This window comes from Mya arenaria, chromosome 12 (genome assembly GCF_026914265.1).
Source record: "Mya arenaria isolate MELC-2E11 chromosome 12, ASM2691426v1".
Classification (NCBI taxonomy): Eukaryota; Metazoa; Mollusca; class Bivalvia; order Myida; family Myidae; genus Mya; species Mya arenaria.
The window spans coordinates 39,166,058-39,238,146 of record NC_069133.1 but is presented as its reverse complement, the minus strand read 5'-3'; the positions used below and the strand labels follow the sequence as shown (position 1 = coordinate 39,238,146).

At 37.2% G+C, this 72,089-nt stretch overlaps 4 protein-coding genes across 6 annotated transcripts in view; 3 read left to right on the top strand and 1 right to left on the bottom strand.

Annotated features, from left to right (window-relative positions):
* The first annotated feature begins 24,175 nt into the window (after positions 1 to 24,175).
* Positions 24,176 to 31,840, top strand: LOC128212416 (neuronal acetylcholine receptor subunit beta-3-like). 2 transcript variants are annotated; one of them, XM_052917874.1, is made up of 7 exons: positions 24,176 to 24,481; positions 25,415 to 25,597; positions 26,933 to 27,057; positions 28,027 to 28,155; positions 29,165 to 29,332; positions 30,548 to 31,121; positions 31,703 to 31,840. In XM_052917874.1, the coding sequence occupies exons 2-7, from the start codon at positions 25,429 to 25,431 to the stop codon at positions 31,819 to 31,821; spliced, it is 1,284 nt and encodes a 427-aa protein (XP_052773834.1). In that variant the 5' UTR covers positions 24,176 to 24,481; positions 25,415 to 25,428; the 3' UTR covers positions 31,822 to 31,840. The 2 variants fall into 2 exon arrangements, with proteins under 2 accessions (XP_052773834.1, XP_052773833.1); XM_052917873.1 differs by lacking the exon at positions 24,176 to 24,481 and having other exon boundaries at positions 25,285 to 25,597.
* Positions 31,841 to 33,010: 1,170 nt separating this feature from the next.
* LOC128212188 (uncharacterized) lies at positions 33,011 to 48,560 on the top strand. Of its 2 annotated transcripts, none has more exons than XM_052917510.1 (2): positions 33,011 to 33,117; positions 45,157 to 48,560. In XM_052917510.1, the coding sequence occupies exon 2, from the start codon at positions 45,159 to 45,161 to the stop codon at positions 46,905 to 46,907; it is 1,749 nt and encodes a 582-aa protein (XP_052773470.1). In that variant the 5' UTR covers positions 33,011 to 33,117; positions 45,157 to 45,158; the 3' UTR covers positions 46,908 to 48,560. The 2 variants fall into 2 exon arrangements, with proteins under 2 accessions (XP_052773470.1, XP_052773469.1); XM_052917509.1 differs by lacking the exon at positions 33,011 to 33,117 and adding an exon at positions 39,925 to 40,044.
* Positions 48,561 to 51,762: 3,202 nt separating this feature from the next.
* LOC128211883 (ras-related protein Rab-24-like) lies at positions 51,763 to 65,633 on the top strand. Its single transcript, XM_052916993.1, has 7 exons — positions 51,763 to 52,324; positions 55,556 to 55,624; positions 57,062 to 57,208; positions 58,741 to 58,846; positions 60,220 to 60,270; positions 62,055 to 62,126; positions 63,727 to 65,633. The coding sequence occupies exons 1-7, from the start codon at positions 51,956 to 51,958 to the stop codon at positions 63,810 to 63,812; spliced, it is 900 nt and encodes a 299-aa protein (XP_052772953.1). The 5' UTR covers positions 51,763 to 51,955; the 3' UTR covers positions 63,813 to 65,633.
* Positions 65,634 to 72,023: 6,390 nt separating this feature from the next.
* The window catches only part of LOC128210667 (uncharacterized), a 1,239-nt gene continuing 1,173 nt past the window's right edge, over positions 72,024 to 72,089 (bottom strand). The window contains exon 1 of the mRNA XM_052915016.1: positions 72,024 to 72,089. This exon is cut by the window's right edge and continues 1,173 nt beyond it. Coding sequence (XP_052770976.1) covers positions 72,024 to 72,089 — 66 coding nt within the window.

Genomic DNA, 72,089 nt, shown 5'->3' with positions numbered 1-72,089 from the left:
CTTTTGATTCTTGCTCAGATGTAGCTTCAAGTGTGTGTTCAAGAGCACTTGAGGTCACTGTCACTAATCTAAACCCTTTTCTGGTTCTTTTTGGAGCTGGTTCATGCTCAGACATAGTAGTAGTTTCTCTTGAATTCATTACAACAGACTCTGGGAAAAAAAACTTCCTTATAAAATGAGAACAATGCATCAGTGGAAGAGTTTTATTTCTCACAGAGGTTGGAAGACAAGTTTTTTTTTACAAATTGAATCAAACCTACATTTAACTGTAAAATACTTTAAATCATTTAGTGCCCTTATGTCACCTGCCATGCAATTAAGAAATACTGATTGCTTTTCAAGAGTACTCAACACCTGTGTTGGCAGTTGCATCATGCATCGTGGATCTGGAACAGAAACTGGAAGAGACCTATTGAGACGTAAGTCTACTATTATTTTTTCTATATTTCTTACAGAAAGAGAATTGCTAAGAAATGTCTTGTCTTCATTTACTAATGAAACATTATTTTTGAATGGAATAAGACGAACAGTATGTCCAATAAGACACATTTCTTCGGAAGACGGTAATTTTGATAAGTTTGCAATACAAGGTAATATACTTTTGACAGTCCTTTGAAATAGTGTCCAGGGCGGTCTCTGATGTTATCACATTTATTATTGATCAAATGCCTTTTCTTAATATCCTCAGATGGCAATACACTATGAAGGAATGTTGACTAAGTTTATGATTATAATGATAATTGTAACTGTTGTCCTTTAATAAGTATAATGAAAGTGAATACTATTTACCGGTCCAGGGTTCTGCTCAACATCATTAGCCAGCAATAACCTCCTTCTTGTAGTATCCACGTTCTGTTGAAAGTCTGTAAAGTTTGTTATGCTTTTTACATTAACAGTTTAAACATTTTAAAAATAAGCTTGTAATACCATAAATCTAAAACGAATACATTGCCGTCAAATGCTTAATATTGTAAACTAAAAAATAATAAAATAAAGAGTTATCTTCTGAATACTTTCAATGTCATACAAGGCAACAATCATGTCGAACAATTTAATGCACTGATTTTTTTGTGAATACCCCTCTGTTATTTTTTTTCTTACCTTTCTTGGTGGATTGAGATTTACTTGACGGTCTTCCTTATCCTCAAAGCTTGCCTCTGGTGCCTGTTTCCTTGGAGAATCCTGAGTCAACAAAGATTATAATTTAAACAAGTAATGAATAATATTCATGTCTCTACAAAACTATTCCAAACAATTATAAAAGTTGAAACAACTATGCATTACTATGATTACCCTATTGTGTAGTTACACACCTTATATGAGTATATTAACAATCACATGTAAGCAATTTCACGTTGAAATTATTTATGACGAATAATAAAAGTTAAATTTATTTTTTAATACAGTTAAATAATGGAATTAAATAATGCATTTTAATACCTTTTTCGCCTTAGGCAATGGTGGGTTTTTATTCTAATGGTTTTCTATCCTACTGTCACAGCTTACAGTTTCTGAAAAATGTAAAATTAATTGAAATACTACAATCTTTAAATATACATGTGAAAATAACTCTATAGACATTTCCTTCGTTCATGCATGACCATGACCTTCAATTAAAGTATTGTAATATCTTAACTAACAAAATGTGAATGATACAATGAAGTGATTATAACATATACAGTGTAGTCCTTTCATCATACATAACAAATGTCTTGAATTAAACAACACTCATGCATTTTTGTTAATGTACCAAGGTCGTCTTATTATATACTATGGGTAAGCTATGTATGTTCTGAGCTGGAAGGCAAACTGCAACATCCCACAGAAGCAGCTGAACTTGGGTCACTGGTGTCAATAATACTGCGATATAAAAATGCATAATAATATAATCTGTTATTTACTGTTGTTGTTTTTTTAATTTTATGAATGAAAATAAATTTTAACCCAGAATTAACAACAGACAAGACAATCTTCTATTTGTAGCATAGGTTATCTTTTTCTAATTTAATCCAAAGAAGAAATTATAATATGAACAACATTACACATTTTTTGTACATACCTTTCAGAAATAAGCAAACGAAAGCAGTGGTTTAGTATGTATTATATGTCGGTGTGTACGAGTGTTACAATATCATGTAGCCATGAAATAAAGAATAAAAATAATGACAACTTTGTCTTCCCACGCTTCCTTTGCTGCACCTTCATCTTCTTTCGGCCTTTTCCCTTTGGGGTTTCCCTTCTGTTTTGCACCTGAAAAAGAATTAAAAATACCATATAATATTGAAATTACTATTACACTTGTTCATACAGTACACATTTCTTACTCAGTTTTTTTTTTAAAAGCTATTAACTGTGGCATATACCAATTCGTGGTTCTGCAACACTGAAAACAAAAACTGCCTAGCTTCAAAGAGATGGAAGTCAATGATTGTACTAATAAGATTCTTATTAACAATAATTTTGTATAGTTTCAACTAACCCTGAGTATATTCAATCATCTGATCAGAGATGAATGTTTTTCTTTTTTAAAAAGCTGCTTATGCATTTACATGTGTCTGATCGTCAATCGAAGGATAATGTATTAAATACCAATACATTGTGAAAATCATAGCGCATAAAACTGAACCTTTTCCCTCTTTTCTGGAAGTTTAATGCGAATAGGCACGTTCTTCAGATCTTCTTCATGTATTTGTGCCATCATCTGATTCATAATCATATTGTATTGTACTTTTAACCTGCTGCACTACAGTGGCATACGACCGCTGTTCCATAGTGTTTACTGGTGGTAAGGTTGCATCATCTTTCTCGATTGCAGACGGCTCTATCTCTTGTAGTTCTGGCCTCTCTACCTCATCTCTCCTCTCAATATCTACTTCACCATACAACCAATCGGAATCAGCATGCTCCATATCTGTTTAGATGCAGTCCATCCTTGGCAAGAACCTAGCTTATTAACAATGTAAAAACATGTAAAAAAAAAAGGAGATGCACCAGCAGAAAATGAAAATGACTGCTTTTATCCCAGTCATAAATATTTACTCAACGAACATGAAGCTAACACTTACATGTGGCACAAGTTCCATGTTTATTGACAGTTTTCAGCACCTTGTCCTCTTAACTTGGCCGAAGGTCTGACCAAGAATATTATTCTTTACACAAGAAATTGGTTACTTATTGCAAATCAGATTGATCATAAATTATGCAATCGTGAAAATGCCAAAAAACGGTTTTAGTTGCAATATTTGTTCAATTGTTAAAATCTAACAATATATGTAATTCTTTCTTCTTTCTTATTTTATATGAACAAGAGCACGACTCTTTTATACTTCTCGTGAACAATGGACATGATTCGTCAATTATAAAAGTCAAGAGTATTTTATATTGCTTTACATGCGAGTTCTGTCTCTGGCAAAATGTATACCGAGTTTGATCTGCAGATCTTGAATGACTTTCGAGTTGCTGCCGAAGACACATAGGCTTGTTGGTTACATCATGTTTATACTTACCAAGGAGTGACTGAGGGTTGTTGGTTACATCATGTATATACTTACCATGGAGAGACTGAGGGTTGTTGGTTACATCATGTATATATACTTACCAAGGAGTGACCGAGTGTCGTTGGTTACATCTGGTTACATAATATATATACTTACCATGGAGAGACTGAGGGTTGTTGGTTACATCATGTATATACTTACCATGGAGAGACTGAGAGTTGTTGGTTACATCATGTATATACTTACCAAGGAGAGACTGAGGGTTGTTGGTTACATCATGTATATACTTACCATGGAGAGACTGAGGGTTGTTGGTTACATCATGTATATACTTACCATGGAGAGACTGAGGGTTGTTGGTTACATCATGTATATATACTTACCAAGTAGAGACTGAGAGTTGTTGGTTACATCATGTATATACTTACCATGGAGAGACTGAGGTTTGTTGGTCACATCATGTATATATTTACCATGGAGAGACTGAGGTTTGTTGGTCACATCATGTGTATACTTACCAAGGAGAGACTGAGAGTTGTTGGTTACATCATGTATATACTTACCATGGAGAGACTGAGGGTTGTTGGTTACATCATGTATATACTTACCAAGGAGTGACTGAGGGTTGTTGGTTACATCATGTATATACTTACCAAGGAGTGACTGAGGGTTGTTGGTTACATTATGTATATACTTACCAAGGCGAGACTGAGAGTTGTTGGTTACATCATGTATATATACTTACCAAGGAGTGACTGAGGGTTGTTGGTTACATCATGTATATACTTACCAAGGAGTGACCGAGGGTTGTTGGTTACATCATGTATATACTTACCATGGAGAGACTGAGGGTTGTTGGTTACATCATGTATATACTTACCATGGAGAGACTGAGGGTTGTTGGTTACATCATGTATATATACTTACCAAGGAGAGACTGAGGGTTGTTGGTTACATCATGTATATACCTACCAAGGAGTGACCGAGGGTCGTTGGTTACATCTGGTTACATCATATATATACTTACCAAGGAGTGACCGAGGGTCGTCAGTTACGTCTGGTTACATCATATATATACTTACCAAGGAGTGACCGAGGGTCGTCAGTTACGTCTGGTTACATCATATATATACTATCCAAGAAGTGACCGAGGGTCGTCAGTTACGTCTGGTTACATCATTTACAAAGGAGAGACTGAGGGTCGTTAGTTACGTCTGGTTACATCATGTATATACTTACCAAGGTGTGACCGATGGTTGTTCGTTACGTCTGGTTATATCATTAATACACTTACCAAGGAGAGACTGAGGGTTGTTGGTTACATCATGTATGTACTTTCCATGGAAAGACTGAGTGTCGTTGGTTACATCATGTATATTTTTACCATGGAGAGACTGAGTGTCGTTGGTTACATCATGTATATACTTACCACGGAGAGACTGAGTGTCGTTGGTTACATCATGTATTTACTAAACAAGAAGAGACTGAGAGTCGTTGGTTACGCCTGGTTACATCATATATATACTTACCAAGGAGAGACTGAGAGTCGTTGGTTACATCATATATATACTTACCAAGGAGTGACCGACGGTCGTTGGTTACATCTGGTTACATCATATATATACTTACCATGGAGAGACTAAGGGTCGTTAGTTACATCATGTATATAGTTAACAAGGAGAGACTGAGGGTTGTTGGCTACGTCTAGTTATATCATGTGTATACTTTCCAAGGAGTGACTGAGAGTCGTTGGTTACATCTGGTTGTCTGCTATAGAGACCGCTGTTATCTCAATGTGTGTCACTAAAATATATATAATTCTTATAGTTTCTACATGTTAACATACAGGCTGAAGCTGGGCATCGCTTTCCATATCATCGGTAGACACTATTCACAGTCATCGAGTTTTTCAAAGTAGTCCCCAGTCGTGTAACTGTGTTCTTTCTTTAACGGTTCGGTCACCAATTGCACCTAATGAAAACAAGCAGACAGGTTAATAAATACTCACATAAATCAAGTGAAAACAAGTAAAGAGGTAAATCAAAACAAGTCAAGTGGTAAAAGAAAACAAGTCAAAGGGTAAAAGAAAACTCATCTGTACCAAGTGAAAACAAGTAAAAGGTAAATAAAAACACACCTGTACCTAGTAAAAACAAGTTAAAAGGTAAAATAAAACTGACCTGTACCTAAAAAAACAAGTTAAGAGGTAAACTAAAACTGACCTGTACCTAATGAAAACAAGTAAAGAGGTAAAATAAAAATGACCTGTACCTAATGAAAACAAGTAAAGAGGTAAAAGAAAACTCACCTGTACCTAATGAAAACAAGTAAAGAGGTAAAAGAAAACTCACCTGTACCTAATGAAAATAAGTAAAGCGGTAAAAGAAAACTCACCTGTACCTAATGAAAATAAGTAAAGCGGTAAAAGAAAACTCACCTGTACCTAATGAAAATAAGTAAAGCGGTAAAAGAAAACTCACCTGTACCTAATGAAAATAAGTAAAGCGGTAAAAGAAAACTCACCTGTACCTAATGAAAATAAGTAAAGCGGTAAAAGAAAACTCACCTGTACCTAATGAAAACAAGAAAAGAGGTAAAAGAAAACTCACCTGTACCTAATGAAAATAAGTAAAGCGGTAAAAGAAAACTCACCTGTACCTAATGAAAACAAGTAGGGAAAAAAATCACCTGTACCAAGTGAAAACCAGTAAAAAGGTAAATTAAAACAAGTTAAGAGGTAAATTAAAACTCACCTGTACCTAATGAAAACAAGTAAAGAGGTAAAAGAAAACTCACCTGTACCTAATGAAAACAAGTAGAGGAAAAAGAAAACTCACCTATACCAAGTGAGAACAAGTAAAAAGGTATATTAAAACTCACCTGTACCTAGTAAAAACAAGTTAAAAGGTAAAAACTCACCTGTACCTAATGAAAAAAGTAAAAAGGTAAAAGAAAACTCACCTGCACTTAATGAAAACAAGTAAAGAGGTAAAAGGAAACTCACCTGTACCTAATGAAAACAAGTAAAAAGGTAAAAAATCCTCACCTGTCTTAATGATTAAAAGCATACAGGAAAAAGAAAACTTACATACACATAACAGATACACTTAGTAAACAAAATATATGAAAACTCACCTGAATCTAATAAAAAGTGAACTGATACATGAATACTTACCTGCACCTAAAGAATCCAGAAGACAATTACTCAAACAGACGTTTGCATCTTAAGCAACCAGACCATGGGTAAAGGAATACTCACCTGCACCTAATAAAACCAATATAATAGGTAAAAGTGTACTCACAGGCACCTTATGAAAACAAGCAAGGACGTAAATTAAAACTCACCTGCATTTAATGAAATCATAATGATAATCAAATAGGTAAATGGTAACTCAGCTGCGCCTTATAAAAACAAGTACGGAGATAAAACTTATCTTCACCTAAAGAAATTATAATAATCAAATTACCTGGTATCAAGGTAAAGTTATACACATCTACACCAAATAGAAATGATAATATCGGTAAAGTGATACAAACATGCACTTACTAGAAATACAAACATGCACCTAATAGAAATAACAAAATAGGTTAAGTGAAACAAACCTGTACCTTATAGAAATAATGATATCGGTAAAGCGATACAAACATGCACCTCATGGAAATAATAATATCCGTTAAGTGATACAAACATGCACCTAATAGAAATAATAATATCGGTAAAGTGATACAAACATGCACCTTATAGAAATAATAATATCTGTAAAGTGATACAAACATGCACCTAATAGAAATAATAATATCGGTAAAATGATACAAACATGCACCTAAAAGAAATAATTCTATCGGTGAAGTGATACAAACATGCACCTAATAGAAATAATGATATCGGTACAGTGATACAAACGTGCACCTAATAGAAATAACAAAATAGGCTAAGTGAAACAAACCTGTACCTAATAGAAATAATGATACCGGTAAAGCGATACAAACATGCACCTAATGGAAATAATAATATCGGTTAAGTGATACAAACATGCACATAATAGAAATAATAATATCGGTAAAGTGATACGAACATGCACCTAATAGAAATAATAATATCTGTAAAGTGATACAAACATGCACCTAATAGAAATAATAATATCAGTAAAATAATACAAACATGCACCTAAAAGAAATAATGATATCAGTAAAATAATACAAACATGCACCTAAAAGAAATAATGATATCGGTGAAGTGATTCAAACATGCACCTAATAGAAATAATGATATCGATAAAGTGATACAAACCTGCACCTTATAGAAATAACAAAATAGGTTAAGTGGTTAAGTGATACAAACCTGTACCTAATAGAAATAATGATATCGGTAAAGCGATACAAACCTGCACCTAATAGAAATAATAATATCAGTAAAGTGATACAAACATGTACCTAATAAAAATAACAAAATAGGTTAAGTCAATCAAACCTGCACCTTATAGAAATAATAAACTAGATAGTGATACACACCTGAACCTAATGAAAACAAATAACGAAACACTCTCCTGCATCTAGTGAAAACAATTTAATAAAGGAACACTCTCCTGCACCTAGTGAAAACAATGAAATAGGTAAATGAACACTCTCCTGCACCTAGTGAAAACAATGCAAGAGGTAAAGGAACATTCTCCTACACCTAATTCAAACAATGCAAGAGGTAAAGGAACACTCTCTTGCACCTAATAAAAACAATGCAAGAGGTAAATGAACACTCCTTCACCTAGTGAAAACAATGCAAGAGGTAAATGAACACTCTCCTGCACCTAATGAAAACAATGAATTAGGTAAATGAACACTCTCCTGCACCTAGTGAAAACAATGAAATAAGTAAAGGAACACTCTCCTGCACCTGATGGAAACAACGGAATAGACAAACCATCTACAAGCAATAAAACAAGGACACAGGGAAAGGCTAACCTGCACAACATAAAAACAAGAACACAAGGTAAAGTATCACCTGCAATAATTAAAATAAGTGACCACCTGCACGTAATAAAAACAAGTACACGAGGTAAATGACCACCTGCAAATAATAAAAACAAGCACACCAGGTTAACGACAACCTACATAAAATAAAACAAGAACACCCGTAAAATGACCACCTGCAAATAATAATAATAACAAGAACACCAGGTAAATGACCACCTACATAAAATAAAACAAGAACACCAGGTAAATGACCACCTGCATATAATACAAACAAGTACACCAGGTAAAGGACAACCTACACATTATAAAAACAAGTATACCAGGTTAAAGGACCACCTGCACATAATAAAACAAGAACACCAGGTTAATGACTACCTGCATATAAAACAAACAAGTACACCAGGTAAAGGATAACCAACACATTTCAAAAAACAAGTATACCAGGTTAAAGGACAACCTGCACATAATAAAACAAGAACACCAGGTTAATGACTACCTGCATATAAAACAAACAAGTACACCAGGTAAAGCATAACCAACACATTTCAAAAAACAAGTATACCAGGTAAAGGACCACCTGCACATAATAAAACAAGAACACCAGGTAAATGACAACCTACACATAATAAAAAACAAGTATACCAAGTAAAGGACCACCTGCACATAATAAAACAAGAACACCAGGTAAATGACAACCTACACATAATAAAAAACAAGTATACCAGGTAAATGACCACCTGCACATAATAAAACAAGAACACCAGGTTAATGACTACCTACATATAATAAAAAACAAGTATACCAGGTAAAGGACCACCTGCACATAATAAAACAAGAACACCAGGTAAATGACAACCTACACATAATAAAAAACAAGTATACCAAGTAAAGGACCACCTGCACATAATAAAACAAGAACACCAGGTAAATGACAACCTACACATAATAAAAAACAAGTATACCAAGTAAAGGACCACCTGCACATAATAAAACAAGAACACCAGGTAAATGACTACCTACACATAATAAAAAACAAGTATACCAAGTAAAGGACCACCTGCACATAATAAAACAAGAACACCAGGTAAATGACAACCTACACATAATAAAAAACAAGTATACCAGGTAAAGGACCACCCGCACATAATAAAACAAGAACACCAGGTTAATGACTACCTACACATAATAAAAAACAAGTATACCAGGTAAAGGACCACCCGCACATAATAAAACAAGAACACCAGGTAAATGACAACCTACACATAATAAAAAACAAGTATACCAGGTAAAGGACCACCTGCACATAATAAAACAAGAACACCAGGTAAATGACAACCTACACATAATAAAAAACAAGTATACCAGGTAAAGGACCACCCGCACATAATAAAACAAGAACACCAGGTAAATGACAACCTACACATAATAAAAAACAAGTATACCAGGTAAAGGACCACCTGCACATAATAAAACAAGAACACCAGGTAAAGGACCACCTACACATAATAAAAAACAAGTATACCAGGTAAAGGACCACCTGCACATAATAAAACAAGAACACCGGGTAAATGGCAACCTACACATAATAAAAAACAAGTATACCAGGTAAAGGACCACCTGCACATAATAAAACAAGAACACCAGGTAAATGACAACCTACACATAATAAAAAACAAGTATACCAGGTAAAGGACCACCTGCACATAATAAAACAAGAACACCAGGTAAATGACCACCTGCATATAATACAAACAAGAACACCAGGTAAATGACTACCTACACATAATAAAAAACAAGTATACCAAGTAAAGGACCACCTGCACATAATAAAACAAGAACACCAGGTAAATGACAACCTACACATAATAAAAAACAAGTATACCAGGTAAAGGACCACCTGCACATAATAAAACAAGAACACCAGGTTAATGACTACCTACACATAATAAAAAACAAGTATACCAGGTAAAGGACCACCTGCACATAATAAAACAAGAACACCAGGTAAATGACAACCTACACATAATAAAAAACAAGTATACCAGGTAAAGGACCACCTGCACATAATAAAACAAGAACGCCAGGTAAATGACAACCTACACATAATAAAAATCAAGTATACCAGGTAAAGGACCACCTGCACATAATAAAACAAGAACGCCAGGTAAATGACAACCTACACATAATAAAAAACAAGTATACCAGGTAAAGGACCACCTGCACATAATAAAACAAGAACACCGGGTAAATGGCAACCTACACATAATAAAAACAAGTATACCAGGTAAAGGACCACCTGCACATAATAAAACAAGAACACCAGGTAAATGACAACCTACACATAATAAAAAACAAGTATACCAGGTAAAGGACCACCTGCACATAATAAAACAAGAACACCAGGTAAATGACCACCTGCATATAATACAAACAAGAACACCAGGTAAATGACCACCTGCATATAATACAAACAAATACACCAGGTAAATGACAACCTACACATTATAAAAAACAAGTATACTAGGTAAAGGACCACATGCACATAATAAAACAAGAACACCAGGTAAATGACAACCTACACATTATAAAAACAAGTATACGAGGTAAAGGACCACCTGCATGTAATACAAACAAGTGCACCAGGTAGTTAAAATGAATTGCACTTTAACTAAACAAATACACAGTTAAACTCCTTGCTCTTGCTAAAATAATATGAAAGTGAAAATAAAAAATTCACGAGCGCCAATTTCAAACAAGTAAAAGGGTAAATGAAAAAAACTCGACACCTTATGTCAACACATTAAAGGGTTGATAAAAACTCACCTGCCTCTAGTAGTATTCAGTTGTGTAGCTCTTTCTTTGACGGTTGGGTCACCATTTGCAGCCGTTGTAGACAGTTTGACCATAATACGAAATTCGTGAACTACGACAAGGACAAATACGAAAATTCCCCCTTAATTCTTCGGATGAAGTAAGTTGCCACCCATAAGGTATTAGAACCCTCATTCAAGTGTTTGCTCCCTGTTTTATAACCAGACTGGCAACTGGCTTAGGTCAGGTTACCCACTTGTTCTAAACATTGTTGTAAAATCACGCAACTAATGAATCCGTGGGTGGGAAAGGGCATTTTCAATGTTTGTTAACAGAAAATACATGCACAAAATACTATTACTACTACTACTACTACTACTACGACTACACCTACTACTACTTCTTCTTCTGCGTCTGCTGCTGCTGCTGATTCTGCTGACACTAAATATGCTTCTACTACTACCTCTACTCATAATAATAATAAAAGTAATAAAAAAACATATAGTGAGGGTAACTTTTTGAAAATGCCCACTCCTCTTGAAATGGCCGAAAAGCGTTGCGTGTATGCGATATTCAAATTGGGATATTTTCAGTATTTAAGTTGGCTGACATCAAATAATGCATTGTTTTTAATTGTCAGCAAAATCAAATATGCACGTGAACAGAGTGCACTCAACATTAAAATGCTTAAAATATTACTTTGTTCTTTAAATGATTGAACATTTCAGACAATTCAATTATCCGTGTAAAGTTAAAAGCGATAAGTGTGCATTGATATTATTGGGTTTTTTTAAAAAGCATGACACGGATATAAAATAGTCTGATAAAGTATACACAAAAGTATATACGGAATGGCATTGCACGCCAGCCGGGCAGCATGGCGAACGGACACGGGCTCGCAATTGCAACCCAGCAGGGCAGCATGGCGAACAGACACGCCAGCCGAGCAGCATGGCGAACGGACACGCCAGCCGAGCAGCATGGCGAACGGACACGCCAGCCGGGCAGCATGGCGAACGGACACGGGCTCGCATTTGCACGTCAGCCAGGCAGTACGGCGAAAGGACACGCCAGCTGAGCAGCATGGCGAACGGACTTGCCAGATGGGCAGCATGGCTAACGGACACGCCAGCCGGGCAGTATGGCGGACGGACAAGGGCTCGCAATTGCACGCCAACCGGCGAACGGGCACACCAGCCGGGCAGCATGGCGAACGGACACGCCAGCCAGGCAGCATGGCGAACGGACACGCCAGTCGGGCAGCATGGCGTACGGACAAGCCAGCCGGGCAGCATGGCGTACGGAAACGGATTTGCAATTGCACGCCAGCCGGACAGCATGGCGAACGGACACGCCAGCCGGGCAGCATGGCGAACGGACACGCCAGCCGTGCAGCATGACGCACGGACACGCCAGCCGGGCAGCATGGCGAACGGACAAGGGCTCGCAATTGCACGCAAGAAGGGCAGCATGGCGAACGGACACGCCAGCCGGGCAGCATGGCGAACGGACACGCCAGTCTGCGGGCAACATGGCGAACGGACACGTCAGCCGGGCAGCATGGCGGACGGACACGCCAGCCGAGCAGCATGGCGCTCGGACACGCCAGCCGGGCAGCATGGCGAACGGACACTCCAGCCGGGCAGCATGGCGAACGGACAAGGGCTTGCAATTGCACGCAAGAATGGCAGCATGGCGAACGGACACGTCAGCCGGGCAGAATGGCGAACGGACACGCCAGCCAGTCAGCATGGCGATAGAACACGCCAGTCGGGCAGCAAGGCGAACGGACACGCCAGCCGGGCAGCATGGCGAACGGACACGCCAGCCGGGCAGCAAGGCGTACGGACACGCCAGCCGGGCAGCATGGCGAACGGACACGCCAGCCGGGCAGCAAGGCGTACGGACACGCCAGCCAGGCAGCATGGCGAAAGACACGCAAGCCGGGCAGCATGGCGAACGGACACGCCAGCCGGGCAGCATGACGTACGGACACGGGCTTGCAACTACACGCCAGCGGGCAACATGGCGAACAGACACGCCAGCCGGGCAGCATGGCAAACGGACACGCCAGGCGGGCAGCATGGCGAACGGACACGCCAGCCGGGCAGCATGGCGAAGGGACACGCCAGCCGGGCAGCATGGCGAACGGACACGCCAGCCGGGCAGCATGGCGAACAGACACGGGCTCGCAATTGCACGCCAGCCAGGCAGCATGGCGAACGGACACGCCAGCCGGGCAGCATGGCGAACGGACACGCCAGTCTGCGGGCAACATGGCGAACGGACACGTCAGCCGGGCAGCATGGCGGACGGACACGCCAGCCGAGCAGCATGGCGTACGGACACGGGCTTGCAACTACACGCCAGCGGGTAACATGGCGAACGGACACGCCAGCCGGGCAGCATGGCAAACGGACACGCCAGCCGGGCAGCATGGCGAACGGACACGCCAGCCGGGCAGCATGGCGAACGGACCCGCCAGCCGGGCAGCATGGCGAACGGACACGCCAGCCCATGGCGAACGGACACGCCAGCCGGGCAGCATGGCGAACGGACACGGGCTCGAAAATGCACGCCAGCCGGGCAGCATGGCGAACGGACACGCCAGCCGGGCAGCATGGCGAACGGACATGCCAGCCGGGCAGTATGGCGGACGGACACGCCAGCCGAGCAGCATGGCGTACGGACACGGGCTTGCAATTGCACGCCAGCCGGGCAGCATGGCGAACGGACACGCCAGCCGGGCAGCATGGCGAACGGACACGCCAGCCGGGCAGTATGGCGGACGGACACGCCAGCCGAGCAGCATGGCGTACGGACACGGGCTAACAACTGCACGCCAGCCGGGCAGCATGGCGAACGGACACGCCAGCCGGGCAGCATGGCGAACGGACATGCCAGCCCATGGCGAACGGACACGCCAGCCGGGCAGCATGGCGAACGGACACGGGCTCGAAAATGCACGCCAGCCGGGCAGCATGGCGAACGGACACGCCAGCCGGGCAGCATGGCGAACGGACATGCCAGCCGGGCAGTATGGCGGACGGACACGCCAGCCGAGCAGCATGGCGTACGGACACGGGCTTGTAATTGCACGCAAGCCGGGCAGCATGGCGAACGGACACGCCAGCCGGGCAGCATGGCGAACGGACACGCCAGCCGGGCAGTATGGCGGACGGACACGCCAGCCGAGCAGCATGGCGTACGGACACGGGCTTGCAACTGCACGCCAGCCGGGCAGCATGGCGAACGGACACGCCAGCCGGGCAGCATGGCGAACGGACACGCCAGCCGGGCAGCATGGCAAACGGACACGCCAGCCGGGCAGCATGGCGTACGGACACGGGCTTGCAACTGCACGCCAGCCGGGCAGCATGGCGAACGGACACGCCAGCCGGGCAGCATGGCGTACGGACACGGGCTTGCAATTGCACGCCAGCCGGGCCCCATGGCGAACAGACACGCCAGCCAGGCAGCATAGCGAACGGACACGCCAGACGGGCAGCATGGCAAACGGACAAGGGCTCGCAATTGCACGCCAGCCGGGCAGCATGGCGAACAGACACGGGAACCTTATTAGACACTGGCTTTGGCGATTATTTGTCGACTTGACATCGACACAATTAATGTCACAAATACTACACTACCTCACCTTTTCTGCAGCCAAGGTCATCCGATGAAGGTCCGCAAATTAAAATATCACAATCACCATAACACCTCTCTCATCAACATTGTTTTTTCCGGTTTATTTGATAAGTTAATAAGCTAGGCTAGTTAATCAGTAGGGAAGCTTATTAACCTCGCAATAGCTACCATTATTGTATTATTCAATACAATGATTAGTAAATAAGCCAACAGGCTTTTTAACTGATCATTGTATACTATTATGATTTCAATCCATTATTTTCACCTTATTATTTTAACCTATTTTTTCATTGTTGTTTTTACCTTAGTATTTTATTTGTATCCTTATTCAAACTCCTTATTTAATCTTAATGTGTTTTTTTTATTTATTTTTACATGTGTGTGATTAAAGGGGCGTTTGTGTGTGGTGTGGTGCGTGCAAAAATATCCCGTGCAAAAATATCGCGTGCAAAATATCGCGTGTCGCGTAGGCTTTGCATTTTTGATAATTGGAAACACACATATCAGAGATAAACACTGCATTAATATTTACCACAAATAAACATAATATAATTTAAATCTAGCTTTCTTTAAATAAATGTGGTTTAGTTAGAAATGGCGTAACTACATGTATATCTATGATATATGTGTTTTACAACGAGAATGAAAGAGGTGCTGATGAATCCTTCTGTTGGCCTGCTAACGGAGGTGATTGTGATATCGCGAGTACAATGTATAGGGAATAATGAAAGACCACACCCAATACCATGTACTTATGTGACGTAGGTGACTTTGAGCCAATGTGATTTTGGCTCAAAGTCAAAACTTAGTGAAAAAATAAAGAGGAAAATGAGGTCACATATATGGATTCAGGTATGGTCTTTGTATATATACGTTTTACCTTTAGCATCAACGTATATTAACATATAACACAAACGCATCCCATATCGAGTCAGCCAGGAATGTATACATAAATAACAACCCCGATTGAATTAATTGTTAATTGTGATACTTTAAACATGAATGATTGTCTGACAAATCTGATAGTTGAAGAGTAACCATCTCTTTCGATATCAAAGTTATCGGACCATATGGACTGGTAAAACAGGAATTGGCTCTGTAGGGATCATCTCAACACATCTATAACCATACTAGTATGTACTTAAATACCCAATGAGTAACAAGCACTGCTATTTAGTTATAAAATATTGGTGCAACCCCAACAGTGTAACAATTTCTATTCAGCCCGCCCTGACCTTAAATATAAAGTTCTACACCTAACATCAGGTTCATCATTATTTGTGCTCATAAAACGGGGAGAATGAGGGAAAGGGTAAAAAAATAGGAGCATGATTTAGGTGCAGAACTTCGACATACTTTAACGTTTGGCATTAAAATATATCTACAAAAAACATCTTACTGTTTGTTCCTCCGCAGGATGTAGACTGGTCGATGAAAGAGTTAAATCAATTTGTCCATACACATTGTCCATATACACTCACCAACGCGTGGAATTGGTCCATACACATTCACAGAATCGATGAATCGCGTGAATCACTCATGAACGCGTGGTCCATTTATACTCATGAACGCGTGGTATTGGTCTATATACACTCATGAACGCGTGGAATTGGTTCATATATACTCATGAACGCGTAGAATTGCTCCATATACACTCATGAACGCGTGGATTGGTCAATATACACTCATCGATGCGTGGAATTGGTCCATATACACTTATGGGCGCGTTGAATTGTCCATATACACTCATAAACGCGTTGAATCGGTCCTGCAAGTAAATACATGTATGTATCAAACATACAGTACACTCTCTCAGCTTCCGTTTTAGTTTTATAGTTGGTGGAGAAAATTATTTCACATCATGAACATGTATTAAACTAGAGGTATTTATATAACGAAGATATAATGTAGATATGGCGTTATGACCATTGTGGTTTTTGCACGATGGCGAAGACAAACCCAATCACAAGATTTATACACGACTTGTTTATTTTCGAAACAAGAGCTGTCACAGTATGTGACGAATGCCCCCGAATGTGACATTGACCTACGAACAAGTCAGTACATGAAAAGTTGATCTTGCCTTTACGTGTCAAATACATATGGCAAGTTATTTTAAATTGCCTCTGAACATAAAAAAATACCACCCATACTTGACAACCTTCACTGTTATGTCCTTATATTCAGAATTCCCTTGTGAATAAACACTTAGTGTATCTTTCACCTTAGAGGTAGGGACATGGGTCTTGCACACGACACGTCGTCTTCAAATGTGGAACACATGTAGCAAGTGATTTTAAAATCTGTCCATACAAGGGAAAGTAACAGCCCGGACACGACAACCTATACTCTATGTCCTTATATGCAGCACTCCATTGTGAATAAACACTAAGTGTGACCTTGACCAGAATTTCTATGTCGAATAATAAATGGCAATTATATTCATGATATAGTTATCTAAAACGATGTGACCTTGACCTTAGAGGTGGGGACGCAGGCCCTGTACGCATTACGTCGTCTTGAAACGTCGTCTTTAAGTGTCCTTACAAAAGAAAGTTACAGTCCGGATAAGAGAACAAGAGCTGTCACAGAGCTGCGCGCTCAACTATTCCGCCGCTTTTCGGTGTATGGATTGAAAAGTTTTAGCGAAACATGCATGGATCACTGTTAGATTAGAATTCTATGCAATACATGATGTGCTGAGATATTTACATAATTGAATTGGAAAATATTTGAGGTGGTACGCAAACTTCTAAATAAATAAATAAAAAATATTTGAGGTGGTACGCAAACTTCTAAATAAATAAATAAAAAATTCTAAGTCGAAAAAGGGGCATAATTCTGTCAAAATGCTCGATACAGTGACCTCCTCCTGTGTACAGGATGGGGGTATGATGGTGAACAAGCGTGCGAAGTTTCAAAGCCATATGTCAATTGTTTTTGAATATATTTGAGGTGGTACGCAAACTTAAACGTAAATTCTAAGTCGATAAAGGGGCACAATTTTGTCAAAATGCTTGATACAGTGACCTCCTCCTGTATACAGGCTAAGGGCATGATGGTGAACAAGCGTGCGATGTTTCAAAGCCAGATGTCAATGGACTTTGAAAATATGTGTGGTGGTACGCAAACTTTAATATAAATTCTAAGTCGAAAAAGGGGCATAATTTTGTCAAAATGCTTGATAGAGTTACCTCCTCCTGTGTACAGGGTGGGGGCATGATGGTGAACAAGTGAGCAAAGTTTCAAAGCCATATGTCAATGGACTTTGAAAATATTTGAGGTGGTACGCAAACTTTAACATTAGTGGTTACGCCGACGCCGACGCCGACGCTCGGGTGACTAGGATAGCTCTCCTTATTCTTTGAATAGTCGAGCTAAACATTAAGCCGGACGGACGGAGGTGCGATCTTAATATGCCCGCCTTCGGGGTCATTAAACATTAATAAAGTTAATGAATAAATAATGCACTTACTTATTAGCAGACGACAAAAACACGAACACGCAGCATGGGAGCTCAAGTTGAGGTCTGTGTAGAACCATCCCCATGGACGACAACGATTTCCTCGAGGAAAATTATGTTCGGTGCTTCGGGTGTTGAAATTGACCATCTCACTATTTATAGAAAGAAAACACATGTCGATATGACGATATGGCATAGACAAGTTATTGCACGAAGACAATGCCAAGTCGAAGCCTGTCACAAATACCCGACTTGCTTATCTCCAAAAAAACAGACTAGCTACAAATAAATGAATAAAATGTAAAAAAATATCGAAAATAAAGTTATAAATAAATAGCTGGAGGTTATGCACCAGTCAATTGTAACCACGGCCTTTGACTTTCGGTCAATCCAAGCCCGAGTAAAAATACCCGCCCTGCGGAGACGAACTGCTCGTAAAAACCCCGCCAAATGCCCCCGCACCCCAGGCCCCAATTTCTCGAAACTTAGCTTAAGTCGCTTATTTCAATTAGCCAAAATACATACTGAAAATGGATTTTGGTAAATGAAAAAATATGTATTCTGATAATCATACAGATTATTCCTACATAATTTCTAAATATTCTTGAAAAGGTTACTATAACACATTTTATAGAACAACAAAAATAGTGAGATTAGCTTAATCCTGTTATAAGAGACTTAAGAAGTTTCGAGAAATTGGGGCAAGGATCCTAGGTAAGGCCCATTCCCCCGGGGGGGGGGGGGGGGGGGGGGGTTACAATTGACTGGTGCATTATCTCAAATTACCCGACTTGCTTATCTCTGAAAAATAGACGAACTAAACAAATTTATAAATAAAGAATAAAGTAGATAAATAAGTAAGTTTATAAAGTAACTAAATAAATAATGAACTTACTTATTTTCTAAAACCATCCCAGCACACGACAAATTCTCAAACATGTAGCGAGAGAGCACGATGTTGAAATGGTCAGTGTAGAGCTATTCCCACGGACGACAACGATTTCCTCGTGAAAGATGTCCGGTTTTGCAAGTGTCAAATTTGCCCAGCTAGCTATTGAAACAAAAAAGATACATGTATATTGACTCGTGTTTTGTATTGAAATTAAATACAATATCAGAATATACCTGGTACATATTTCATTCAAATATATCAATATTCATATGAAATTGAGTAACATTCTAAGCTGTACAAATATTTTTATAATATGTCTAGTGAATTATCCCACATATACCACGTGGTGGCTGATTTCTGCACTTTTGCACATACGAATATACGACAATGCACCAATTTGCGGAGCGAAACTATGACAATATGCCAAGTGGCACGGCGAAAATTCGCCTTGTGGCGAAACGGGGAAAATAAAAAATCCGCCGTTTTCTTGTCCCGCCACATGGCGTATTTTCATATTTTCGACTCCGACATGAGCATTTATGTACCTTTTAAAGATTAAACGCCCCACACATAACGCAACGTAAAAAATGTTCTATTGAATAACATCTATTGACTGATAAATGCTCCATCGTTGGCGCATGCCTTCCGGAAGTCGAAAGTGCGCAATGTGGCGGGGCGAAAATACGGCAATAACTATTACAATAATATGTCAATGAAAGCCCTGGAATACAAATATACGCCACGTGGCGAGGAGAAAATTCACAGTGTGGAGGACCGAAAATACGCCATTCTACGTGGCGTATTTTCTTCCTGCCACATGGCATATTTCCGTATTGGCGCAATTTCCCGACATTTGTCGTATGTTCGGAAACACCATAGAATGACGGCGATATTAATAATCATGTGAAGGATGACTATATTTTAATGATGACAACAACTTCCACATAAAATGAAAGGAACGCAACAACGAAAGGAATTAATTAGCGAATGAAAGAAAAAATAATAATTTTCTATAACATGATAAAAAAACAATAGAAAGATGAATGAACGAACGAACGAACGAACGAATAATTAATAAAAAAGTAAATATGAACAAACAAACAAACAAACAAACAAACAAACAAACAAACAAACAAACAAATAATTAATTAATTAATAATTATGCTCTTACCTATTTTCTAACACCATGTCAGCGATTTCAATGCAGCAAGGTTGTCCAGGTTGAAATGACCGGTTTTGAATTTTTTTCCGCAAACGACACGGATTTCAGACGACAATTTCCTCGTGATTTCCTGTGTCACGCTTACTTAACGCCAGCTCCATCTTGCTGGTGCAAAATAAATGACATATCGACACTTCCGTGGTATAGCTGTGCCTATTTTTTATTTGTACATACCTCAGTTTGATTTATTTTTCATCTGATATTTTTATTATATGGAGATATTTTGAAAATCGGAGAAGTGTTATCGTGTTAGAACACTTTTACTACATCTTTGCACCATCGATAAGTAAAGTAGCTGGCGTTTCGCAGGCGTGTGTGTCGCAGGTGTCAAACTTGACTTTCGCGCTATTTTTAGAATAATAAACATATATTAGAGGTCTAATATGATCGTTGTGTATTGAAGTTAAATATTTTATACGTAGTTCATACACATATTGACGTAAAGAAGCAATTTTATTCTCTAGGATTAAAATAAATTAAAGCATTTTTTTTATTAATAATAACTGGTCAATATTGGTCGCTTTCGTTGAAGAAATAGTAAAAAGGAAAAAAAGGCTTATACCAACCAAAAATGAACCCATCTCTCACGCCAACCCGATAACAACCCGAGCCTTCTGGCTCACTCTCTCACTCGATCAATCGATCAGCCACTTACTCACTGGCTCAGTCACTCACTCACTCACTCACTCACTCACTCACTCATTCACTCACTCATTCACTCACTCACTGGGTACCTCGCTCACTGGCCCACTCGCTCACTCGATCACTTGGTCACTCGCTCACTGACTCGCTCACTGACTCACTCGCTCACTGACTACTCCCTCACTGACTCACTCGCTCACTGACTACTCGCTCGCTCGCTCGCTCGCTCGCTCGCTCGCTCCCTCACTCACTCACTCACTCACTCACTCACTCACTCACTCACTCACTCACTCACTCACTCACTCACTCACTCACTCACTCACTCACTCACTCACTCACTCACTCACTCACTCACTCACTCACTCACTCACTCACTCACTCACTCACTCACTCACTCACTCACTCACTCACTCACTCACTCACTCACTCACTCACTCACTCACTCACTCACTCACTCACTCACTCACTCACTCACTCACTCACTCACTCACTCACTCACTCACTCACTCACTCACTCACTCACTCACTCACTCACTCACTCACTCACTCACTCACTCACTCACTCACTCACTCACTCACTCACTCACTCACTCACTCACTCACTCACTCACTCACTCACTCACTCACTCACTCACTCACTCACTCACTCACTCACTCACTCACTCACTCACTCACTCACTCACTCACTCACTCACTCACTCACTCACTCACTCACTCACTCACTCACTCACTCACTCACTCACTCACTCACTCACTCACTCACTCACTCACTCACTCACTCACTCACTCACTCACTCACTCACTCACTCACTCACTCACTCACTCACTCACTCACTCACTCACTCACTCACTCACTCACTCACTCACTCACTCACTCACTCACTCACTCACTCACTCACTCACTCACTCACTCACTCACTCACTCACTCACTCACTCACTCACTCACTCACTCACTCACTCACTCACTCACTCACTCACTCACTCACTCACTCACTCACTCACTCACTCACTCACTCACTCACTCACTCACTCACTCACTCACTCACTCACTCACTCACTCACTCACTCACTCACTCACTCACTCACTCACTCACTCACTCACTCACTCACTCACTCACTCACTCACTCACTCACTCACTCACTCACTCACTCACTCACTCACTCACTCACTCACTCACTCACTCACTCACTCACTCACTCACTCACTCACTCACTCACTCACTCACTCACTCACTCACTCACTCACTCACTCACTCACTCACTCACTCACTCACTCACTCACTCACTCACTCACTCACTCACTCACTCACTCACTCACTCACTCACTCACTCACTCACTCACTCACTCACTCACTCACTCACTCACTCACTCACTCACTCACTCACTCACTCACTCACTCACTCACTCACTCACTCACTCACTCACTCACTCACTCACTCACTCACTCACTCACTCACTCACTCACTCACTCACTCACTCACTCACTCACTCACTCACTCACTCACTCACTCACTCACTCACTCACTCACTCACTCACTCACTCACTCACTCACTCACTCACTCACTCACTCACTCACTCACTCACTCACTCACTCACTCACTCACTCACTCACTCACTCACTCACTCACTCACTCACTCACTCACTCACTCACTCACTCACTCACTCACTCACTCACTCACTCACTCACTCACTCACTCACTCACTCACTCATATATTCGGGGAATGATGGTTATATAAGCGTGTACAACCTTAAAGAAAAGAAATCTAAAGATGAATTTTAATTTTCCCTCCATACTAAATACTATTTATATTATTCCATACCTTAACCATGGCAAATCATGACGACCATCGAAAAGGGGTAAAATACATCTGGACATTTGTAAGTGCTTAGAATGAGAAAAATATATATCAAATAAAATGTGAGTATAAACTGTTGGATTGCTCTTGTAACAAACATGTTTATGATTACGTGTTTATTTAACGTGTTTGAATTGTTGAGAAGTCGAACATTAACCATTTATCCCAACAATCCATTAATATACTTATGAACCAACCCCGTTGGCTCGAACTCACAGGGACCGGCGAAAATACCTCGAGCCTCGGATTATTCGAGCCAAGCAAAAACGCTTACCTTCAGAATAAGGAAATCGGTCTTATACATCCAGTTTGAGCCATCGAGGAATTCGAGCCAAGCGAGTTCGAGCCATCGGGGTTCGACTGTATACGGCTATAGAATATACAAACAATAATCTATACAATGGACATTTTCATTGAAGCAAATTTGAAGAAAACCAACACCTCAATTAAACAGGTATAAAAACGAATCATGTTATTGGTAGATAAATAAGATTATACAACAATCAATATAGGGTACACACAATGCACAAATATATGTATATAAATAAACATATATATTAATTTTAAACAGATGCTTTATGATAAATAATGTTATCAATATAATTTCCTGCAAGCATGTTATATTTCGCGTATATGAAAGGTATAGAGTACAGCCGAAACACGTCGCCTCGAAATCGCTTGGCTCGAATTCCTCGTTGGTCCGAAATTTGATGAAAGGGCCGATTTCTTTAAACTGAAGGTAAACATTCCCGCTTGGCTCGAATTATCCGAGGCTCGATGTATTTTCGCCGCTCACTGTGAGTTCGAGCGAACGGGGTTCGACTGTATTTAAAATAACATTCAAATAATCTTATCCATATTATATATTACAATATGGGGAAGAAGTAAGCGTGTCAGAATCTAATATCAATAGTTTTCATCCATTCACGCATTGATAGCGACTAAGTACAGTGCAATCATATAAGCTTTAATCAATGATTATTAATTCATCGACATCCAAAAAGTAAGTTTACTGAGTATAATACCTCACAGCTTTATAAACATTACCAATACAGGTGGCATCATCGTTTAAAGGTTCGAAATTTGCGTTGAATAACATGCAAAGATACTATTTTAAAATGGGTAATTCGTATGCAAGTAAATAAAAGTCAAAATCATCAACATGTTTTAATTTATTAGGTTTGGGTAACGATATCTTATCAGTATTTAGTTTATTGGACTAGAACACGGATTATATTTATAGTACGACTATTTGTTTATTCAACACTAAGATATATAAAAATACTATCGTATATTTGGATGGAGCAGCATTAAATATTTATAAATTACTAGAGATACGACGAATGCGAATTATGGAGAGGAAAATGCTTCAGATTCTATTATGTTGATGAGTCCAAGCAATGCTTAAGGCAGATGTTTTGTCTACATCTTTAAATATGTGTAGCTATTAGAACGATAGACCAGTACTGGAGAGGTATTTAATATTCGTTTGAGTCGGACCTAAGAACGATGTAGCTAATCGGATTTCTCGATATGAATAACGAACGTATACAGTGAATGGAGTCAATGATGTATGACTGCATAATGAATACTATCACAAAGTTAGAAACCTTAACGCAATGTTGCCTTAAAAGCATAAATGTGACAGGAAGGTAGTTTTCTTGGACAAGGACAATACAATATAAACTGTTAATATGTGTCTGTTATATGTTGCTGCTTTCAGAAGCTTTGAAATTTGCGATTTGGTGTGCATAAGAAGACTTACATTTGATACAACGGCTGAGATCAAGACACGTTGAATTTAACATTTTATTTAGTATATTTAAAGGGTACCGAAATCAACAGAGTATATTGTTAAGAATGGTTTGGGATTTGTAAGAAGAAAAAGTGATTTTGAAAACCCTAAAAATTACACATTTTGTTTTATTTATGCGATAATTCACGTTTCAGAAGTGTTTATGCACCAGTCAAATGTAACCACGGCCCCAAGGTCCGTGGGTATACCGGGGATAGCGGGGGAATTGGGCCGTGTTTTTACCTTCCAGGTGGCCCCGCAGTGTCAGGTTAATGCGGTGGTTTTGTCTTCGCGCCAAAAATAGAGAGGAACCTAGGGTCCCTGGGGTACGGGGCATTTGGCGGGGATTTTACCAGCAGTTCGTCCCCGCATGGCGTGGATGTTACCCAGGCTTTTCTGGACCGTAAGTCAAAGTTCCCGCTATTCCTCGGACCGGGGGGGGGGGGGGGGGGGGGGGCTGTGGTAACAATAGACTGGTGCATTACTCTATCCATCTGTTTGTGTATTCATGAAATTCAAGATGGTTAATGCAGTGATTTGTTAATTACCGGAAAATCATAAACTCACTAAATAATAAAGACAACATGATAAAAATTCGCGTTTGTTGTGTAGGTGTTTTGCATTTTATGTGTGTGCTGGTGCTTGTGACTGTACACCAAACCGAGGCACAGACCGCCGACAACGTCAAAGCTTTAATGATGAAACTGTTCACCACCGACGGTTACAACAAGAAAGTGAGGCCGGTAGCCAATCAGAATGAACCCATCCTGGTTTACTGCGACTTTGTGCTGTCTTGTGAGTTAAACACTGTTTCCAAACAAATCTATAATAACCTTCTTAACATATTTGTTATTCAATAATTTATCTTTACTGAAAAGAGATTAATTCAGATTTGCAAAAAAGGCAAACTTTCACATTTTTACTAGCAACAATATTTGTATTTTCAAAACAACGACATGAAAGCGGCATAAAATAGTACCTTATTTAAAATATTGTCATTTGTATCTTAACAAGAGCGTCAACCATCAAAACGTTTCTGCAATCTATTACAAAGCAGTAATTCCGTACGTGTATTTGTATTTGAGATAGCATTCGGAACACTTCGGCCATTTTCAATCGAAGACAACCTCGGATGTATGCCGGTACATTAGTAAAAATAGTTCTTAAAAGTTTAAATAGTATTATTAATTAACTTAACGTATATGTTGTTCAACTTGATTGCCAGTGAAGTGTAGTATTGCATAAATAATTCAGATTTCCAAGAGTAAAGTCCTTTACAGATTTAACTGTGATATTGAAATCACTGCGCGATCTTCTTGTTAAGAATTCTGACATTGTTAACCGTCGAAATACGTACGTGGATGGAAACTGGCCGAGGTGTTCAGTTTGTTGAGAGTTGTAACACCAGTAGGGCACTTGTGCATTGTTGAAAATCCCTCGCACCAAATATTCTTCATGAAATTTTGATAGTGGTTTTCAGAATATTTTCATTAACAGTCAATATGCAATAAAGATTGGCCCGGTTGTTCAGAATGTTGTTAAAGTTTACAATGTGATGAACAACATCGTTGATTGGCCCGGTTGTTCAGAATGTTGTTTAAGTTTACAATGTGATGAACAACATCGTTGATTGGCCCGGTTGTTCAGAATGTTGTTAAAGTTTACAATGTGATGAACAACATCGTTGATTGGCCCGGTTATTCAGAATGTTGTTAAAGTTTACAATGTGATGAACAACATCGTTGTTTACCATTAAAAGTTTATTTCTTGAAGATGTGCTCGTATACTTAAAAACAAGTAAAGCTATATCTGTGGTCTCACACATTATTAAGAACACTGCGGACCATGAGTGTATCTGTGAAACCTAATGCTTTTACTGGCAATGGTTCGCTTGATTTCTATTTCATTGCGGGGGTTTTATACAGATTTGAAAGTTAACAACGCTGTTAACTTTAAGTTTTGAACTTATAAGGAAAACTTTGTATCATAAATGTATTTATAAAACTGACTGCTTTTACTGGCTTGATTTCTATTTTATGACGTTTTAAAACATATTTGAAAGTTAACAACGATGACGTTAACAACGTTGTTAACTTTAATGGTGAACAATCAGCCCACTATCTTTTACAGCTATTATCGACTTCAATGAGCAAGAAGAGAGCCTCAAGGTGTCTGGCTACCTTGTGTTGCAGTGGAAAGATGAGTTCCTCACGTGGGATCCAGACGACTATGGGGGCTTGGACAGGCTCATATTGGTGTGTTCAAGAAAAACGCTTTAAGTAAGGCAAGCGAGCAAATAATCGAGAAGCGCTAGCGCGTTTCATGAAATTTGCTCGCGTGCCGTATTGCATTCATACAACATAAACGCAAGATGAAATGCGATCAATCCTTAAATATATATGGATTTGGTGGACAATTAGGCAGCACATGTAACACCTTTCGATTTGAATTTAAAATTTCATAAGAGGACGATACCTACTCTTCAAGAGAAAAACCCATTACGGACTATTTGAAAGACAAAGTGATGTAGATAACCCAAACGATTAAATAATTGTATATTATTACATAACCTATAAATGATTAGACGAAGTATAATTTTCGAAGAAAAAATAAAACGCCAAACTGACCCGTCTATTTTAAGACCGGAAACAGTTTATCACATGACGTCATTATAACGTTGGATTTTTTTATTTAAAAACGCCATATTGACCTGTCTATTAATGGACCGGAAAGAGGTTATCATATGACGTCATAATATAATATAATCACTCAGTATCATGTAATAAACTGATATTTACTTATAAACTGTATTATGCAGTTCATATCACCTCGGTCCAAAATGTGTTTTTTTATAATATAACAGCAAATTCACAGTTAGTAATGAAGTGTTTGTGGGGTGTATTGGTTCCATTAGATCTAAATTCCCTGTATTACTAAACTTGAACCCTTTAAACCACACAAACACACTATATATCTGCTCTTCTTGTTCTCTTATTTCAAGAACAAGTCCACTGTGCCCCAAGGCACACATTCAAGAGAGCGCATGCGCATCTCTAAAAACCCTACCTCACATTCGGCTGGGTTACATACTACTAGTGGCAAAAGCAACCTCACAACAATAAGTCAATAATTGTATGTTATTTGAATACAAATACAAATGTCTATAATCGTATCATTTAAAATTGGTAGTTGTGTGTACACTAAAATTTACATTGTGTTTCTAGCCCCAAGACGATATATGGAGACCCGACGCGTCGCTGCGTAATCCCTTTAAGACGTTCACGGGGCTGGGCTCGACCTTTCTCAACGTAAAGGTTGACAACCAAGGCAATGTTATCTGGATGCCTTTTCAGGTTAGTATTAACGTTTGCTGTATCATGCTGTGTATACGTATCTAGACTTTGTTGTTAACCCGGTACAACTTTATATATACAAATTCAGTCGGTCGCCTGCAACAAAAATCAATACTCAACTGCAGTGTGTGTATACAACCAAAATATTGCCTTTCGACGTAGCATTTATAACGTCATTTATCACGTGATATACACATACTGCATTGGTATGGTATGATCAATCGTTATTTTTCTTTATTTTGAACGCTCTGTTGTTGTTGTTGTTTTGAAAATATAACACCGTAAACACCCAAGGTGCCAGCGCTATTTTACTAACAATAATTCCAAAGAACTACTTGGTTCAATGCGACCGGTTGCTCAACACTCCTTAAAGGGACTAGACACCGGATCGTTCAAAAATCGGCAAATACAGTATTTCCTCAAAACATGCCAAGAGAATGCAATCACGGAAATATATGGAGTAAAATGTTTTAAAGTTACCTCCCATTGAAAGGAAATACGATGCACTGCTACCCTTGTATGTCCTAAGTGCCTAATAATGTAATTTCATGCTAGAGAAAAGACGAAAACTACTTTTATGATATATAAACCACTTTTTTTTTCTTTTTTTTCTTGTATGTTTGGAAACATAACCACATGAGGAACATAACGTAACGCCATTTCAGTTGTACGCGAGGATACAACAAGCCTAATAAAGTAGGCTATGCAAATACAGTCGAATCCTGTTGGCTCGAACTCGCGTGGCTCGATTTTTTCGTTGGCTCGAACTGGATGAAAAAGACCGATGTTTTTATACTAAAGAAAAGCGTTCCCGCTTGGCTCGAACTCCCCGAGGCTCGAGGTATTTTCGCCGGGTCCTGGGACTTCGAGCCACCGGGGTTCGACTGTTTTATCTTATAACTCGTTCTAGGGTGGCTTTATTTGTTTTAATTCTGTTTGATAGCTGTGCAATATGTTATGACATATGTAGGCTTGAATACACAAGTAAACATATACGTTCATACTTCAGGTTCTGGAGTCTACATGTGACGTCAATATTACGTATTTCCCGTTCGATGTCCAAGAATGTCCAATAAAGATCATAGCGTGGAGTTATTCTAAGGAAGAGGTGGAGATCAACGAAGGAAATAACGGGATTTATCTAGACGAGTTTGAGGAAAACGCTCTGTGGAATTTGGTTTGATTTACAAAATATTTGAGAGGCTAACGTAACACATAAGTAACTTATTTATGTTGTAACGATTGAGAAGAAAGTTAAATTACCACATATTAAGTCAATCTCGTTGACACGATTTTGCATGAGAGTGTGATCTTGTGTTGTATCGGAAACCGGAGAACCCGGAAAACTAGCCAAACTCACATGCACCTAGGTCGGGAATCAAACCCGCGATTACCAAACTTTGTACATTTAAGCAAACTCGTCGTACTGGGTCTTGTAGTTTTCTTTGTATTTTGTAACATTTTGACATTATATAAGGTGTTGTGTTGAGCCCTTCGTTTATAGTTTTTGATGCAGTACGTGAGTAATTATACAGAGCCATTGACCATTTGTTTCCTGACCGGCGAGCCAATCCTTTGAAAGGGTACTGTTTGCTGGTAATGAATACATAAATGGTTCCATGTTAAAGAGTGTTTTCTACACATTGTCTCTTATATTGGAACCGCAACACGTAGCATGGGCGTTACCGTTTTTTTTTAAATCCCGTGCGGATAATTTGATACAAAGGGCGTCCCGCAGTGCCGAGTAAATGTGGTGGTTTCGGTTTTGCGTCGATCATAGCGGGGAATAGGATTTACCTCGGATGTCTTCCGGGTGCGGGGGCATTTGGTGGGGATTTTACCTGGGATTGGCTGGACCGTAAGACAAAGTCCCCGCTTTCCTCCGGATCTTCGAGAGGGGCGTGGTTACAACTGACTGGTGCATTACGCCACCTTCAACTTTCGAGATTAAAATTATACACTTTCGCTAATTTAAATAATTTGGCCTGTAAGTAAGTATTAAGTAATATTTAGATGACATGAAGTTATATTTTATTGATTAAGAATGGGCGGAGTGAGCGTAGCGAACGAAACGTTCTTAATCATTAAAATATTACTTTAGGTTATTTTACTGTCTTAGAATACTACTTAATTGGCTGAAACATTTCTAACGCAAAATCTGAGGCAGTGACTGTGTATCGGATTAGGGACAGAAGGCGGACCTTTAAACGGCCACGAAAGTTCAAAAATATGATTAAGCCTAGTTATAAATAATCGCCTCTTTGTAATTTCATTGGCTGAAAATGTAGGTTGTATATTAATAATGGTTAGACTGCTGGATGTGTATTAATATTAAGAAAATTACAATGATGGCATTCATATTAGTTGCTATGTAACTCTGTATTATTTTCAGATTGGAACTTCAGCGGAGGAGGTAAACACTGAAGAGGCTGCAGTTATATTCAAAATAAAGATGAAGCGAAAACCAACCTATTACGTCATCAACATTATCATGCCCGTCACGCTTCTGTCGTTCTTAAACGTCATCACTTTCGCGCTTCCGGTGACGTCAGGAGAACGCGCGTCATACGCAATCACAGTATTTTTGTCAATGGCGGTGTTCTTGACAATTGTTTCGGCAGAGCTGCCGAAGAATTCGAATGTGGTTTCATTAATGGCAGTGTACCTCTTAACGATGAGTTGCTTAAGTACCGCAATAGTTACAATTTCGTTATTAGAACTAAGGCTACTAACCAGACATCTTGATAATCGACCAGTCACTAGGTTTTACAAGAGAATTTACAATGTTTGTAAAAGACTACAGTGTAAAGGTGAAAAGATAGGTAAGAAAGGAAAAGTCGGGGCTAACAGTGTTCCAAGTCTAACCGAGAAAAGCAATAACATTGCCGATGATGGAAGCGATGATGTTAATTGGAAAAATGTTACCAGCTCTCTTGATTACATGTTTTTCTGGATTTTTTTAATCTGTACGTTTGTAATAACTTTTGTATTATTCGCCGTCAGTATATACAATTAAATGGTTTGATTTTAATTTCGATACAAAAATGTAATATTTTACTGTATTCAAAGTATGGCTTATATAATAGATACCGTAACATATGCAATTAGCAGTCTTGTATAATGCTTTAAGATTGTCACTGCTTGTCAACAATGAGTTTTACAATCACGCAACTTATACGTACAAATATGTGTATTTTGTGCTTTGGTCTAATACAATAAAAAGGTGTGTAAATTATCCAATTGACGTTTGTTTCAAACGCCACAGAAGTTATAAATAATAGTTGACACGTTACTACATACAGTTACAGATTTGAACCGCGTGACTCGGCGATTATCTGTTTTGCGGCCTGGGCCCGCCTATGGAAAGTTCGAACATGAATTCAATTTACGTTTTAAAATCAGAATGGCGGCAATGTAGTGTAGTAATGGTTACATTAATAAAAAATTGAAATAAAACTGATATTTTACTGTATCAAACAGTGAAATGATATTTTGATAGTTTTTATTGTTTTGATATTTTAACCCGTTTTCTATTCCATATCCAAAGCAAGCGCGCACAGGACTGGGACACAGATTCAACGACGTTATTTCCGGCATGTCGTTCGCCTTCAATTGGACGCGCTTTCTGAAAAAAAATATCATTTTATATCTTTAAAAGGCATATGATAAAAGAAAAACAATGTTGTTGTTGTTTTCAGTGAAAGATCGCAATTTATATGCATCTAGTGAACACCAAAAGTAAACATTTCACTCGTTGCTACATCACTCGTGAAATATAGCTCTCGGTGCTCAATCGGTGAAATATATTACGATCTTACATTGCAACAAAAATGATCCTATATGTATGGATCTGCTAAATCATAATAAGTTACAGAGTTTATAAGGGAGGCAAACGCTAACGCATTTTTGGAAAGTATACTAGTGAACGATAACCTATACTGGTTAAACATCAAGTTCGAGCCAAAGAGGAATTTGAGCCAAGCGAATTCGAGCCAACGGGATTCGACTGTACTAACAACCTTGAAACCATACCATGATAACAATAATGTTTGTTTTATTTGTTAACAATGATAAGAATGATTAATTTTTCTCTTTATAACATTTTTGGTTCGATATGTAAAGTACGATTTGAGTAATCAGTTTTATTTATATTGAACATGCGTATTTGATTAAAATTGAAACTAGACACATTAATTTGACCTGTGAATGGTACTTTTGATAAAAGTTAAATTTAGAAAAACGAATTTAATATAAATGTCATAAAAGCAGTGTTTACAACACCTAATAAAGACTTTCTCCATCACTACTCAAATATTAAATACGGCTATTAATGGTCAACTTATTGATTCATACTAACATTTCATTACAAATTTGAACTTAAAGTTAAACTTGAAGTTAAGTTAAATGTGAGTTGAAATACGGACCATTTATGGTCAGTTTTTAAATTTTGAGATTCAAAAATGAAATAGGTTTTACAAAACTTTTAAATGCCACCAAGGACTTTAAATCAACATTAAAGCCCAAAAAGGTAACATTTATCTATTTTAACTCCGTGCTCCTGTCATGCCTAGTAGGGCCCGGGGACTAAGCAAATTGAAAGCGAAAATTTTGTGATAAATTTATTTACATTGCTTAGAGAGAAAATCTGACAAATCTGCTATTGAAAGTGCTTGAGTTTGCACAAGACTTGATTAACATTCAGTCTATTAGTTTAAATGTTTGTTGGAACAAATGTTCCTATAAGGCAATGTCAATTTTCACTGACTTAACTTCAGTCGTTGATAAGGCATTTCACGTAATACAAATGTATGGTCGCAAAATTGACCTCTATTGCACAGAAAAAAGGACATTCACCAGTACGGGTCCTTCTTGGGAGTGTTATTTTGAGATTGAAACATGTATTGAAGGATATTTTAAGGATATTAGTACTCTGGCGCCTCGGATGAGCTGAAATATAAGAAAGTAAGTATCCATTGAATAGTTCAGAATGACTATCGGCGTGTGAGTCTATGCGTGTAACTATTATGCATTGTGCTGTAATTTTAGATTGCTTTATATAGTTTTATACTAATTTCATTTAGCTGGATTGTCACGAAATCTGATAGTTTATAAAATCATCTAGAGTCGGTTCCCTGGGTAGAAATTAGTACAGGTGTCCATTTTGAGAGGCTGTGATAAAGTAGCCGTGGTTGGGATCGAACCCACAACTTCTTTGGTGAGAGCCAGTGGCGTAGCCACATAAAGGCCTTGTAATTTTTGAAAATTGAAAACAATTGAATAACCCCAAAATGCAATAAGAACAACTCAAAAGCTGTATATAACGTTATTATAACAAGCAAGTCTGGTGTTTATTTAAACTATGTGCTAGGTGTATTGCTTGTTGTTTTTTTTGTAATCATTGCATATATATTTAAGTTTGTGTAATGTGCATATAAAATGGATGTAATTGTGCGTTTTGTTCTTCTCTTGGAATGCTCCAAACTGCACTGTTTTGTTTCTAATTTAGAAAGAAATCTTTGGGTTGGGTATTACCGAACCATCGGGCCTACAAGTTTTTTTAGGCCTAGCTACGCCCCTGTATGCGGACACCTAATTGCTATACTTATTCAAAACGCAGTAAATTGTATTAAAAACTTTATAGAAAAACACAGAATGTTTTATCCAATACTGTATCAGGCGCATTCAAAGCTCCAAAGTGTATTAAATTCGCCTCAGAATGATAAATATAATTCAAAGATTGGCAAATTTACGGTTAAAAAAAGCCCTCAAATGTTCGCTATATTATTTATAAGTGTTCAGGGACCGGGCGGATTCTGGTTTCATCGTTTAAAAAGCATCCCACAAAAACAACCGCCAAAATTCAAATTTAGCCATGTTTCAGATTTATTCAGTAAATTGTACAGCGGTTTTCAGGCATTTCGAGCAAAAAAATAATTAACGGATAGATATGGAACTAGTAAATCTTTCTAGAGACCAAATAAATTAAATACTAACTATTACATTTTATATATGTTTCGTATTGTTTAAAATGTAATATAAAATCCTACATGTCATAAAAAGTATGCACTTCATAGAGATGAATAAAGACAGTTGCAAATATCTATCAATTTGTTTCTCATTAAATATCATTAAAAGGTGCTTAAAGTCTTCACTCAAAAGAGTATGGAGGTATTCAATGTCCTTTAATAGGAATTTAATATCAATATGCAATACAAACTTAATAGTTTTTGCAAGTATTAATGATCTTTAAAACATCGTGATTTCTAGCATAAGCAAAAAATAAACATTCGCTCTTTTTTTTGGCGCGAAATGTCACATACTAGCCAGCGTGCATGCATGAATCGCTCATTAGAATACAACCTACATTTTCAGCCAATTAAATTGCAGATAGGAAATCATTAAGTACTAGGCTTAATCATAAAAAATCAACTTTCACTGGTGTTTAAAGGTCCACCGTACACACTCTCTGTGTCGTATTTTGCATTGACAATTATTCAGTCAATGAAGTTGTATTTTAAGTGAGTTTGATGACCTGAAATTAACTCTTAATGATTAAGAACTGCTCATTCACTTTGCTCACTCATTTCATTATTAATCATTAAAATTGTACTTCATGTCATCTAATTATAACATAATCATCTTATAAAAACCATTTAATGACCAAATGCCAGATAAATGGAACGTTGATTGCTGTTTTCGTCCGAAGGTGTCTAAATTAGTTAATCTTAATCCGTACTGCGACCCAATTGACGGAAACATTTGCGTTAACACTAATAATTTATGATATATGATCTTTATCCTATATCTTATACGAAGCCGTGCATAATTTACGATCTGAAAGTATTTAAACCCTTTGAAGAGTTTCAAAACGTGTATTTATTATCACATATACAACCGGGTTGTTCTTACTTGTAAGCTAATATTGCAATGCAATACAAAACCATTGCTTATGTGCCATATATCACGGGGCTACTGTGTTGAAGTAGATTCATATTAAGGTCAATCTGACTTTAAGGCCATTACATTGTTTAATAAATTCAATACTTTAATCAGGCAATATTTTCAAATAATTCAACTTACTGATTTCTGATATTAAGAACCACACTATTGCATCATACCAACTTCAGAAATTATTTATCCTTACTTCGTATTATTTAAAACAAGTAAATGAATTATGTATACGCTATCTTAAACATGATAATTACACACTCCGTATGTTTTAATACTGAAACGACCTGCTTTCAGTGATGTTTAACGAACCAAGTTTCAATACGAATCTTTATTGGATGATTTCAATGTTTATATATCAACAATGTTGGAAGAAAACATAACGAAATTACAAACATTTACCGAACTACATTTTATAAGCATATTAAGTCGTTTCACAACGCAACAACGTCACAACGTATTTGGCGATCATTAATTACGGAAAATTACCCACTTTTCACAACCTGTAATGAGTAGAAGTGTCACGAGATGGCAGTTACACTCCTACGCATTGGGAACAGAAGGTAGAAAATTCAGCTCTCTATATGCATATCAAATATTGCTCTCCCTGAGCCAACTTCTGACCACTGTGCGCAAGAGTGGTTATACCTATCATGAGCATAACGGTGGTATGTAAGCTTATTTATACTCGCACTCGGGCCTTGCCCTTTCGGTAAGGGCTCCGATAAGATGGTTGCTCATTTTAGGATTTTGGAGCATAGTGCACAGACAGAATGTAGCCCTGGCTAGAGCTACGTGCACCAGTGTATAGCACTGTCACACGGGACCCCCATTTAACGTCCTTTCCAAAGGACGTTTGTATTTTAGTGATGCGGCGGGAAATCGAACCTGCGACCCCTGGATTGACAGTCAAGTGTGTTAACACTAGACCATGGATCCGCCACATGAGCGCTACTCCTTTTCATTTTAAAACTTGTTATTGCTCCTAGGGAAAATACACCTATCCTTTTTGCCGCTTGCTCTTCCTGAATGATATTGACAAGGTTTAAAATGCAGGTATGACGATTGATGAAATTACAGTATATTTACTGCTTTATGCAGACAACGCAGCTATTTTGTTTCATAGTACAGGGGAGGGAGGCTTTAATATTTAATATGTTTAATGCTGTACAAGCACCTATATGGGGAGGGGGGCTTGCAAGTCATTTAATATTCCATATATTTATTGCTGTAAGGGGAATTCGACTCTCAATCTAAAACATACTGAAATAATGGTTTTCAGAAATATTGGACGTTAAGTTGGAAGTGATAAGTAGACTTAGAGTGATCGATTCTTGACATTATCAATTCGTGTAATCATCTCGGTGTCGTAATCACCAGTGGTGGATCTATAATGCAGGCTGATTGTACAACGGCGGGTAAGTCATTGCGTACGTTACTTCGGGGCCTTACTTTTTGACATGCGCACCTCCCTCAAAACCGAAATCTATTTGCTCTAAAGTATTGTCATGGGGTGAGGGGAGTACTGTCACAAGAAAAAAAAGACAATTTCTAGCCCAAAAGGGTGCATTTTGGGCTTATTTGACATTACACTGTTCTCAAATACTGAAATAAAAAGTAAATTTGAACGATTTCACGGGGAGGTGGTCTGAATCCGCTAAAAGTAACCAGGTCTATACTGATATGACGTTGAACTTAATCATGTCTTTGTTTTGTCTATCTTAATCAATAGTTTAGAAGTATGGGGTTATGTTCACTCGGGTAAGATAGAAAGAGTACATAGAAACTTTTGCAAGGGGTACCAAACGTCAAACGCTACAACAATTCCTAGCAACTCCAGGAGCTAGGAAGATTTCAGCTAAGCTTTCATTCAGTCAAACGGTTTTGGCTTTTTTCCAGAATCTGTTTATATGCGTGCATTTGTTTTCATGATAAGGACTATTTTTTGCAATATGTATGTATTATTGTATAAGGAAACGTTCGAAATGTCAAACTGTGCCCCAAAAACTTAAAAATATTGAACTTGGTAGACATAACAATACCCCTTGATGAGACAGAAAATGTTAGTTGTGTGATTTAAACGATATTAAAGATGATTTTCATTTTGGTTTAGTTTGTCTAATGTATAATGATCTACGACAGGCTTATATTCCTAGATGTTATGATTGAACTCTAAGTATTATGCAATTTTGTATCATTTCATCCACCGAATCAGAATTTTTTAATAGGATTTGCTTTCTTTTTCTGTATAACTTGTTTTATAAAAAGACAAAAGTTTATTGCGATAAAGGCCTCCGGCCCCTGACGCAAAAATAAAAGTGGCCATGATGTTTAAAACACATTTTGTGTGTGTGCACATAAACATATAACAGTAATCAATATTTCCACAGTTTTAACGACTTATGCATTATTTACAATAATAATAATATTTCCTTTCTAATGCAGAGTAAATATAACACGCTTAATGTTTAGCATAGGACACATTCTGGCTTGATATCAAAATATAAAAAAATCATGATTTTTGGATTATTCACAAATTGATATGGACGGAATGCAGACCATATATCGTTAAACATTGGACATATCAGTATTAAATGTTAATCTGTTTCAACTTGATTTTCATTACAGACTTATGATAAAATACTTATATTACATGTACTGAATGTATGGCATTACCTGTGCGGATATTCTCAAAAACATTAGTGATTAAATATATGCTTCAGTTTAAAAATTTAATAAATAGTATATGACATGTCTTCAAGTATATACTATATTGCAATTTTCTTCATATTTCCTTCATGCACGTACTATTTGTGTTTTGTTCAAAATGATGCGCTAGCTATATATAGATGAATTAGAAAACCGACGCCTGCACCACTAAACCACCAGGACATATAAACAGTGATGGAGATTTTGACATTTTTACAATGCATTGATAAAATCACGTGATAATGTCAATCAACCAATCATGCAACAACAAAACCGAAAACTGTGGTCTTCAAAGATGATATTTGATTTTTGCACTTGAGTAAAGTAAACATTATGTTTTGTAAAATAAAAATTAAAAAAAATATTCGATTGAAATTAGGCCCAAGTTTCAATCAGTGCACGATCTAAAACCAGTCTCGACTATGTCACAGATTAAATTCTTTAACTGCATACTTTCTCAGATGCTTCGAAAAGTGCGAACACAGAATTGGATTATAAAATCATTCTTAGTTTCGTTATACAGAGTACTTTAAAGATGCACTCTCACAGAAAGACAGTTTGACACTGTTTTTTTAAATTTTTTGTCTTGGAACGAGCCAGATTTTGCGTTAATGTCTAGAAACAAGTGATATAAGACTGCTGATAAAAGATCAGATTGCAATTATTCATATTTACGTTCGAAAATTGATGCTTTGTGACTAACGCTTTAGGAAAAATGAGTTTTTCGGCTGTTTTCTAAACAATTGAGATATGTTCTATTGTGAGTTATATTATATGACTGAATTGAAGGCATTGATACCAAAATCAGCTGATTTTGAGACAAAAACAAAAATAAATATCAAAACTGTTAATCTGTGAGAGTGCAGCTTTTAAAGGCCCCAAACGTTCCATTCGGTATTCAATACGTAATTCTTGTGACAAGTTAATCTTGCTAAAAGTGGATTACAAATCAAACAAACATAATCTCCACACTTAAGATCTAGCTTTTGAATGGCTTCCGAAATGAAGAAAGTTCACTGCCTTGTTTTAGTTTTATACGCAAATATTTGCTGAGATCAAACCGAATGGAGAATACTTAAGTATCAAATTCTAAAAATGTATTTTCAAGTATTGTGTTATATTTGAGGAATTCTTAAAACCATCGTCGGCAACAACGGTACTTACTTCCGTTTCACGTCATATACAACGAAGCATAGCATAGTGTGTATCGGTGGTACCCGAGGAGGACTTGATGAATCATTAAATGTATAGTTCTCTGAAATCGCTGTTGAGTTTATAATTTTCTATTCAGAATTGTGCCTTTCTAAAAGACGATTTACTTTGGACCTTGCGAAAATGGATTTATAATTATTGTTATGCGTTTTGTGTGCGACGGCAAGTTATCGGAAGTACGCCTAAGAAAGGAAATGAATTAATAATGGAAATCGGGCTGAAATGTATCCGTTAAATGTGGGAATTAAAAATTGATCGGAAACATGAGCCATTTCATCGTATATTTTAATAACGTATGAAATTGAAAGCGGTCCATTTGTGCAAGCGGTTGAACAAGCCATTTTGAGTGATAACGCAACAAAAAGGCTAGAAATCCATATAAGAACAAAGGATATACATTGATGGCTGAGTGTTTGTAAATAAACAAAATACAGGGAAACTATATGATAGCAGAAGTGGTCGTTTTAATTGTGTTTTATTGTTGAAGGGTTGAGTAAAAGTACAACTACTCTATTGACTGAGAAATTACAACAAGAAGTCAAATCATTGTCTGGAAAGAGAATTATATTTCTGCGTGATGCAATAATTCTTACAGAAGATTGGAAAAAAATGGAAATATTTAAATAGTGAATTCACTTTTTAAGTTGATGTCAGATGACATTTTTTCGTACCGTGCCTTGGTTATTCGTCCAGTCCTTAACTGTGATATACGTTTGACAGTGCAAACATAACGGATTTTGACGTCAACGTCAGATTGTTGAAAAAAAATAATACTTAGCATGATGTGCAACTGAATAAGTAGTTTTTGAATAGTAAAATTTGACGTTGGGATGGACATTCAAGTAGTTTACATGTGGACATGGCTTAGTTGTTTATCTGAGAAGTGACTAGTAACGAAAGTAAGCCCGATGACGCTTAAAGGAAGTGACGTCGACCGTCTAGCGGCGCGACCGCGGATGTTCGACCCGCTACTTCCGAGTCCCTCACGCATTCGACGATGCTCCAGTTTTATCCGTTCAGGTTCAATATTATTTTCAAGTTTTCTTAACTTTAGCAACACTCAATGGTGCAGCGATTATATATACATGTTTATGACATAAAATAATTGAATGTTTGAATATAACGAGCCCAAAATGTGAAAGAAATGAAAATATATATTCGAAACAAAATTACGTCAAATTTAATTCGCGACCTTTTCACACTGTAATGGGTACTATATGATAGTTAGATTACATGTCAGTAGGCGGACCCCGCGAAAGTTACAACTCTTAATGATTAAGTCTAGTACTGAATGATTGCCTATCTGGTATTGACATCACTCTTAATGATCTACTAACCTTCAACATAGGTAGCAGTATTGTCTCTGCATGGTGAATATATATGATATACATTCGGAAAACCTCGGCCAATTTCCATCGAAAACGACTTCGGATGTAAGGCGGTTCATCAGTAGAAGTAGTTCGTAAAATGTTCAATAATAGTATTAATTAATTGTATTGTTTTAAACCTGTATTTTGCATCATTAAGTTTAAAATGATTACCAGTCAAGTGTATTCTTGCATGAAATAGTCCAGATTCTCACGATTAAAGTTTATAAGTGTAACCGCTAAATTGAAATCACTACATGATCTTCTTGCAGTGTAGTTAAATGTAAAGAATTCTGACATTGTTAACCGTCCATATACATTCGAGGTTGTTTTCGATGGAAAATTGCCGAGATGTTCCGAATGATATAATATATAGTTTTAGTTTTATGTATGTATGCATATACCAAATTAAATATTTCCCATCACTTACCGAAACTGCCGACTATGATTTTCAATGAAAATCTATAAATCGATCATCATTTGTGTATTTTAATTTAAGGGAACTATTTCTACCGGCGCTGTTGCTCCCTCGGTTTACTTTCGTTTAACTTGTATTTCATGTATTATAACCTTAACCTTCGAATTTTATACAACAGTATTAATCAATAGTTTATTGACACTCCCTCATTTTATAACGCTGTTAAAAGTTTATTAGATTAATAATAATATCTAAACAGATTTACAATAAACGTTTAAAACACTTGAGATTGTACAGATTGTATAAGATCAATGTCATTATTTAATTGAACATGATTTAGTGTCGTAAGCCAAAGTTGCTTAAGCAAATCTTTATAACTTTTAAACATCGACATTTAAAATATACATGATATATTTAATATGATGGAATTATATTGTCTACATTCTTTTAACAAATGCACACGTATTCCTAGGCCACTACTTTTATATAAATTGGTTTACAAAACCGGCGGGTCTAATTTTCCGAAAAGTACAAAAAAAATAAAAAATGAATTTCACTATTTTTTCAAAATTATTTTCCCGACCGTATTGATTTTGGTGCGAAACGAAAGAAAAACGCACAGATAAGAGTACGAATGCAGTAGATCTCGACTGGTTTGTTGTTCCGTGGCCGTATTTGCCAATTTATAGTGATAGCATGTGAGCCAGTCAACTGTTATGGCAGCGCCGATGGCAATGGCGGAATTGACGATAGCAGTCATTCTTTGTATGAAATAATTAATTAAAATATGCAGGAGTTGTTAAAATAACAATAGCAATAAACATTGGCAAATTTAACAGCCGACACAAACAATAACTGTCGTTGTTATTCCCCGCCAATTTAGGTCATGAAAATATAGTTGTTTATAGATAAAAAAAATAAAATTGTCAGCGGCTGCCACCGAATTAGTAGACACAAATATCTGTAAATTATGTGTGAGAAAAACATTTTATAACATTTTATGGTTAAATAACAAATAACAGTGCACTAAGTGTAAGTGGTGAAATCGAAAGTAAAATTTCTAAGTTGACACCGGTGACCTAGTTTCACAAGTTCGGTCGATGGTGGTTATGGATTTGAAATCACAAAATGGTTTGGAAATACTTGTTATTGAGTCAATGTAAAGCTTGTGTTTATTCTAGATTACATGTTTATTCATGTTTGGGTTAATAGTAGAGTAAAAACAATGAAAGAGTTGAACACATGTCTCAATGACATTTTAATACTAATGCCATGAGTTGTGTGCAAATATTTAGATAAAATAACACGGAAAACTATTTTGAATAAGTCCATTTCAATTTGTAATGAACTTGATATTTCACTATAAATGAGATTTGTTGTTGTAACCAAGGAATACTCTTTAAAATGAAAAATAAACAAGCATGAAGTATAGATGCCCTGTGAACTCGTGTATACACAAAATGGCGGAGTTGGAAGAAGATGAAAATATCCGATACATAATTATGGATTTCTCTGTTACTATCATTGGTACATAAAGTTAAGTCACATGCTAGATTTATTATTTTGTTATGTGATTTTTATGTACTGATGTGGTAATTTGCTGCAAGATTTGAATTTGAAATGGATTTGGTGATCATCCCATGGTAAATATCCCGGTCCGAAAATATCCGAACTTAGCATGGATCGAGTTACACACAACTAGGACACACCATGGTTAAGGTTATTAAAACTCAAATCTAGGTTTAGTTTGGTTTTTAGTTTTTCAGGAATTGCTTTCACAAATTTAAAGCTCAAATGTCTTCATAAAATGTTACTTCCTTATTTACAAAATTGGTAATTATTTCACTTAATTGGCATTTTCCAATATTGAAATAACTGAAACAATGTTTAGAAAATAGTATGTATTGTTTTAATACAGTGCATTTTTTTGTATTTTAATGCGTAAAATTGCTTTTCTTTTTTTCAATTTAATATTGTTCAGTTTAGTGTTGTGCGTTCACTTTTGCTTTAACATACCCTTGAAGCTTAACAAATGTCTTGCTGAGTGATATTCAATGTATCTTTGATAAAAAGTGTAATTTATACATGTAAACATGTTTTATAGTCAATTTCATTGATGTTTTATATGCACAGTATGTAAGATTTAAACTATGTGTTTAATTAGAACTTTGAAACTTTGAGTGTATTAAAACATGCATTAATAGCAGTCTAAAAATTTAAAATGTCATGTAAATGATATATATTTTCAATGTTTTTATGTTGTTCTCTGATTTTTACCCTTAAAGAGTATGTTTTGTGACTTTTTTCCTTTTTTTTTTTTTTTTTTTTTTCGACCGCCCGGTGGACATTTTTCCCAAAAATTCTTGTAAACCAAAAAATAAAAAAGGAGTGGCCCTAGGGTCAAGATGAAAGCCTTCCTTCGGTCAAGTTGGAAATGGAGACAATACTTAACTAAACCGATTGTGAAAAACATGTTATTGAAGAAAATTTGTTTCATTAAACTGACTATTAACATTTAATGATGTTTACAATTATAATTATTATCTCTTAAACATTTCCATGGATACATTTATACCAAGTATCTTTATGTATGGCACTCGCGGAATCACACCGCCCCAATCCCCCTTCCCCTTACCTGATCACTCCTAAATCATTTAAGTTTGCTTTGATTTATTCATACGGTTGATGATATATCATTTGATCTTAAAGATCTATACAAAGATGTATCTGCCTCTTATCCAAGAGGTCGTGGGTGTAATCCCTTACTTAATGCGCATGTTCTCATATACTTTTATAGCAGACGCCAGGGGGACAGTTTTCAATATAATTGTAATCCTCATCGTTAGATATGCTTTGAGTGGTTCCATTCAGTCTTTTTATCAGTTGTTTTTACACTCCAATCAAAATACTCAGATTCCATTCTTAACCTAAGTTTGATCGAAGTTGTTTATTGAATACGCCCCCTTCTACTGGCTTCGAATTCGTTTCTAAATCAAGGGTGATTCATGTAAGGTAGCTTAAAGCTGTCTCTACAAATAATCAGGGGCGTAACTAGCCCTGTATTCATATGGACTCATAATTGTGGTAGGCGGGGTCCGGGGGCATGCCCCCTCGGAGTTTGAAAACCATAGTGGAATCTGGTGGAATCTGAGCCTTCTGATGTGCTTTATTTAGAACTGGAAAATGGACGGTTTTAGGATAATCTAGTCAAGTACGCATACTGTAACTTTGGCTGATTTTTTTTGTCAGAATCATGTTGATTCAGCCGCGTACTCGCGTATAGGCAGCTACACGCCTGACAATTGATCTCAAAGTATTTACTAACTTGAATATCACTTTCAATACAATTATTTAGACGCAAATTCTGCATATCACACATTCGAATTATGTTATCAATACGATATAGTTATTTGAAGCAAGCATAAAATATGTAAACTTTCTCATTTCAAATCATTGTGGCTTTAATCTAAGTCTTATCACTGTATGACAATTTATTTCAGTGACGAATAAATGAACCGTTTTGTGGTATGTTTGGTCTCATTAAACAAGGGGAAAAGCTTTATTTGCCCTGCACTTCAACTGCATTTCATTACGAACAATTGTTTACAAATACTGCTATTGATATCGAAGGAGTGAGAACGAAAATGCTTTAAGTATCATCAAATTTAGGTCGACAGAACTAGTTGTACACACTGAGTCATCAATTACGCGACATAAATTGTTCAAATTTATTTGTCGACAACATTAAATCAACATATCCCGTTTATAAGGGATAAGTTATTTTCATCGACAAAACTAGTTGAACATCTTTGTACAGTCGACACAAAGTGTATAACCTTATTTGTCGACAAAATTAAGTCAAAATATACAGTTAATAAGTGAATACAGTGTAAGTTATTTCATCGACAAAATTAGTTGAACATTTTTGTACAGTCGACATAACGTGTTTAACATTATTTTTCGTTTCAATTAAGTCAACATCTACAGTTAGTAGTGAATAATTTATTTTCATCGACGAAAGATTCAGTTAAAGGTGTTGAAGAACATATGTTTGACAACATGTCAAGTTATAACTTGTGACGTCAACATAAACAATTTCATGATCAAATCATCAGTATTCAGTGTAATATTTTATGATATACGCTTCCATAGGTACATATAATGTTCGTTGGCTCGAACTCACCGGGACCGGCAAAAAAAACATCGAGGCTCGGGAAATTTTCTTCATGTTCGAACATTTATTTAATTTGCAATTGTTTCCTTATGTTTTTTCAAGCCACAACCTTTCCACTTTTACGGAGATATATAACGTTACTTGATTTTCATACGATCGTAATATATTTTCAGATATGTCAACCGTACAGACGTGGACGCTATGGCAGCGGATGCCGCCACGCTACCAACTCACGGCAAAGACGATTCCCGACGACGTCGACGAACTCATCGCCGTCGGAAACTCCTCTGATCGCTCGTTTACACCAAGAAAATTCCCTTCACCCCGTCCAACGTCGTCAACCGGCCGTCAATCGGCGCAGAACAGCTCTCGTCCACGTTCAAGGACTGAGCGACGTACGTCGAGCAAAGAAACGACCACAGGGAAGACGTATGACGTCATTTTGACGTTACATGACACAGATCCAATATATTCCCAACGTGAGCACGTTTCAAACAGAGAAAACTTTATGTTGTCCAGCAACGTTTCAGAAACCGAGAAAAATAATATGAATGACTTAGTATCAAATACTAAATCGGCATTTTCCTTTCCTAAACGTAATTCGGACTACGTATCGACGTTCCAGAAGCAGTGTCGCGTTAATTCTGCGCGTAGACGATTAGCGGAAGTACCGCCTACTCCTATAGTGCCAGTATCAAGATCAAGTCAAAACGGCGAGGAAAATAACGGTCGGGCACAAACTGCACCCGTTTTCCCGGTCACGAGTGCCGAGATTTTGAAAAATCGTAGGCATACTTCAAATGACAGCGCACGTTTACTTCAAGAGCCCAAAGTCTCAAGGCAGTTTTTGAACGCAAGACCAAAGACATTTATCGAACCCAACAAAATTGATATGTTTCATTTCGATGATACAAAGTCTGTGTCGAGTTCATCTAGTAGCCCATTTACACGCGAATTTGACAATAAACAAAAGAAATATCATGTCCAGGATACAAACAGAGCAACTGTTTATATCGACAATGGGAAAGTTATGTATTTCGGAAAATCTCGACATGACTTGACGCAGCTGCTAAAAACGCAGACTTTGCGTGCAAACAAGGCAAGTTGCTTTCTAGCGGAAATTAGACGTGACTACCTGAAACATCCAAAATATGATCGCCGTCGAACTACAAATTTACAAAAACTGTTTGAAAATGACCCGCGTCGTATAGCGAGCGAACGGATTGATTATAACAGGCGAGTTGAACATATTCTAAGCTATTACGACGATCCAAATATCCCCCAGCCGCCGTCCCGACCTACCTCTCCAGAGAGAATAAAATCTCCGAAAGGGGCTCGTTTTAAGGGACTCTCTTTGACCCCTAACGTGTCTCCTTCTAGGCCACCGTCACGCGCCGGTTCCCCTGTTCCGGAACTTTATGACGTCTCATCTGGCGATTTTATCCTCCTTAATAAGCAGTCGAGGTTGCATGATCGCCAGTTCTATCTGAAAACTCCCGGCATGCACCACGGTCAGACGATGGCGGAAATTGAGAAATGTCGTTGTACAATGTGCAGAATGGAGCTCCAATTAGCGTTGGTTTCCGGTGCACAAGCGGACGCATCGCTTAACGAAAACCTTGGAACGGACGCTGATTGTCTGCATGCAAATGATAATACAGAAAATAACCACGAGCCTTGCAGAAATATTTCCAAAGAGAATTCAAAGCATAGTTTTGCATCTTCGACGAAATTATCAAGATCAAGTTCACAAAGAGTTTCATTTAAACAACCGGAAGCAGTAAACACAGTTACTAATCACGACAATAAGATGACGATCAAATGTAAATTACCGGAAATGGCGGTCAGTGAGTCGGGATTTGAAAGTTCAAGGACAAACGACGGGCTTTCCACGTGTCTCGATGAAAACGACGATACCACGTGATTTTTAACAACATCACGTGATTTGTAACTGTACAACGTGATTTGTAACAACACCGTATGATTCGTACCAATACGACACGACGTGTAACAATATCATTTGAATTTTAACAGAATCACGTGATTCGAAACAATACCATTGAATTTCAACCTATACCGCGTGATTCGTAACAATACTACTTGTTTCGTAACAATACCACGTGATTTGTTACATACCACGTGATTCGTAACAAAACCACAATATTCGTAGCAATACCACTTGCTTCGTAATAATACCACGTGTTTCGTTACAATAGCACATAATTTGTATTAACATTATCACTTGATTCGTAAAAAGGCAGTATTCCTAGTTATGGCTTAAAAAGGGAGACAAACATGATGTTCTTCGGCAGAGAAACGCTAGAAGTTACACACCTTTGGATATAATCTATTCGAAACACTGACCTTTGTCCAGAAATGTTTAGTTGATTTAAATGTTAAAGGGACTCGCTCATATTTTGGCACCATTTTTTCCTGGTAATGCAGTGAAATACTAATATTACAACTGTTTTACTCTTTGATACCAAAATTGTAGAAAAATGAATGTATGGGGAAATATACTGGTTTTAGTGTAGGGGGGGGGGGGAACCCACGCCGGTACAGTCAAGGAAAAAATAAAAAATAACTGACAACAAAACCTCACGCCCACAAGGGCACATGCACAAACATGATTATAACTTAACCTTTATGCCTTTTGTTGAATCGCGTACCAGAACAGAACAGAACAGAACATATTTTTATTCACGTTCACTACATAGTTTCTTGTGACATATAAGTACATTTAAACAAATCAAACTATAAGACATAAGGTTATAACGCATAGAATGGATCTTATAAGGAACTAACACTTTTCAAAATCGTGAACTTCAAAGATAATATTTGAGAATGTATCAACATTTGATGAATGGTTCCAGCAGACAGTATCTAAGTTTTAATACTCCTAATGATTTGCCATACTTTATTTCGTAATAAAAAGTGCATTTTTAAAACCATGGGCGAGTCCATATAACAGATGAAAGAATGGTACGGGTAAGCTGAATCTCAACAGTGTATAACCTTGCTGTATGAGGATATGGGTAGTGACGTCCTTGACCTTTGGTCGAGAATTTAAAGGTGCACTCTCACAGATTGATTATTGGCTGGAAACCAGTGATATAAGATTGCTGGCTGCTTTAATACATGTATTTACGTTTGAAAATTGATGTTTTATGGCTGAGAGGGTTACTAACGCTTTAAGAACAATGACTTGTTTTGGCAGTTGAGATCGGTTCTATATGGAGTTATCGTATATGACTGAATGACAGGCACTGATGCGGAAATGAGTTGATTCTGAGACAAAAATATGGTCAAAACTGTCAATTTGTGAGAGTGCAGCTTTCACCGCGTTATTTTCTTTAATTCATATTTAAAACATACACAAATGTTTGAGGGGTTTTTTTTTGGTGTTTTTTATTTGCAAATTAGAAACACTACAGCTTTAGTATTGACGTTATTTTCAGGCTGCGTAATTTCAATCATATAAATTCCTGTTCGGAGCATTTTACTTGTACCTCAATAGTACAATGCGTCTTGTATCCAGCGGATAAATGTTTTGCCCACATTTTCGTCTTTGTTCTGATAGTGCTACATTGTTTTTATACGATGTTTTTATTTTGCTAGAATGAAATATTTGTTGAATAAAAAATCAAAATAAACTTGTTCATGTTTTGCAGCAGTTTAATCATTTGCACATAAAGCCCATAATTGAGTATATTACGCCTACGCCTCGAACATGAATGGCGCAACGCCATTGGTCCAAGACTGGTCACGCGGTGACCCACATTTTCCATATTGGGTCACTTATCTTTATATCGTAACAAAATGGCGTCTTTTTCCGATTACGATGAATAAACGGAACATTTCTCAGATAGTGTTGACGTCTTGATAAATGTAAATACAGTCGAAATGCAATATGTCAAACTCTGTTATCTCGAGTTCAGGTTATGTAGAACTTTTTTCGAAAGCATTGGTTTTAGTAGTTTCGGTTATATCGAATATTCGTTATCTCAAAATACTTCCAGAAGTCCCAACGACTTCGACACAGCGAGTTTTGACTGTAGGTTGTCGACTTGATAGTCTCGTGACTCGGTTAGTACGTGACCCGATATCGGATAGGCTGGGCGCAGGAAACATATTCGGGTTCGATATGAGTTAATTTGAAATAATACAAAGTAAGAAACAAATTACGGTCCATGGTATATACAAAAAATATAAAATGAAACAACACTGTAATAAAGATTTCTTACAGTACTTAATTTAAGAATGGTGAATTATGATACTATTATTCAATCTAAAGTGAGGCAGTATATTATAATATTCTTCATAAGCACTCATTGTACATTCAAACGAATATGAGTTAAAAAGTCAGACGGAAACAATTAACATTTATAATTAGTTACTAATGACATCAACATATTACTCGAAAGTCATTATGAAATCATCGATACATGTTTAACCTTCTACAGTATTATCACCATAACATTTCCGTCCGTTTCGTTTTCTGAGGTTGTTTAAAAACAAAAGATAAACATTAGCAAATGCAATCAAATCAATTATTGGTAATGAAATCGATTATACACTGGAACGCAATTGGATTTAAATCATATCCTATATACACTCCTTTTCGCGCAAGCCAGTATGATAAATAAGAAAAGTTATTCCCATCGAACTACAGATGTGTTCGTTTAAAGGAACTAGACACCTGATGGCCCGAAAATCGGCAAAAACAGTATTTCCTCAAAAAATAAGCCTAATTATCAATACGAACTAGTTTGAGGCCGAATATTCATGATTATACAGAATTAAAATAATATTTCGTCGGTGTTTCAGCTGAGTTTACCCGTTTAAAAATAGCGCATAACTGTTTTCCAGTTTATTGTGTGTATATTTAGCATGTGGGGGTCACGTGATTAGTACAGATACATATACCGTCGCTATTATTAAACATTTACTCGTGGTAGACAAATCCAGAAAATTTCGAGTTTGAAATATGCGCAAAAACTGCAAAGATACATGTGTCGTGGTTGTTGTTGTGATGCATTAGTAAGTAAGATTCAATGCGTTTTACACAACGATATCACGTTTATGTAAGTTTGTGACAATTTTCATTTTTGTCCCTTTCATAGTATCATCTAGAGTCTAGTCTCTTTAATTTGTAATAAATAAACTATAGCCGACGATATGTGGCAGTATTAGACCGGTTGTGTCTTGTTTTTTTTCTTCAAATACAAATCAAACGCCGTCTACATCAGACAGCAAAAACAACGTTTTTTCTGTTAAAGATTGGTCAAACCATTCTAAACTAATTAATGTGAGCTTTCCTGTAGAAACGTTTCCGGCTAGTACACAATAAAATAAATATTGTTTAAACTAGATAGTGTATGCACAAAATAACCCCACTTAACATGCGGATGTTCCTCATTCAGTTAGGCCATGCAAAATAGATTCTCTATTTTGTTTCAAAGACACCACTAAACCACCTGCAAGATCATGAACGCCTAACGCAATTTTTTGTGATTAAGTATATAATACTTCGCCAGTTTCTTAATTAAAATGCATTATTCAGTTATTATTTAAAGAGGCCCGAAAACTACCTGTCGACTCCCTGCTGTATAAAACTAGTTAGTTAGTTAGTTAGTGAGTGAGTGAGTGAGTGAGTGAGTGAGTGAGTGAGTGAGTGAGTGAGTGAGTGAGTGAGTGAGTGAGTGAGTGAGTGAGTGAGTGAGTGAGTGAGTGAGTGAGTGAGTGAGTGAGTGAGTGAGTGAGTGAGTGAGTGAGTGAGTGAGTGAGTGAGTGAGTGAGTGAGTGAGTGAGTGAGTGAGTGAGTGAGTGAGTTGAGTGAGTGAGTGAGTGAGTGAGTGAGTGAGTGAGTGAGTGAGTGAGTGAGTGAGTGAGTGAGTGAGTGAGTGAGTGAGTGAGTGAGTGAGTGAGTGAGTGAGTGAGTGAGTGAGTGAGTGAGTGAGTGAGTGAGTGAGTGAGTGAGTGAGTGAGTGAGTGAGTGAGTGAGTGAGTGAGTGAGTGAGTGAGTGAGTGAGTGAGTGAGTGAGTGAGTGAGTGAGTGAGTGAGTGAGTGAGTGAGTGAGTGAGTGAGTGAGTGAGTGAGTGAGTGAGTGAGTGAGTGAGTGAGTGAGTGAGTGAGTGAGTGAGTGAGTGAGTGAGTGAGTGAGTGAGTGAGTGAGTGAGTGAGTGAGTGAGTGAGTGAGTGAGTGAGTGAGTGAGTGAGTGAGTGAGTGAGTGAGTGAGTGAGTGAGTGAGTGAGTGAGTGAGTGGGTTAGTGGGTGAGTGAGTGAGTGAGTGAGTGAGTGAGTGAGTGAGTGAGTGAGTGAGTGAGTGAGTGAGTGAGTGAGTGAGTGAGTGAGTGAGTGAGTGAGTGAGTGAGTGAGTGAGTGAGTGAGTGAGTGAGTGAGTGAGTGAGTGAGTGAGTGAGTGAGTGAGTGAGTGAGTGAGTGAGTGAGTGAGTGAGTGAGTGAGTGAGTGAGTTAGTGAGTGAGTGAGTGAGTGAGTGAGTGAGTGAGTGAGTGAGTGAGTGAGTGAGTGAGTGAGTGAGTGAGTGAGTGAGTGAGTGAGTGAGTGAGTCGGTCAGTCGGTCAGTCGGTCAGTCAGTCAGTCAGTCAGGCAGTCAGGCAGTCAGGCAGTCAGTCAGTCAGTTAGTCAGTCAGTCAGTCAGTTAATTAGTTAGAAACATTTTTTTCTGCAGACGACACTCAACATTTCGTCTATTTGATGTGGCCTTACTCAAATTTGGTCAACAAGCCAGATAAAGTCACGGCAATTGACAAAAATGATTCATCGCAATTAAAGCAAATCATCTTCTTCGAAATTAAATATGATTATTCAGAATACAGTATTTAGATCATTAGTGTATGGAATTCGAGCGATATAATTTTAATTGATTTATTGAGCTAGAACGTGAAGTAAAAACGTTTGTAAAACATTTAAATATAGGGATGTTTTCAATATATTTTGCAAACATATATGTGTGTATACAATGTGATACCTCATATTTTTATTTTTGAAACAACAACAACAACAACAACAACAACAGCAACAGCAACAACAACAACACCATCACCACCACAACCAACAACAACTACAACACCATCACCACCACCACCAACAACAACAACAACACCATCACTACCACCACCAACAAAAACAAAAACAAAAATAACAACAACGCCAACATTAACGACAACAACAAGTACAAAAAAATTGGAATACCAAAACGTGGGCGAAATGACATGCGTGGATTGTAAGGTAGTGTTGCTAGGAAACGCGAACACAGGGAAAACATGTTTACTCAGGAGATACAAGGACAAAACTTTCTGTGAATTGTCTCAAATGGTAAGAATAGATTAAGATTAATTTAAGCATATTTTCCAACTGGCCTGGTATTCATAAAACATCTTATTATAAGTAATTTCTTAACATTTTCATAGTCACATTAAAAGAAATGTATAAGATTGTTCGTTTTATAAAGCATATATATATATATATATATATATATATATATATATATATATATATATATATATATATATATATATATATATATATATATATATATATATATATTATAAAATCAATGAAGATAAAGTATAATAGATAATATTAAGTTATTATATCGTATGATCAGTGATATACTTAACTTATGAAACTGACTTAAGATATGAAATGAGTTAAGATTTTTTATGAATATCGGGCCAGTATTTATAAAGCATCTTAAGTAACTTCCTAACTTAAATCGATTTTTCAAAACCTTCATAGTCAAATTCGAAGAAACGTTTAAGCGTTTTTTACATAAATGTATACAGTTTCAAGTATGTCATTGGAAATTAAGTATTTCATAAATGCTTAAGTGTTTTATCTATATTACAAGGGGTCCGTTTTAGTAAAGGATTTTAGTTACAATTTCAATTATCTTAAATCTGTATAAACATCACAAATAGCAAACTTTAATTGTTTTTATTTCCTCAATACAGTCGAACCCCGTTGGCTCGAACTCGCTTGGCTCGAATATTTCATTGGCTTGAACTAGATGTAAAAATCCATTTTCTTCATATTAAATGTAAACATTCCTGCTTGGCTCGAATTTTCCGAGGCTCGAGGTATTTAAGGCGGTCCCTGTGAGTTCGAGCCAACAGGATTCGATTGTATTTGATTCAATATTTGTTCAATTACAATACTGGCTAAATCTCAATTGACAACAATTATGTAACAAAAAAAACAAGGAAAGTATGACATTAAGATAATTTCAATTTACGACTAAATTCGACAAGGATCTTTATTGAAACAGTCACCAGTGGTCCGATTCAGTAAATATTTCAGTCGGGTTTTGTGTTATGTAGACGTTCAATTAAATTTAACCAGTCAGTTAAAGGCACTAGACACCAGATGTTACAAATGCAAGAGTAAAAGAGAATTGTCAAAAACGTCATTGTGTACAACGCATTGAGTCTTTCTTACTGGTGTATCACATCGAATACGTCACATGCATCTTTCGAAAGTTTTGCGCATTCGAAATTTACTACGGTTGTCTACAACATAGATCCCAGTAAGTTTGAAAATAGCGTTTTTATTTTATCTGTACTCATAATCAGATATGATTAAAACTCGGAAACCATTATGCGGTATTTTAAACAGAGAAACATAGATGAGACAGCAACATGATTGCTGCGTTTATTATTTTAATCATTTAATGTGGCGTATCATCAGCCTCCTTCTAGCTAGCATTGACAAATCTAGGCTTGTTTTGAGATACTATAAAATTTGCTGACATTTAGACTCTCTGGTGTCTAGCCCCTTTAAGAAGTTTTGTTGGGCACCTAAATAATTAGGATTCCCAGGAGTAAAGTCATTAAGTGTAACTGCTAAATTAAAATTACCACGCGATCTACTTGCAGCGTAGTTACATTTTAAAGAATTCTGACCTTGTAAACCGTCAATAATTTATACATCCGTGGTCGTTTTTTAGGAAAATGGCCGAGGAGTTCCGATTGTTTTTAAACCAGTGCTGACTCCTCTATCTTCCCGTCCCTCACGTGATCCGTTTAGCTGTCATTCTTCCTTGTTTCATCCCTTTGCATTCAATGTTGAGTGTAAATTAACCAAAGTAAATTCGTTGTAATACTGCACGGTTGATGCGACCAAAATAAAGCAATAATGCAGCCATGAGGCGCGGACAGACCTTTCAATCTCTACAAACACTCACCATACCTCCACCCCTAACCAATCCTTGTCTTCAACCGATGTACCCCCGTCAAAGTTCATCGATATGGCTCTAAAGAGGGCCGAGTTTTTCAACTTTACGAAATGTCGGCGGTGCGGAACCACTAATATTCAGTTCATCGCGGCCTCCTCAGCATTTTGACTTATTATTTGAATTATTTCGTTGGCGTATAAACTACCGTTTTGGAAAAGTCTTCCCCTTTTCGGTACCAACTGGTCTGTTTTAGTCACCCGTATGGGTAAAAATGCACCTTACACAAGGCCCATCGCCGGCATTTTAAGAGTGGTGTTGCCATATATTTGTAAAGGGTCAGTCTTTCTACATCCTCAGCAACCCAGCGTATCATTCCCTATATTTTTTCATATAGGTTATGATACGCTGGGGTGCTGAGGATGGTCTTTCTAGCGGTGTCCTGGGCTGTTGTCTGAAATATTTCAAACTAAAAAGACGCATACAATATCCGTACAAGTACTGATCATGAATAAATATGCATGTACTAATTAACTCATGGACTCCATTTAAGCACTATATACTTATTGGATTTGAAAACTCTGGAGATTGGCGGTTTTTATAAGGCTATAAATACACATTCTTTTCTAACCTACGCAAGCGGTGTAATTCTGAAGATGTATTTATCCTAGCTATATCTTAATTTTCTCCCCTACACTGTCAGTAAAATTGAAATAATTTACAAAACAAAATGCTCTTGTGATTGTTATATTTAATAGCTTGTCTGTCAGTTTTCGAAGAAAAAGGTAGTTACTGTAATAGTCTTATTGCCACCATTGTTATCGACGTGGTCGTAGTTCTTAGCGTGTTGATTTCATAAACATAGTAAATATATAAATAATAGATGAAACAAACTCACACAAACACGTAATTTTTTTTTTTTTAAAAAACGTTTATTTCTATTACATCTCGGTTTTATGCATTCATCAGTAAATTAAAAACAATCATTGAAAGGAATTGACGTCAACGTCACTGCTTAATGACGTCACGGGTCTCTAGCCAACTAAGCTAACCGGGCGGCTGGCTCTTACCCCTCATTAACCTTTCAGACCGATCCAGGCACTCATGCATTTTACTTCTGACACCAGTAAAGTAAACCTGGGAGGAAAAGTTCACCCAGTTTGGGGCTCGAACCCAAGACCGCCAGAAAACTAGCACGACGCTCTGATCTTACATGACGGCTAGTTCTTATCTACACATAACATCGTTAAGCGGCACATGTATACTATAATACAAAGACTAGATGCTGCATGTCTCGTTAGTCTTGCTTGGTTACGTTTAGAGTAATGGCCCTTATTCAGTCAAGAATTAAGGCTGTGTGTTGTATTGTTTTGCAGACTGTCGGTGCTGCGTTTTTGCCCATGACCGAAACGTTTGATGATGTAACAGTTAACCTTGGCTGTTGGGTGAGTGGAATGGTATCTTCATTAACTAAAATATGGAAAGCCATAGCTGTCTTATACATTCAAATTTTATTATACAGTCGAAACTCGCTATATCGAACTCTGTTATTTTGATGATCCGGTTATGTCCATTTGTTATTTTAATATTTTAGTAGAGTAAGACATGTTTTGTATTTCGTTTATATCGAATGGTCGTTATCTCGAAGTATTGCCCGGGGTTCCAACGACTTCGACATAACGAGTTTTGACTGTATGCACATAGACTTAATTTCTCTTCAGGTATTGCTTCTTTATATGTGACAAAAGTTTATTTTGTAAAGCAAAATATCGTAACATAAAGATAAAACGTCATAATATAAAGGTAAAAACTCATTATATGTAGGTAATTTTTCATTATAGAAGCTTAAACATTATTAAATAATAATAAATAGTGAAAAGGGTAAAACCTGATTATATATATATATCGGTCGCGTTTTCGTTATCGTAGTTTTGTGATTTTTTGTTTTCATCATCGTACACTGGAGTATCGCGTTTCAGATTAACACATTCACAGGCGGTGGCCCTAACGGCATTTCGTAGTTTATATAGTGTAATAAGCAATTAAAAAATAACAGTTAGGATTTGAAAATATGAAAGCACTCTTACACAGTGTGTGTATACCACGTGATTAGTTTCATCAAACACTTCGACAAACCTGTTTCCAAAATAATGTTTTGACAGTGCTCCGTCAGACGGCCGTATTGTGAAAAAGTTTGTCTAAGAATTTAAAGAAACTTAACTCTCCATCAATTTCTGGTATAAGACCGAAGGTGGAGCTACGTAAGCGGCGTAGACTGCGCTATGCTTCATTTAAAATGGTGAAGAAATAGTGAAGTTATCTTTGCCTAAAGTCTTCATTCAAAGCAAATTTCTGCCTTCCGACGTAGCATATATGACGCAATTTATCACGTGGTATACATTGTTACAACTGGATGAAAATGCTCGCATGAGAAAGATAATTTATGCAAATATTAGTGTTCGTTTCGGCTATCTACAGAAAATGGAGCGAGCTCAGCGATAGGGTAACCCCTCGAGTGGCATTGGCCCACAATTATGTGCGAACACCAAACAATATTAGAACAAAGTCTGATCAAAATCGGTCATTTTTAAAACTCAAATTAAGGTAATTAGTAGTACGTAATAGTTTAAGCCATAAAACATTAATTTTTGAACGGAATTATGAAACTCTACGATCTGATCTATTGTCAGCAATCTTATATCATTGGTTTGAAGATATTTACGCAAAAATTTGCTCTTTCCGAGACAAAAAATAAAAAAAAGTTGTCATAATGGTAAATCTGTGAGAGTGCAGCTTTGAGGATTGTTTGATGAAATATATCATACACAATTGTTCCAAAATGATCAAAAATCCCTACGCTACGTACTAAATTTTGATTTTAGGACACTGCCGGAAGTGAGCGTTTCGCTTCAGTGACCCGGAACTACTACCGTGGCGCATGCGCAGCAGTGATTTGTTATGACCTTACCTGTGTAGAATCGTTCAACGGAGCACAAAAATGGGTGTCAGAAATGACTGCTATGGTTCCGGTAATTTTTCATTAGAAAGTTTTTATTAATTATTTCTAAAGAATCAATTTAAGTAACATAGTATTAGATCCTGAATTTCGGACTAATTCCGCCCGACCTCGGCATTTTTCGCACATCTTCCGAAAAGAGTCGGTAAACTCCGAATTTTAAGTCCGAATAAGAAAAAAAAACAGCATTTCTTTTATTCAATACAATTTGACTGCTTTCCTGAAGGGGACAGTTTTTGTTAAGGGTGATTACGAAATAATCAATTTGTATAATACTCATCCTTATATCCACAATTTCGAGCTGACAGTTATAAGCTTATTTTGGATTTTGTCTCATTGAGTGGTCTTGGTTTTATTAGCTTCGTCGGCGTGCAAAAACAATGACGTTAGCCATAACTAGAAGTAACGTATTAAATATTGATATGGAACTGGTACACACGTAACGCAAGCACTTAACTCTGACTAAAGTAGTTGTCAAATAATGATGGAAAACACAGACGAAAATTTGCGTATTCTCCGAGGCGTTTTTTTTTCGTTTGACCAGTTCCTCAGAACTTTGTTGTTAACTTTTAAACACGAAATACTTTATGATATGCTCAACTATTTAAAATTAGATAAGTAAAACTGAAACAGTTCAAGAGTTGTCCAAAATCTTGTTAAAAATACAGCAGATCATTGTGTGACAGTAAAATTTTAAGAGCAGAAAAGATTTGAAAATTTACAACGATGATTAACAACGTTTTTAACAATATTCTGATAAATCAGCTCATTCTTCACCATACTATATATAAATGGTTATTCTAAAAATGTATTGATATTTAACGATATAAATGTCCATATTATCTGAGTTTGTGGTATTTTAAATATTTGACGTTGTGTGGCTTTCGTAAAGTGTCTTGGAGACCTTGAACCTTCACCTTGAGACACGTGCCTTTTTAAGTGTTTGTGAGACCTTGAACCTCGACCTTAAGACGCTTTGAATTCGTTAAGTGTTTGTGATACCAAGAAACTTAACATTGAGCCGTGTCGCTTTCGTTATGTGTTTGTGAAACCTCGAACCCTGACATTGAGACGCGTGGCTTTCGTTACGTGTTTGTGACACCATGAAACTTCACATTGAGCCGCGTGCTTTTTTAAGTGTTTGCGAAACCTTGAACCCTGACATTTAGAGGCGTGGCTTTCGTTACGTGTTTGTGAGACCTTAAACCTTGACCTTGTGAATCTTCAATTCAACTGAACACAGTCATCATATTTTTTTGCCACTGAGCTAAAAATGTTGCGTAGTTTAATTCCATGATAAAATGTAAATTCCATATCTCAAACTGAGGCTTTTGCCTATGTATGAATATTAAGATTGGACTAACTGCCAGTAAAACAGATATTCATTGACTTAATAGTTTAACCTAAGGCCTCCAATTTTCGTATTCAGGTGCAAGGAAAGTTAATTGTTACAAGAATTATTTTTCCCTTGCGTTACTCGTTTTGCTAAATTTCTATAATACCCGACGCATTGTTACGTTCTGAAGTGTGATTACACTATTGCAGGAGTGCAAATTATACTTGTGTGGTACGAAGAAAGATCTGATTGACTCGGGCAACTTTCCCCGTGCAGTACCATTAGCACGTGTCAGGGCGTTTGCAGAAGCAGATGGTGAGTTGGATCTCATCATGTGACGATTTATCTAAAAGACATATTTAACCAGAAATATATCCGTAGACTATTTTGTTGAACATTGTTTTCCTTCGATTTTAATTATACGTTTTCCAGATTTACAAATTGTGAGCATAATTTAAATGATTGAACGTGTCGATTATACATGCAAAATAATCCTGTTATATAATATATGCACAACAGAAAATCATGACGACTTAAAGGGGAGGGATTTGAAGCTTTAACATCCCCTCTTTTAAGCTGTTTAATATGAACGATAACATATTGTAAATTATCAATGGTTTACCAGTTTGGGGCCAAAATTTCGGCGAAATTCCCAATGTTATAATACATGTATATGTTTGTTCCCGCATGTGAAATTTCCCAATTTTTCTTAAAAAGAAGTTTTATATCTTATTTTATTATTTGTAGGCAAAATTGTAATTCCAAATTTCCCGCTCATTATTGAACAGACACTGAAATTATAATTATTTTGAAAATAATATTTAATAATTATTATATATATTTATGTAATATATACCGAATTAACTGATTGTCAAACTCTGTCGAGACAGTTTGCTCAGAAATGTTATCATGTTGTTTCCATTGGTTGTTTTTCAATGAAACTGACATGCATTTTATTTTTGTGAACGTTTTTGCTATTGTATTGCAATTTATTAAAGGCCATAACTAAAGTTGTTCTAAATATACAGTTAATATACAGACCGTTTAAATTACATAATTCGAACCGAAACCCTTGTTTGCTTTAAACACTTAGTAAAAGGCTGGTGACATCGAAGTTACACATAATTGAAATTAAAACTTAAAATGCAGAAAACTTTCTTCATTTCATTTTGCGAAAATGCTTTCAAGAATGAGCAAAACTTTTTGGTGTTTGCATTTTTGTGCCGGCCAATGACAATCGAGTTTTTTTTCATTATCGGGCTGGTGATTTAATGTAGTTCGATTCTGGCGAATACACCAAAACACCAAATAAATTAGAGTCCAATTTTTAAAATTTTACAGAGAATATAGCTGGCTACCTGGGGCTGGAGTTGGGGTACGCCCACTCTATTTTCTACAGGGCTGGTATTCAATATTGGTTTTAAGTGGATATAAGAACGATGTAGCTAATCGGATTACTTGTTATTAAGAATGACCAATAGGATGAATAAAAGTCAATGATGTATGACCATAAAATAACTTAAGTTGAAAATTGAATACCAGCCCAGGTCGCTAAAAATTAACTCTTACATACACTTTGCTATATTTGTCCCTGTAAAATGAAGCAATATACGTCAGTTATTAGAAATGACTTGATGTTACGTGATTAAATCTAAAGTGATGTGTTCATTACTTTAATTAAATTTCAGACGTGCAAGCAGATATTTTTCAAACATCAAGCAAAACTGGAGAAAATATTGGTAAGTTTTCAAAGTATATGCTATTATTGAAGCTCACATTTGTTCATTAGCAAAAACATAAAGTATGTCTGTACATTTGCAAAAGCAAAAATAACAATAAGATAAATTATAAAATGATATCAATCCAATAAAAATGGATTAAATTCGGTCCATATAGATTATGAACCTTCGTATGACCCTTAATGGACTCACTCATGCTATTATAAGTATTTTATTCTTTGATACAGAAAAAATACAATTAAAGTATAAAAAAAATGGTTTTAGCGGGGATCGAACCAACACTGATAAATTCAATCAAATCCTCTCGCCCACTAAAACTCTTTATTGGGAGTGGGGACAAATAAACCATTGCGACTTTTGATGAAAAGCGTTACTAAGGCGTTAAAACAATCCTAATGATTTGCCACACTTTATAGCATCATAAAAAGTGCATTTTCAAAACATGAGCGAGTCCCTTTAATGCAATGTTTTATTTCATAAAACGAACATGTAAATGTAATCGTATTGCAGAGCGTTAAATGAGGATGTGATCTCAAACGAAATTATTACTACAGTCGAAATTCTCTCTGACGAACTATGTTATCCCGATGTTCCGGTTTTGTTGAACTCTTTTCGAATATTTTTGATAAAGTAAGGTTTGTGTGGTACGTCCGTTAACTCGAATGTTGTTCCTCTCAAAGTTTTCCCTGAGGTCCCAACAGCTTCAACATAGCGAGTTTTTACTGTATTTACAAATGAACTTATTTTCTGTACTTCTTTTCAACTTTTAACGTACCTTTTGTTACAGAATAAGTGATAGTCTGAGGTGTGCACAGGTGCTAGACGAGAGAGGCAAAAATATCTAAATAATAATTTGCTTTGACGCCTACCTTTGACATGATCTATATAGTGAGAACGCTTTTGTACTAAAAGTACGTTCTTTAGAAAACATATTACGCGACCATGATCGCAGACATCATATATTTACATATATTTATTTAAACCGTAAGGCGACTGTAAATTAATTGATAGATTTTCATCCCCACCCGCCCCCTATTTTTTTCCGCAGCCCCTTAAATTTTATTGACTCAAATATAAATGTTGAATTTGGGTCTGTATTTGTGCATCGGTCCGGTACTGTCTGGGAACGGCATACGTATAACCTTCACATGTCAATAGGAGAATTGTTACGATCGTGTTCGTGGTTCGTCTAGAAAGACATGTGTATGGTCCCTTATGTAAGAAGAAGGATCATGAACCACTATAAAACGGTGACACAGTCATCAAATAAATAAATAAATGCCCCCCTCGCCCCCATTTAAAAAATGGATGAACATCTAGCAATTTAATTATATTGGCCTAACATTGTTTTGTTTCTCTCTAATACTTGTCTATAGGATTCTACCTACATTCTCAGTCAATGCAATTGCAGATAGGCATTTATTAAATACCACTTATCACTAAGAATTTTTAACTTTTGCGGGTGTATGAAAGTCTGCCTACTGCCATTCATCCGATTCAAACTCTCTACGTCATATTTTGCGTTTACAATGTGTCAGCCAATGAGGGTATATTCTAAGACAGTTAGACAACCTAAAGTAATATTTTAAAGATGAAGATGGGCTTGTTCGCTACGCTCACTCCGTCCATTTTTTATCATTAAAATATTACTTCAAGTCATCTAACTATTACATAGAATGTTCTCTTACTGTTTTTAACCTAACCGATTGTTTATATTCAATTAACTATTCAATAATTTTCGTTTCTCTTAATATTTAAGTTGACTGCTAAATTTTGCATTCCAGAGACCTTGTTCAGGAAAATTGCGCGCGACTATTCGGTTGCGAACAGCATTCTACCCGCAGGACCTCGACCATGTAAGTTCCGAGGTGTTTTCCGCAATAAAGTATATAGTTTCTTTTCTTCACCAAGTAAGCACCAAAAGCTTATATTTACTTGCAGCCACGAGTGAAATATTTTCTTTTGGTGTTCACGACGTGAAATATATTGCGATCTTACACAGAAACGAAGATTTTTCTGTAGACAGTTTAATGTATGCCTAAAAAGGATGTTACATAAGGGTTAATTGTAGTTCTTTTCAGCACACACAATTTGAATGCGAACGTAAAATCATTTCGAAAATAACGTCGTTGAAATTGTGAATTGTGTCCCAGCACTGTGCGTGCTCTACTTCTAGCAGCTCACGCTTGATTTGGAAGTGAGAGCGGGCTTACATTTCTAAAAGGCGAAAAAATATCAAATAATATATATATGAAAATAGTACACTGTTTGAAATAGGAAAATATCATTTTTATTTCACTGATTAAGCTCTATAAATCACAGGAAAGCATATAAAAAACGATGCTTTTTTCCTCACAGTCGAAAAATACTAGAAGATTGCAGACTTAGAAAATTAATTTTATATAGTTTTCGCATGTAAATGTTTTTTTCTGTCATCCCCACTTTATTTAAAGATGCACTCTTACTCCCAAATAAGATTAACCACAATTGTTTTAATATGCTAAAAAGGTAAATGAATGTCGGAAACACTGGTTCTTATGAAGGATACCGAGTTTAATTAGAAAGAAAGGGGCAAAAACACGGTATTTCTACCTTATGAGACGATAGAAGATCACTGTAAATCTTTTAGCACCCACCAATCAATAGATATGTTTGAATTTTCAGCTGTTAAATACACCGTTACAATCTTGTTATCAGTAATTAATACTTTCCATAAAGGCATTATTTAGAAAGATACATGTGTATGCATTGATTTTGAATAAGAATGTCCCTTTAAAGAATACGTTGTCTTGTTATTAAAAAAAAGTACATTTCATGAGCCAAACGTTCAGTTCAGTCTCATCTCTAAACTCATTTTCACGTGAAATGAACTGCTAAAAACGTTTTTTTTTATGGAATATATTGGCACGTATTTCGGTTATATATGTGTAACATGCAATAATGTTCCCTTCCTCTTCGGTCTCTCTGCAGTATATGGACTTTTCGCACGAACGTTACCGAATTACACCGAATAAAACAACACTTTTTAATCTTTATATTATACGGAGTTCGATCCAAAATTACGTGATACTTATGCGTAGACTCTTAATTGCAACGGATTCATTTACAGTCTTACATTCCTACCAGCGCCAAAGGTTACTTTTAAGTGTGAATGTAAAATTTCAGTTCAGGCTAAAAAAGGGGGTATGTCATACTTCTTCTCCTTCTTGTTCTTTTTCTTCGGCGTCGTCGTCGTCGTCGTCTTATTCTTCTTCTTCTTCTTCTTCTTCTTCTTCTTCTTCTTCTTCTTCTTCTTCTTCTTCTTCTTCTTCTTCTCCGTCTTCTTCTTCTTCTTCTTCTTCTTCTTCTTCTTCTTCTTCTTCTTCTTCTTCTTCTTCTTCTTCTTCTTCTTCTTCTTCTTCTTCTTCAGTTGTCTCCACCATCCGTGATAAAACACATCACAATTATATTTTCCAGCAACTAGCAATGGATCTTTCCGGTTGGAGAGTTGGAGAGATGACCCCAGAGTGAAAAAGACTGCAGATTCAACGTGCTGTCACTAACATAATTGTTTGTTTGTGAGAGTGGACGATATACCAAGACATACATCAAAGGAAAAGACTGAAACTTATGCACCAGTCATTTGTTACCACGCCCCCCAGGTCCGGGGAATAGCGGGAACTTTGACTTTCGGTCCAGCCAAGCCCGGGCAAAATATCCGCCCTGCGGGGACAAACTGATGGTAAAAGCCACGCCAAATGCCCCCGCACCCAAGGGACCCTAGATAATGCCAATTCCCCGCTATATTTGGCGTGAAGACAAAACCACCGCAGTCACCCGGCACTGCGGGGCCACCTGGAAGGTAAAAACACGGCCCATTTCCCCGGCTATCCCCGGTATACCCCCGGACCGTGGGGGGGCCGTGGTTACAATTGACTGGTGCATTATACATGTGTATATAACGTTCATCAAATATAACACTTTGGAAATCATCATACTTGAGAAACCTTTACTGACGTGTTATGATTGCATTCTCAGACGCTGGTTCTTACTGAACATGTAAGCTATGTTGCAGATGTTATTTTACATATAAGGTTTGATCTTTATCTAATGGTGTTTGTGTGTATGTGTGTGCGATCATGACTGTCTATTACTATATGTTTGGATTTTAATCCACAGTAGATTGTTTGAATATTGAATATTTGAAAAATCTCCCTCAATAAGTAAATCAAAGCACTGAAAGTACTGAAAGCCCTGCAGTGGACGGTTGGCTAGATGATATTGTACGCTGGAATGTTTCTCTGGTGAGTCAGATTGACATGGAATAAAACAGACTTTCAGATATGATGCGATGTCCAGGGTATGAAAAGGTGCTGATTCCATTGTTAAAAGAAACGTTTTTGCCGTCTATGTTAGGGCGTTGGGGTTGCGTATTTTACTTTCAAGTGCACAAAAATAGAAACTTTGTCCTCTAGAATTATGGAAATGATAGAAAAACGAGTAAAGAGTATAATGGTATTTATTTCAGTATTACAACGAACTTGCATAATACATTGTTTTATGCGTATGCTATATGGTCTTCATAGCACTTAGCAGTTTAATATCATCCAATTATTATTCTAATTGCGTTTTGTAAAGCATCCACATCCATCACTGAATGTGACTGGTAAAATTTGTACTTAGCGTCCAACTTATTCGGATACGACATTTTCATGGTATGAAGTATCCAAGTTTCGCGTACGATTTCAATATGCTTGATAATGTTTTTCGAGCTAAACCACAAGCTAAATATAATGCCAGGAATGCCATTTTGTCCATTTTTTATCGCCATAGCCATAACATTTGTTATAGTTACTGCTCATGTACAGATTTTCGCCTGTTGGATGGAACTGTTTTCTTAGCCGCGTAGACAATGAAATTGCCTTTAAAATCCACTTCAAGACGGTTGCAAATACTCGTTAATCTGTGATAGATTTAGTGCAGTATAAAACTGAACTCCTGAAGTACCAGTAGAGAAATATGAGATGATTGTTGACCAAGAATAAAAACAACTATGGTATCATTATATGACAAATTGTTATGATTCCTCACTTTATTATCATCATCTTGGTTCATCAATCCTAAGTAGTTTCACTGTAAATAGTAAGTCGTTTTGCAAAAGCTATCATAATGCCTTGTTCTGATGTTGTTGTTTTTGTATCTGTTATCATGGTTATCTTTAATAACGTATCACCCTGACTTGAGGACAAAGAACCCGATACAATAATCAGTTGAAAGAAAGAACATTCCGAACTATGACGATCATATTGAATAAGCATATTTTTCTGTATATATGAATTGTGAACTTAGTATTTAGGGTAAATATACGTTAGTCGTTGATCTGATCCGAGTTTCGTGCATGAGATGTACGCCAACAATCAGAAATAACTCAACAAGACAATTATATCGATTGATAGACGGTATTCTCAGGTTATATTGATAAAGTGTATATTGATTGTAATGCAGATGGCGTGTGTCGCCATATGCAAATGCCATTCCGAGGCGGTATCTTCAGCTTTACCGATAAAGTGTGCGTTGATTGTGGTGCAGATGGCGTGTGTAGCCACATGCAAATACCATTCTAAGCCGGTATCTTCAATTTAATCAATAAAGTGTATATTGATTGTGGTGCAGATGGCGTGTGTCGCCTCATGCAAATGCCATTCCAAGGCGGTATCTTCAATTTAAATCAATAAAGTGTGCGTTGATTTTGGTGCAGATGGCGTGTGTCGCCATATGCAGATACCATTCCAAGGCTGTATCCTCAGCTTATATTGATAAAGTGTGCATTGATTGTGATGAAGATGGCGTGTGTAGCCACATGCAAAGGCCATTCCAAGACGGTATTCTCAACTTAAATCGATAAAGTGTGCATTGATTGTGATGCAGATGGCGTGTGTAGCCACATGTAAATGCCATTCCAAGACGGTATCTTCAATTTAAATCAATTGATTGTGGTGCAGATGGCGCGTGTCGCCTCATGCAAATGCCATTACAAGACGGTAGCCTCAACATATATCGATGACGGTATCCTAAGTATATATCGATCAACTGTATATATATAGTAGAGATGCAGCTGGTGTGTACCGCCACGTGCAAATGCCGTTCCAGGACGGTAGCCTTGCCTCTCATCGTTAAAGTGTATATTGACGGTGATGCAGATGGCGTGTGACGTCACATGTTAGCGCCGTTCGAATACGGTAGCCTCAGCTTATATAGTTTTAGTGCATATTGATGGTGATGCAGATGGCGTGTGTTCTCTTGTATGAACATTTTAGTCCTTTAGATATAGAGATGTTTAAAATAAATTGTCTACAACCTGCCCTATCATTTCTTAAACTTTTAAATGTAAAGTTTAATTAAACAAACTAAAATAATAATAATCAAATACAGTTCTGGCCCTTATTTTTCTGCAACAAAAGTGATATGTTCAACTAGACGTTAGAAGGTTGAAAAATATATAAAGTACACAATATTTCCGATTTACTGACACATGCAATCGGAACTATTTTTAGTTCTTATGCTACGTTCTATTACAATTACCTTGAGTAATAATAAAGTATGTATAAATCAAATTTATCTATCTACCAAAATGATTAAGATCTTACTTAGTAGTTTTGTGATTTGGGGGCCTGATATTTGCCTTAGTACGCACTTAACGATGTTTGATGTACTTTTCAGTGTAAACGTCTGTCGGGGGCTTACTGGCTGGATCTAATAATACCATATGAATTTCAATGAAGTTTTTTTAGTTCTTCAAAATCATTGTCACTGGACTTTCTCTCAGTAAATCGAATCGTACATAGTCTAAAATTTCAGCGTGTAATCCATGACGTAATTCGTGTTTAAAAATGAGTTCATCTTGTGGTCCCATTTTCAATGTTAAGATTTCAACTGATACACAGACAAAGTTCAATAATCGCCTCGCTGAGTTATGAAAATTGTCCAATGAACATTGTAAATCTATTTATTCAATGGGCAGTGTGAACACAAAATCGTCATTTCGCGAAAAACTGACAAAACGGTGTCAAAAGAGCGAAGCGCTCTTATGTGTGTCGACTCTGCACAAAAGGCATGGTTGCCAAAACTAGGATAGCAGTGTGAGTTCTAGGCAACAGGTTTCGACAACCCTGCCAGATTTGCTTTATTCGTTTTTTGCTGACGTCAATGACACTCTTCCTGTGATGTTACTCTCGTAGCGACGGCCTCAAGGTGTGTTTTTTTTAAATCGCAGGTGTGATATAAAGTGTTGGTCATATTTAAGGATTATAATGAGGTCATTTTACAAAAAATGACATTTCGCAAAATAAGACTTGTGTTTATTTAAAAAGGAATGTAATGATATAAATAGCAGGTATCAAATGATACCTATTCTAGAAATGATACGTTGTGAATAAGGTATTTTTATGAAGAGAAAATATGAGATTAAGTTCACAAAAAATAGATCTGAAATAGGAATATTTGCTAAAAAAACAATAACACATTTTTATCATCTTTTTCTCATGGTGTTCAAATCTAAAAATATAGTTTGATACTGAAAGTGAAACCTATTATAGATCGGCTTTATTTCACAAATAATTTTCAGGTTGTGGCTCGGAAAATAGAAGGTGTGTTGTTGTACTTGTTGTGAATGTTAGAAAAATAGGAGTCAATTATAACTACAGAAGAGTAGTTACACAATTGACCGTTTGAGAGCATAAGATAATTATTTTGCCCATAAGCATTCTTTTTAGAAAAGTCATATGTATGTCTGCTTCATTTTTGTCGGCTAACCAAATTTAAAATACTGTTGCAATATTAGTTAGTTCCCAAAAATTGATAATTTACGGGGCGGAGTAATAATTGACAATGTAGGTAGTGAAACAAAATATGATATTATACATGTGAAGTACTTTTACTATATTAAAGTAACACTCCATGACAAAAGCAACAGTAAGTATGCAACACAGATTAAACATACCATGATCAACTTAGAAAGGGCTCAAGAGCTTATAAACATTTTTAATATAAATCAGTGTTAAAAAAAGAGATAAGTGTAACAACTTGCATCTTAAAAATAATAGTACATGTATATAAACTCTGATGTAAAGTCTCTACCAAGTTTTCAGATGTTCAAATTGTTACTAGTGATAGGCTTGGCGTGATGTGTTGAACAGCTTCTGATTCTGTCCATTTCAGCCTGTAATTAAACACATCTAAATTAGTATAATACTTTATTAAGTAAGAACTGAAAACGGCTAAATAGTTTTACTGTTAGCTAGATAGGTTAATTAAAGCATAAAATGTACATTGAAATGGCAATGTTAAATTAAGCATTTATTTGTAAAACAATAAGTATGAATTAAAGGCCACTAGCGGATCCATCCAAGGGGGTGCGCACCCCCCCCCCCCCTAAACACGTCCAAGTTTACTTTTTTATTTCAATAAAGGTAAAAAGCCCAATTTCAGAGAAGAAATCTTTCCATGAAAGAGAAAAAGAGAATCAGCTTAATTATATTTTAAACACTGTTTCAAACGGTGAGTTTATACATTTATTTACTTATTAAGAGTGAAAGATGCTGACATATTGACCAAAAAAAGAAATTAAATACATTGATAACTCAGATAAAATGGCACAACATTTTATGAATATTTAATCGTGACTTTGACTAGAGTTTAATAAACTTCACTTAATCTGTGTTGATGTTCTGTTCTTTGCAAATAAGTGCATCCGAAGTAATAAAAAAAGAAATTTTCCTAGCGAAAAGAGTTTCATTAAAAGTTTAGAATGGTAGCATCGCATTAAAATTCTGCATACTATAGTTCAATTATGCATATAAATTCAAGTTAACAAAAACATTTGAAAAAAAAAGTTATTTATACGTTACAACAAAAACAACGAAAGAAGGTAAAAAATATAAATCATACACGAATAAGCGCCGCCATGTTTTGCTGAAACTCTTTATTTATCAGACATCCTCCTTCAACCTCCCTCGTCATTGCCTGTAAATCCTCCACTGCTCTCCTGTTCAACAGAATGGCGGAGCTACCGGCAGGTCCAAAATGGGTGAAAATTGGATCAACAATGGGTTGCATTACTTTCGCCCCAATTGGCATTCTCTTTGACCATTTATCTGATCCAAAAAGGGGCAACGCTAAGTCACGAATGTGTTTCATTACCTCCGCGTCGTCGGCACTTCTCGAGTTAAGTAGAGGGGCGGACTGAGAAACATCGATCCAGAAGCCGAGGAGCAAAGAAGAAACCAGGGCAACCAACGAAACGCTGTCGAGAAATGTAAAAATGGTTATTTGCTGATGAATGCCTATATGTGACTCGTGACATGTGATGCACTATATTAATTATAAAATAAGATGATTGACAGCGTAATAACTAAATACTCATTTCATGCCAAACACGCATAGACTATAGACATAGTGGATAATTGTTTGTTTCAGTGTAAGACCGCAACATATTTCACCGAATGGCCAACAGTTATATGTACTTGTGGCGTTAACGAGATGATATACATTGCGTTCTTACACTGAAATAAAATATATATTTTTATTATATGCATAAGACGGATATTAAAGGACATTCAACTGTCATCTCCTGAAAGGGACTCCAGCGTCGATGATGTAGCGGAATCGGACACACAGTCCACACAGTCCAATGCCAGCGCTACAAAATCTGACAGTCCATGCTGTAAAACCAAGAGGAGCAGGCTTGTGCGTAGTGATCTGACGCCCGAAGAAGAGGAGGCCATGGTAGACTGGCTTAGGGAGCACCCACTGCTCTTCAACAAGAGGTTATCCTTATACAAGGATAAGGGCAAGAAGGACGCGCTCTGGGCTGAGCAGGCCCGTAAACTTGGTAAGGAAGTGGTCCTCCTTACCGTGTGGTACCGGTCCATTCGGACCAGGTATGGGAAACTGGCAAGGCCGAAGTCTGGGGCTGGGACTGGCGACCGCACCGAGCGTGATATATGGATCATGGGCAAGTTTGACTTCTTAAAGTCGCACATCTATGAGGTCCGGCCAAGAACCTTCGTCAGTGTAAGTACACTAGTATTAGGGACAAATAACATACAAAAATGTATATTATTCGTAAATTCTATTTTTTTTTTGTTATTTGCATATTAAATGCCCTGTCGTGCATAAGTTAATTTTCGTCAGGCAAATCCAAATTCTAACTTAATCGTTGTTTCCCCTTGTGTCTTTGCAGTTGAAGGCTAAGCTGGCAGCCCAGACTCCGGTGGACGACGATGCCGAGTCCGTGGACAATGACGACAACATTCAGCAACTGCCGTCAACGTCTGTTCCCACCTCGTCGCAAGAAGAGCCTAAGAGGCATGTCATCCTCGATGTCAGGCCAAAGCGTTCCTCATCCCGGGCCACTGCGGAGGAAGAAATGTTGCTTAGAACCCTGGATGAAAGGGGCCGCCAGTCCATGCAGCTACAAGAAAAGCTGCTTGACATTATCAAGCCAGCTGCGCGTCCCAGCGAACGGGCTACGTATGGGGATTGGGCAAAATCGGTGATGGAAGACCTGGACCCAAGCTTGTGGAGACAGTTCCAGCAGGAACAGAGCCAGCTGCTTTACAAGTACTTGGACCTTCACGACAAGGTCCGCTCCCAGCCTCTCCAACCGCAGCAGCATATGTGGCAGCCTGACCAGCAACAGCATTGCTCCTCTCAGCAGTCATCCCAGTCCTCGCAATGGCAGCCTCCGCCCCAGAACTGGCCGACCACTGTTCAGACCACATCGGTGTGGGATTCAATGAGTTCCACATTGGTGCAGGCTCAGATGCACCCTGAGCCGAGCTTAACCACTCTACAACCTCGCTCACGAAGTACCCCGCAGAACCCTGCCACCTCAGCTGCTGGGTCAACTACATTCTCCCCACGGGGCGAGGAGGTCTCTTCTTTGAGCGGGATCTTCAATGAGTCATTCATGCAAACATTTCAGTGCTCTGACACTAGCCAGTGAGCTGGGATACTTGGATTATAAACTGTGGCAAACTGTGAATACTCTAGAATGGATACTAAACAGTGCTATTATCTTCATATATATGTGATGTTATGTTATGCAGGGCACTAAACAGTGCTATTATTATTGTGTTATATGTTATGCTATGATACGATGGGTACTAAACAGTGCTATATGTTTTTGTTATCTATGTTATGTTATGTTATGATGGATACTAAGCAGTGCTATTTTTATTTTGTTATCTATGTTATGTTATGATATTCAATAGTTCTATTATATTTTGTAATATATAAATGTAGTATGAATGTTTATTTTCCTTATAATGAAGGTAGATGGTTACAATAAAGTTTTAGTTCTCTGTAAAATGGTTTTATTCAATTCTTGTTATCTATTACAAGGTATCCGGAACACAATTACGTTTGGAAATAATCTTACAATTTCGTAGGAATTCGTGACGTTCCGTCAAATGTCGAAACGTCATTCGGTAGCAAACGTATATAATATACTGCATTTTGTTAACAAAATGAACCGAATGACACTGTGACATTTAACAGAACGTCACGAAATACTACAACATTGTACGAAATATTTCCAAGACTGTTTTTGGTACAAATAGATTTCTAAGGACTATAAGATCTCGAATTTTTTTTCTTTTCTTAACATCTAGATATGTTTTATTCACAATATAATCTATTGCTTTATTCCACGTACACTATATGGCAATGTTTATATCATCTTGTCCTGCCATGGGACTGATCCCACAGCTGAGTTAAAACTTTAAATATTCACGTTGCTTTTTCGCAGCAGTGCTGTCTTTGTTAGCGCCTTTAGCTCG

What these genes read in the sequence shown, in the direction of transcription:
- LOC128212416 (XM_052917873.1), top strand. Translation starts at nt 25,387, where the DNA reads ATGATAAAAATTCGCGTTTGTTGTGTAGGTGTTTTGCATTTTATGTGT. An exon ending in CTGCGACTTTGTGCTGTCTT is followed by an intron (nt 25,598 to 26,932) that starts GTGAGTTAAACA and finishes TATCTTTTACAG; the next exon opens with CTATTATCGACTTCAATGAG. An exon ending in TTATCTGGATGCCTTTTCAG is followed by an intron (nt 28,156 to 29,164) that starts GTTAGTATTAAC and finishes TTCATACTTCAG; the next exon opens with GTTCTGGAGTCTACATGTGA.
- LOC128212188 (XM_052917509.1), top strand. Translation starts at nt 39,933, where the DNA reads ATGACGCTTAAAGGAAGTGACGTCGACCGTCTAGCGGCGCGACCGCGG. An exon ending in CTCCAGTTTTATCCGTTCAG is followed by an intron (nt 40,045 to 45,156) that starts GTTCAATATTAT and finishes ATATATTTTCAG; the next exon opens with ATATGTCAACCGTACAGACG.
- LOC128211883 (XM_052916993.1), top strand. Translation starts at nt 51,956, where the DNA reads ATGTGTGTATACAATGTGATACCTCATATTTTTATTTTTGAAACAACA. An exon ending in CAGTTAACCTTGGCTGTTGG is followed by an intron (nt 55,625 to 57,061) that starts GTGAGTGGAATG and finishes TTTTGATTTTAG; the next exon opens with GACACTGCCGGAAGTGAGCG. An exon ending in ACCCGCAGGACCTCGACCAT is followed by an intron (nt 62,127 to 63,726) that starts GTAAGTTCCGAG and finishes TATATTTTCCAG; the next exon opens with CAACTAGCAATGGATCTTTC.